Source organism: Sinohyriopsis cumingii, unplaced genomic scaffold, assembly GCF_028554795.1.
Source record: "Sinohyriopsis cumingii isolate HCF-2022 unplaced genomic scaffold, ASM2855479v2 utg000160l, whole genome shotgun sequence".
Classification (NCBI taxonomy): domain Eukaryota; kingdom Metazoa; phylum Mollusca; class Bivalvia; order Unionida; family Unionidae; genus Sinohyriopsis; species Sinohyriopsis cumingii.
In genome coordinates, this window is record NW_028315873.1 from 4,171,589 (window position 1) to 4,243,677 (window position 72,089).

Sequence of the window (72,089 nt, forward strand, 5' to 3'; positions counted from 1 at the left end):
TCATACCGACTGATGATGTGCAAAAGACTTTTGATGCGAAGTCAAAATCAAAAAGATTTAGAAGCCAACATACGCAATATTGGAGACCAGACGAAACGAATAATAACCATGGTAAACAAGAACTCTTATAATATTCCAAATGACAAATCCGCCATTTTACAGCAAATCCGGAGTGCCAGAGCAGAACTGAATGCCAAACTACAGAAACTTAGGATGATTTTATTGCCTGTCTTGAAGGAAACTATAAAACTGAAGATTTGACGCTACAGGACCAAAGGTAATGGGACCGAGTTTGGTTACTACAATTGACAGTGACCTGACTCAACTTGACTTTGTGATGACCCATGGGTCAGAGGACAAAAGGTCATTCTGATCCACAACAGAGAGTTGAACCAAAACAGATATCTTAATGGAAAGTTTAAAATATAATTAATTATGGGTTAGTGGTTAATAAAAAACTAAAGGATGTGATCAGTGTGTTACGAGTCTATGCTCTTAAAATAAGTAACAAAAGAGTGAAGGCAACAAGCTTTGTAAAATTAACAAATACTTTATTTCCATAGAACAGAAAGTGAAAAATAGGAGAAAAAAGAACATACGGTTTTGCGAATTAAATCCAAAATTAATCCAAGAATTAAAAATAGAAGTCCTAGTAATAAAAAGTCCTGAATAAAACTGATTTCGAATCCCGATGGATCACACAAAATATTATTTCAGTTTTGAATTCAGTATAAATTCCCAATGAATGTTTTTATCAAAGAAGTATGCCAAAACACTTTTATATTTCTAGAGAAAATAATCACTTGAATTCAATAATTTGAAGAAAATAAAAATGCAGCCCAACCTGGTTACAATATAACACAACTAAAAGTGCTAGGTGTTAAAGCACGACTAAGTTCTGACAGTCAGGAGATAATATATTTCTCTGTTTGATCCCAGTTCACAAATTAGCATTTCATAAAAGCAACGATTACGTAATGGAAAAAAGTTCCTAGCATGATTTAACGAGACTTCTTCATTGAAAACATAATAACCAGCAGCAGAGGGGGTGAACAGACCGAAACTAAAATAGTACTGAATAGACAAAAACAGTTTCGGTTTACTTATTTCGACGATAAACCTTTCCATGACGACCACAGAATAAAAAAAAAATATCCCTGAACGTCGAATAATTTCTCTCGGAGAGACTCTTCGACGACCGGGGAAATGCAATAACATCCGCGCGCTGACGTTCTTGGTTTACTTCAATAAATCTGAAACTATTCCCCCGCGGGTCATCATTGACACGGTCGGTCGGTCCAGCCCCCCCCCCCCCCTCTGCTGCTCTACGAAATGAGTTTCCAAGGAAAAACATTTTTATGTTAGCGGAATTAAATCATTGACAAATAAATAATGGCAAATATTGGAGAAGCACATACGACTAGATTAGCTCGAGAACGTCTCGAAGCAATTCAGAAATTTCTTCCTGTCCGTGATAGTGTCAGACAAAAATTACAACTAAGACAGCAAGCACGGGAAGGCTTTGCAGAGACTACGGAGGAATTATTTAAACCCGTGACCAAAGCTACTGAAAAATCCGCAGCTGTTACCAAAGAGGCTTTAATAGAGCAAAGGAAAATTTTACAGGATATTTCAGCTGGACTTAAACCCCCGCCTCCACCCGATGAAGTTGTTGTGTCAGTACCTGCTGGTAAGCGAGTAACAGGGAGAATTACTGACCCCGCCAAAAGATTTACGCCGGATTATATTGAACTTCTTAAAAATGTACCAGAAGAGAAATTACCTGAGACAATACTGTTAGGATTGATTAGAAGAGATGTGTCTTTAAACCCAGAACACGGTTCTATGACAGATGATAATTTTATCAAATATTCGTATCGTATACGTGAAAATAAAAAACAAATCAGCAGGGACGATACAAAATACGATAGACTTGTAGATGCTATACGTAAACTTGAAATTCCACCATCGCAACCTCAAGAAGAAAAATCACCGTTGCAACACACAGAACGACAACAATATCCTTCACGGCGAAGAGCAATAGATCCTGACCTAACTCCGTTAAGTGAATACGAGGCTGCATCTGAAGGAAGTCCGCGGGGCCAAAAATTCAAACAAACTAGGTCGCCGATAATTAGCTTAACAACATCTTCTGAAAGTTTGCCTCAAGACATTTTATCCCCAAGAATTGTACCATCAACAGGGGAGGGTTTAGGATCCGGTTTTATTGCCTGCCCTAATAATATCATCGATGATGTATCACGGTTGGAAGTTCTCATCGGAGGAAGACGTGCCGGAAACAATTCTCCGGAAATTATAAATGAAGCCGCAGATATCTGTCAGAGACTATTTCAGCGTGGCATCATGGATATCAGCATCTACCGGGGGCTCATTGATGAACTCGCAGACGGTTACCACAGCGACTAATAATTAAATTTGCTAGCAAATTCAGTTAGATAAACAATAATTAAATAAAATGATACTACACGATTCTTTTCGCAGACCAAGAAGTGTCAGAGTAGTAAACTCACGATTACCAGTATACGAGGTTGTTTACGGAGATGGAGTCGGTGATGTTGTTAGGGATTTAGTCACAAGAATCGCTCCGAAAGCTGGACCGTTAGCAAAACAATTCGCGATGAAAGCCGCTGATGTTGTCAAGGATAAAGCCATTGGCACTGTTGGTAGTCTTGCCGGGAAAGCATTTCAATCAATCAAGGATCGACTAGCACAGCTGATACGAAAAAAAAACCCAGTCGAGAGGTTGGTGCCAGTAAAACTACCATCCACTGAAGCTATGCCGGCAAATGTTAGTAGCGTAGTAAATAAGGCCGTAAATCAGAAATTAGCTGAGATCGCAACAGCAGGAATTACCTCCAAAGCGTTGCAAGATAGTGTAACTGCTAATTTGATAGCTGGTAGTGGTTTCCGGTGACGATAACATTTTAATTAGATCATCACAAATAATAATAATGTTTGCACGAAAATCCAATGACGCGTTTGATATGTCCAAACCAGTACTTAAAGATGATTCTGTACGTGATTTTCAATATTATTCTTATGAAGCACGTGATCCTAACCAACGCGGAAGAATTGAACTACAGGTCCAGGATACAAGTAGATACTTCTTGCCCGCTGAGGCCTTCATCGAAGTTGAAGGTAGGCTTTTAAAGAATGATAACACTAACTACGGAATCGGCGACCGAGTTGGATTTGTTAACAACGGCATCATGGCGTTATTTAAATCCGCTATTTACATGATAGATGGAAAAGAAATTGAAACAATTCATGATAACGTCGACGTTGCCACAACAATTCTCGGGTTGGCGAGATACTCGGATGATTACACCAGATCAGCCGGACCATCAATGATGTTTGCAAAGGATATAACCGACAGCCCCGAGAACAGGAATGTAACAATGAATAATGCCGGTGACGCAGTTGCATCGATGAACGAAAATTTTAATTTGGGTTTTGCAACACGTAGATCGATGTTAAGTGGAGATGAAGAGTTCTCAGGTGTGATTCCATTGTCTCACATCTTTGGATTCTGCAGAGATGTCCACAAGGTCATATTCGGTGCCAAACACACAGTTGTACTTGTGCGAAAACCTGATGATAATGACGCTATCTGGCGAGATGCTGCTGTTGCCCCTGGTCAGGTAATACTAACTAAACTGTGGTTGTGGATGCCAGTGTTGTCTCCGTCAATCACCGAAGAACAACGACTGTTGTCTTTCATGGACACGGGCGGTAAATCACTGCTATCCTGGAAAACAACAACCACAGACGTTATTCAGGGTGATAATGGTGGGTTGTTTACATGGCATATATCATCGCAACAAGGAGTATCAGCACCACGACATATTTTCATTGCATTTCAATACCGTGCTAGAACAGATAGCCAGGAAAGAAATCCAATGGTATTTGATACACTTGGAGTTTCTGAAGTTTCGTTGAGAATAAATGGGCATCAGGAGCCATCTGAGGATATATTAATAGATTTCGAACATCATCGTGTCGCACGCGCGTATCATCGTCTGATGTCATTTATGGGGCGCGACCTTAATGTAGACACTGGCCTGCAAATATCACAGCGAGACTTTATGAGTTTATATCCGATTTATTACTTTTCGCTGGAACATCTTGATCTGGTTAAACAATCTGTTGTCGACCTACATTTCCGAGCTCGTGTAGGTGTTCCTGCTGGTGGTTACAGAGCGATTGCTGTCATACTCTCCGATAAAGCAATGCTGCTTGAAGGTGTTGGCGGACGAATGAGGGTCATCGACGCTCCAATCGAGAATATGTAACGCAATTAAAATCAAACTTAGGATATAATGTCATACAGTCATGTTAATGTCACCTTGACTTCCGGTCAAACGAAGAAATTGCAATCAAAGAACGCAAGCACGTGCGGGACATCAATAACACTAAAACGAGATCAGATTACTGGTGGTCCAAACAAATTGTCGTTGACTAATACTCAGCTTAAACATTTTAATAAGGCACTAACAGCAAAAACCGGTGTCCGACTTGATTTCTCTGCTGCAGCTATCAAGGACATGACTAAAACCGGTGGAATATTTCCTCTTCTCGCAGCAATACCGGCGTTGATTGCCGCGGCAGCACCAGCCGTAGCAAAAGCCGCAGCACTCGGTGCAGTTGGAACTGCAGCTGGAATGGCACTAAAAAAGGCAACGGGAAAAGGATACAAGAAAAAAAAGGGACGCGGTCTAAGACTACCAGGAACTCCACCATCATGGTATCCAAAAAAATTCTAACGCCGTTGAGCAATTTTGATTTACTCGATGCTGTTAAAAAATTGCGTGTAAAACATTTCAGAGGCGTATTTATGCGAGATCAATTACCGCAACGACCGAATAATCCAGAAACTGGCATTATCAATCTCGACAACAAAGATGGTCCGGGAACTCACTGGGTTGCTTACGCGATCGATCCACGTGGAATTATCTATTTTGATTCGTACGGTTTAGCACCGCCAGTTGAGTTTCTCAAGTATGTCAGCAGATTTTCTAATGTTCCAGTGTGGCAGTCGACGTTACCAACACAAACATTAATTGATCCGCCCATTTGTGGGAGGGAGGTTTTAAATGTTCTTGATGCAATCTCAAGAAATCCAGCAACTCCTCCTCATAAAGTAGTGTATGAATATACCGCATCGAGAAATGCTAGCATTTGAAAAACAGCAATAAGAATAATGGTGGATATTTACGGAAGACCTTTCACACGAGGAGGTAAACCAAGCACAGATGCTGATCTCTCAAAATATGCGACCAAAGATGAAGTCGATAATCTTTTGAATATAGCTGGAGTTGACCCAGATGAAGTTGCTATTTTCCAAGACAGGCAAGGAAAACTAAGAACGAGCAACATTAAGTGGAATGATATAATTCGCAGAGTTCTTGGAGCTACCAAGGATAACTTCGTTGCATTTAGTGATGGCGGCCGGATCAAGGACTCGAATATATCAATCGCAAGCATCAAAGACAGTATTGATAAAGGTGTTGATAAATGTGTGAAAAAAGCCGGTGACACGATGACAGGCGAACTCAGCATGAGCGGCAACAAAATAACCGCGTTAGCGAATCCCGAATCCGACCAGGATGCGTCAAACAAACAATACGTGGACATCGTCAACGGTAAACTAAATACGCTGCGTGCAGAGCATGATGTTCACGTGGGCGCGTTTACAAGATTTCGAAGAAACTTCGTAAAAACTGATGAGGTCGTGGATAAGTTCTTTGGGACTCCTCCAGTCGTCGATGTAAAACTCGCTGATGTAAAGACCGACATTAACACGATCAAACAAACACAGCAGGATATCGTATCGGGTATTCCTGATATCGTTAACAAAACCAGTTTGATTAAAGTTCCCACTGGAGTTACTCCGGGGCATATCACCAACATCGTATTCACGGTATCATCGGGATTCGCAACATGGTCACGACAAAATAACACTATCAAATATACAGCAACAGCCACCGGTGTTTACAGGTTGTCTGTGTTTTCAGCCGCTAAATTTGAAATCTTCACAACATATCCTTGGAGACATTCCACCGATAAGTATTCCGGGGTTTGCACTGTAATACTAAACAGCGGAACCGAGGAAACATTTATGCTTGAAGCCGAGGACGATAGTTTAACAGCAACATCTTACTGGTTTTGTTTGGAATTCGTCGCTGCAACGCCTCAATTGGTTACCGCGTAATTGAATAATGTCAACGACGCCAGATGCTCAACAATATCGATACAATCAAGTCCGTGAGTGGCAATCTGAGTTAAAAACTGTCATCGAAGTAACTAGTCAAAAAGTAAAAAAATACAAGCGCCGCATAACAGTGCTGGATATTATGGTTTATTCAGTATCTGCCGTTGTTGCATCTGCCGGAGCAATACTATCAGCGGTCACTCCGGTAACTGCAGCAGTCGCCGCCACGATCTGTGTTTCCGCGGCCACAACAACAGCTGGAGTTTTCGGCATCATAGCAAAAAAAATATCATCATGTGCTAACACAAAATTACACGATTACACGACAAAATTAAATACAGCCACGACCGCATATCAGAAATTATCATCGCTGATATCATCATCGTTAGACGTGCAAAGTAGCGACGCTACGATATCAGATTCTGAATTCAAACTAATGTCAGATGCGTACAATGACTATTTGAAAACTAAACAAATAAATAATGTCAATAGAACTGCTTCAACAAATAGTCACAAACACAACACCGGTAAGGACCACAATGATCTCAGTGTCCTCGACGACACCAGAATTCGGTATTAATTTTCGAACTCCAATTCCAGTGAGTGAAATCGCGTTAGCAAAGCTCAGTGTGTATCACAGCTGGCCCAATGTTAGGTCGGCATCATTTGGTGGTCTGCAGCCAAATAATTCATTCGTGTTCGGGAAAAGCAAAGCCGACTCCGGCGAACAGGGTGAACTTGACTGGAATACAATTACACTTCCCACTGGGAGTTATCAGATCGAAGAAATCAATAATGAGATACAACGCCAAATAAAACGAATCACCGGCAAGGAAGCCAAAATATCTATAACAGCTCATGAACCAACGCTGTCTGCGGTCATTGAAATCTCAACGCCAGGATACGCCGTGGATATTTATAACAGCTCAATCCGAACATTATTAGGATGGCCAAAGGCCCCCGAGGTTAAACCTCGTCCACCAAAACCTGAAAAATCGGATTTTATGACCTATAAAGAAGCACTACACGACCTCGAGTACAATTATTATTTACTCCTTGCAGATCAATTACTAGCAAGAAAAAGTACTTTAATGCCCGATACTTGGAGTATAGAAGCTCCACGTGTTAAGGGGGGGCAGGAGCTCCGTGTTTACCGTCTAGATGATATAGAATCTGAATTATTTATTCCGATCAATCTAGTACATAAACAACAGCTACAACTCCTGCGAGTATATTTCCAAGATTATATTTCTGATTTAACAAGTCCGCGTGATAATATTATCACAACCATAGAAAAACTAAACAAACTCGCATCGGCCATGGAAACTATAAATCTAAGAATAATTCAGGCTTTACTGGATCTTAAAGACTATATCGATGATAATTATAGACAGATAGCCAGAGCAGATTTTGCAATTAAATATGGTATTCAAGTGAATGATATTTCAGATTTTAAATTTCCTGGATATAACGTGCCCGAGCTGAGAAAATCAGTCTCTGATCTCATCGATCAATCTTTCGAAGATATTCTTGCCGCGTACGAACGAATAAAACCACAACCTGTTATTCTCAAGCACGACAACAGTACAGCATCCGATGGCAGACACATCTCACCCGGGATCGTAAATATCACAGATGTTATTGCGGTCAATCTTGTATGTGACGTCATCGATGGCAGTTACAGCGCATCAGATACTACGACGGCACAACAGGGGTTTATCCTGTATACGTTCACACCAAGAGACCCCCCTGGTTTTCTGATTGTGCAAGAACCAATCAATCCGGTCTATCTACGGTGTCATAACCCGTGGTTGTCAACGATAAATTTCAAACTCACCGACCAGAGGAGGAATTTGTTGGACCTGCGTGACGAGACTGTTAGTATAAACTTACTGGTGAAGTCCTAAGTCAAGGGATCCATAATATTTATAATAGTTTTTTTTTCTGCACTGATCCATTTTCGTCATTTTATCGTGCAAATACCCTATCAAAACCAGCATAAGTTATCGTTGAAAGTGCTAGCACGCATTTAAAAAAAAACGGTTGTGTATAATGTATCAACCCGAGTACATTCATACACGAGTTCATATTCATGATAAGCAAATTCTTTACGAGGCAATAAAAACCGCATTTCAAATACAGACATTCCCAGAACAGTATTTCCCCGTTAAAATAGTTATTGACGTGTATGGTGACGAAGACTTCTTGTTAACTCCGTCACAATTAACAGAGCTACAGCAAAATCATATGATCATAGTTTGGTGTCAACGAGAACAGATTATGAACTATTCTCATTCCTGTATTGATGTTGAAACGCTTAAGCAAATCCTGAAAATCTGAAAGCGCCCTTGAGAAGTCCTTTGGACTTCCAGAGAAATGCTTTGAGTTTCCAAGGGCAAAAAAAATAATACACTTTTTTTTTTACCCGTGGAAATGTGCTTTACACTCCAAGCGGGGGGGGGGGGGGGGGGCGCTAGCGTTCTCAGGTTCTACTTTCACTTTGTGCTGTGAGTCACACGCTATGCTAGGTTTATACTTCCTTGTCGGCCTCGTAGTCAGAAACACTAGTATTTTTGTCAGAAATGCAAGGCATTTCCGTGTCTAGATTCTTTATATAACCTTTTAACCGTCTCACCCTGGTGCTAATTAATTTTCGAGTCTCATACTCTTGTGACAATCCAAGACGAATCTTCTCAACTGCACGGCACAGTGGAATAAATTCAGATACCTGATTTTCAGTTATCCCGGCAAGTGATCTGTAAACACGATCTTGCAAACCCTTAATGAACCTATAACGAGCAGGGAGATTGTTCTTCCCCAAGCGTGATAGCTCATTCAAGGATTCAAAATCTGACATAATTGTTTCAGTGTCTAGTAAAATATTAAAACCTCGCTGTTGTAATTCTTTAATTTCAACAAGTATGGTATTTATATTTTCGTGATTCATATTATTATATATTTTTATATTTTTAATACAAACACTTTGCATAAAAAACGCTAGCTTTCCAAAACAAAACGAGACAGTCGGAAACATTTATCCCCTGCAAGGGCCTAGATCGTCAAATAACGTTCTAGAACCCCACGAGGACTGCTTCCGACATGACAATACAACATGTAACACCAAACACTTTATCCCCTGCAAGAGCCTCTAGATCGTCAAATAACGTTCTATAGGCTCAAGAAGACGTGTTTAGTGAATTGACAAGGACAAACATATAACACGTAACTTATCCTAAGGACGGACCCCTCTGACTGCCAAGTGACTCAGAGGCACATTTATTTACAAGACGAGACAGCCCTGGCTTCTAGGATCGAGTTCTCTAGCAGGCCCGGCAAACATTTATTTGACAACACAAACAACCTTTACCTCTGATTCGAGTATCACAGCAAGCAAAGGTACAATGAACATGTAATCTTATCCTAAGAGACGGTACAGAACAGACAACCTTTACCTCTGATTCGAGTATGACAGCAAGTAAAGGCACAATGAACATGTAATCTTATCCTAACTTATCCTAAGACCTTATCCTATGACGACACAAACATACACAGGTGGGTCATTTTCTACGGTCAGCAGCAGAGCAAAACCATCCATTGAATCGACCATTGGATGGTGCACAAAAGACACCCGCCATTGGCGGATTAAATTTATGGTTTTGCTTGCGCGTGCTGACTTTCGATCGACCCAAAGGTCTTAGGGAGCGATTTCGTATATAACCCAACTGTTACTTGCGAGTTGGAAATTCGCTCTAGCAGTGGGCGGGACTTGTTTAAAATATTTTAATTGTATGTTTTCTTAAGCGCGGTCATATAACAAGCACAGAAGAGCAAAACAGTCGGATATATTCAGTAAAACGAGGATATTGTTTGTAAAAAAATATATATTCTACGGTAAATAAATGATTACATGTTATGAACTCGATAAAATATTTTATCAAGGTGGCTTTCTTAGGGGGAGCAAATCCTCTGACCAGCAACGACAACTCTGCAAAGCGTTACACACTCTCGGAGGAGTTATCGTCGTTTGTGTCAACGATAAGAGTTATATAACAGAATGAAATCTTCTGTTTGAGCTTCTTTGAAAATGCTGTTTTGTAGATCCCATCTGCGACATGCTGTACAGAAGGTGGACAAATACCGAAATACCTACCGGCGGCGTTTATTGACTGGAATACAATTTCTTCACCTGTAATTGCGTTTATAGATTTAATAGCTCTTCTTGCAACTGTTTTACAACGCCCTGTGTTACCCAGTAGGCAGTTCTTGCTCTGAGTGACCACGCGAAGATTGTTTATAGAGTTATCAAGTATGTTACCGTTAATGTGATCAATGACAAAACCCTTAGGGATCACTCCAAAGAAACATTCGTAAATAAAACGATGACATAAATACCTCTTTCCGCACGTGGCAGTAAATCTTGAATAACCACCATTATCAACTCCACCAACTGGTCGTCTTCGCGTGCAGTGTCGTACTATGCCATCTCGGTTTGCCTCATAATTTGGAATAGTTGGATGTCGGACGAATTCTTGATTCATTATACTATAAGCAAATCATTTGTCTAATTCATAATTTGTCTGAAAACTTATTTATGTAATCACGCTCCGAGAGAGCGTTATCACAGTCTGGATTTTTTTTATCATAATACCGTTTTAGTTCTCGATAGCGTTTTCCCCCACACGCTGAACATAATTGCGTTTTTCCTCGTACTCCAATGCCGCATCTGATACACGGTATCGGTCCTAGACTCCCACCGCGGACCTGTTGAGCATGTTGTCCACAGTATTCGCCTCTGCAGGGTTTGCTACACGGCGCTGATGAATTTAGTTTGATCCACTTGCATTGGTTCATCATATAATATATTTGTCTATTTAAATATTTGTCTTAATTATAATAATGGGTTTTGAAAGACTATCCAGAATAAAACCCATATCAGGTTCTAGATTCGATCTTGACCGGTTAACCGCTGATCCACGACGAAGAGAGTTAGCAGAGGTAATTGGTGTTATCAAGAATGCCAAAGAAGAGTTTCGTCGTGATGGTGCCGCACACACGTGGTCTTCGTATAAAATTATCCTCGGAAACGCGAGCGTTTCTCGGGAAATGCAAAGCATTTCTCGTGACCGTATCATTGATGCTACCATGAACGATACAATCGCGCGTAACATAATTGGGTATCTCGACGATAGAAGATATTTCGTACAGATAAAATTTATTGTTGGAGTCGGCGAGGGAACGTGGATTATCAGAGACAAACTAGACCCTGTTCTTGATGCCAGAGGCGTTCGTGGAAAAACCGTTCTGTTAAGTAAAGACTCAAAACCGGGAGTACTTGTTGGGATTGATATACCATATTATGCCAGAGCGTATCCTGTGACCGCAGTTGTTTATGGAATTTATCCGATGAAGAAACCACGCGTTGATAAACTCAAACCGATGAAGGTGTCGCCGTTGACAGAGTCAAGGATGAATTGTGTAGCTGAGCGAGTAATGGAACATTTTAAAAATGCAATGCGAGGAAACGGCCTAACACCGCTAAGACAAACTAAAATAACAGCGTGGGCGACACGAGTAGCGGATAAAGGAGCGTCAATAAATGATGTTGCTGAGCTAGAGCGATTACTAAAATTTCCTATAACGGTTTCATCGTTAACCGGTGAGGTATTGTATGAGTGTAAATACAATTCCCGTGGAACACCAATAACTATTATCGATCATAACAGTCACGCCTGGACTGACTCGGTTAGGATATTCCCGCGAGACCGTGTTGTGAAGTATTATCCGGAATTGCAAAGCAATTCTGGGAGCATGTTTGATTTTATTTATCAGATAAGTAAAACCGATCCAGTGTCTGTGTGGTTATTCAGAAGTAGCGAAGATGGAGAATATGATCAGTTTGTGAGACCCAACGGGGAAATATACAGAACAATGGCGTTACAGCAGGAAATGAAAAAACTCGCAGAAAAATATCATGCTGGCAACACTGATACGTTACTGACACACTGTTTTACTGTCCCGGGTGTTGTCGCGCATGTAGCCCGGGAACGAAATTCATGGAGACCAACTCCGAAAAGTTTTCTTGCTGATATCCAGCAGAGCTGTGTCGAATACGGACACGGCGGTTTGTGGAATACTCAGTATGATCACCGCGGTATGATATCCGTGGACATGACGGCGTGTTATCCAGGAAGTTTCCTTGGGCGTGGAGAATGCAGCGAATATTTTAAACGATTTGGCCACGCCGGCAATACCATGACAAGAGTAGCTGTCAACGGTGTTTTACCCGATTTTGACTTGACCGGATTTGCTTGTGTGTCGTCGTTTAAATTCGCTAAGGATTTACATCCTGTGTGTTATGTTTGGTTTGGCAGACATTTCGTTGAGAAGCGATGGGCACCGATAGTGTTATTGCGATACATGCTTGACAGTCGAATACTGTTGTCGCTGACGGTCAGCGAAGCGATTATATGTTATTGTCGTCAAACCGAAGTTTGGTTGCCAACTCCAACGCCGGTTACGTTAGAAGAAGTCATCGAAGATTGGTCACGAGAATATCCAGAAACTTCTATCGACGCTATCATCAAGAAAGCTCCTGAAGTACTTAAAAGCAAACTCAGAAATGATGAAAGCACAGCAAAAGATCTAGGACGAAGAATAATAGGGAAATTCACTCAAGGTGGAGCGTATGATCATAAACAACATCACAGTCGATTAATCATGGACAAGACTGAATTGGATCTTATTGTCGCTGATGCAGCCACGAACAACATGTTCTGTAACCGCAAAGATGTGTTTCTGTCAAACGGGGAAAAACTAGGGACTGTTTTTAGTTATATTGACGGAGAATCATCTCAGTACATACATTTGAGATCTTCGATGCTGGCTTATGTATCCATAAATTTGTTGTCGATGATCAATAGATTCCCTGTTGCCGCAGTGAGAGTTGCAACGGATTCATTTTATATTGATAAAAAACACTCAGCGCTGTTGGATAATGTTATATCGGATGATCCATCGTGGGGCTCGTGGAGAATAAAGAATGAAATGTTACACGGATATTGTAAATCGGCTGATGTTGAAATCGAGGATGAGTATCGCAGCGCAGAAATATCTTCGATGGTTTCGTCGGGGGCAACTTCGTTGTTGCCGCCGGTGCACGATCCTGTTACAAGACACAAAACAGTTTATCTGAACGGTCCTGGTGGTTCTGGTAAAACAACTCGAGCGATTGAATTATTTAGAAACTCTGACATGATTGTGCTAACACCCACACACAGACTTGCCAGGGAGATGAGACAACGGGATGTTAACGCGTGCACGTATCACAGTTTTTTCAAATACAGCGGCGGCACGTGGACACCTGAACGAATGGGAACGAAATATATTCCCGAGAAAATCATCTGGGATGAGATAGACACTGTGCCGTTGGATACATTAAAACAGTTTCTGGATTGGCTGCTAAAGAAAAATACCGCAGTGGTGATGTGCGGCGATCATGGTCAACCACCCCCATTTACAGGTGAATCTCCACACGAGTGGCTGAAAACTTTTGTAGATTATTATGAGGAAATAACTAACGATGTTAGAGCACTCGATGAAACGCTGAAAGAGTTTAAGGCACTGATCAGGCTACAAACCAATAAAGTCCAGTGTGAGATAATGCGTGAAATAATTCCAGAGACTTCGCTGAGCGACTTTTGGGAAACGTGGAAACCAGGTGATTTAATTGTGGCAAGTAGAAAGATAGTCAGGGACACACTTCAGCAGCGGTTATTTCAGTTACATCAGAAGAAATTTCCCATGTTGCCAGTGCCGTTGTGTTATAGACCAGCTGATACGCGATTGCAGAATATTGATGTTGATATTCCAGGGCGCCTGACTGCGTCGGGTCCGGAGAAACAGAATTTAGTATTAAATGATATTGTCACAGTTGATGTTGATGCTGTTGAACAGGCACTGAAAATGAGCAAATCCCCGTGGACGCTAGGATACGCTATGACCATCCACAGTTCGCAGGGACTAACTATTTCAGATACAACAGTTTGGATTGTTGATGATCGCATCGAGTGGTCAAATTTAGTTTATTTAGCCGTGTCAAGAGTAAGAAGGATAGGTCAGTTACGAAGAATTGTATTAGATGATGTTGTCAACGACAGCTCAATCGCTGATGACACAATAAGAAAGAAATTAGCCGGTTACAAACAGAGCGACAAAAAAAATGGTAGAGAGTTTGATCCCAAACAAAGTTTGGATGTTGAATTTGTAATACAATTACAACAACAGCAGAATAATCACTGTGCGAGTTGTAATTGTTTATTGCTGTGGCAGTATTCGAAAAACGACCCAAGGCAATTCACCGTAGATAGAATAGATAGCAGTCGCGGTCATACACGTGAAAATGTGATGTTGACCTGTCTTGAGTGTAACCGACGCAGAGGTGTTGCTGCAGTTATTTAAATGATTGAATCACTTCAGTGCGGATCACTTTAGTGATCGGGGTGGTAATTGTGTATCCTCGGGAATCACCTGAAGTTGCTCGCGTTTAAATCCGCGTTGAGGAGCAGTCGAATCTAATCTGTAGATTGCGTTTCTCCCAGTTGATCTGGTTATGCTGGATATCTTATGTGTAGTAACACTCCATGTGGGATCGGTTGCTCTTTTTTTTCCTCCTTCTAGTTCGCCTGGTTCGTATAAATACCTAACGGTGACATTACCCAGCAGTGGGGACGCTAGCGTCCCTGGCTGCGTTGAAACATTTTGTTGCTGTTGTCCGCGTTCACTGACGCGGGGTATATATTTTTTTGTGATTGCATTTACAGGTCTCATGTTTGTTGTTCTGGTAATTTCATTATTCAGTGCGGCTATCACGTTTGGCAGTCTTGCAACCCATTCACGAGATCTCGTATCGTAAATGAATTCCCTCGCGTACTGGTATCCGAATAATCTCTCAGCGAGTGTTCTATTAAATCGCTCAACAATTGCCTGATCCCGATGAATTTCAGTATGTCCTCGTCGTATAACAACGTTATGCTGCTTTGTCAGTGATGACACCGCGCCCTGAAATTCCTTGCCAGGATCAACTTGTAATAATCGTGGCCAGTTTAGAGGTCCTCGCTGATAAATTCGTTTAAACGCAGAGGCAACTTCAGTGGCTGTTTTAGTCGCTAACGGTTCTGCTTCTTTGTATCTACTGGCAACATCAACTACTGTTAGCGCGTATTTGTATGTTTTTCTACGGACAGTATCATGAGGCAGGAATAGTATGTCAGCCTGATGAACTTCATTGGGGGTACTAACATCAAAATGTGCAAAGTTGATTTGTCGAGGTGGTGGTAAGTAGATTTGCCATATTGCTTGTTTTGATAGCCAATTTTTGGCAACCTCGCGTGTTACTGATGCCGCGTTGGCGAGTTTATTAATTGCTGAGTTACCTCTCCAGTATCCGATTGGGGAATAATAAATCGCTTCCATTGTTATTAATTATCCAGCGCCTAATGCTAATTTAGATTTCATCGCTGATCTTATTAACCAATTAGCGAGTGACTCCTTAAATGATTTATTTTTTATGGCGCTTAGTGCATGAATTAATTTCACATCCGCGATATGCCTGTCTTGTAGATCTTTACTTCGATAAGCAACATCATGTATGTGACACGCTGCGTCGATAGCGTTTATCGGATACTCTCCCGGTTTTGGTTTAGACTGTTCATCAAGTCTGATATCTAGTCGTGTCCCTGGACCGCAGTAATTGTATCCTGGGAGATGTTTTTCTCCGGGATACTTTGCCCAGGGAGTTCCGGGGAGCTTTCCAAGTTTGGCTGCAATGTCACCTCCGCTAAATTCTCGCTTTTTTTTTGAAATCTAAATTTTTTTGTGCCACATCGCGTACACTTACCAGAAAGTGCTTGTCTGTTATTTTTTGTTGTAATGGTTGTTAGATCATTCGTAGGGGTTCGTGCCTTACACTTCACACAATATAGATCCATAATTATTATTCTTTATATACAAATGGAAATTACAGATTTTTCTGCGACGCGAAGAAAGGAGCCAGTTAAGCATAATTCAGTGCTACCAAACTCTATCAGAATGATCATCATAGGACCGTCAGGATCGGGTAAAACGCAACTGCTGTTGAACATGATAATGAAGTGGATGAAGTGGGATAAGCTGTATTTGGTAGCACCATCTGTAGATGATCAGCGATGCTATAATGTTATAAAAGATTTTAATGAGAGTGCAAAAGCGCTGAGTGAAGACGGCGAGGAAGTAGTTGAATTTATCACTGATATCGAAGAAGCTCCCAGCGTTGAAGACCTTAACGGGGAAATAAATAACCTAGTAGTGTATGATGATGTGATGCTGGACAAGCAAAAAAATCCTGCAAGAATATTTTCCCGGGGTCGTCATAAAAACACCGATGTCATTTATATTACTCAACGTTACACACAAATACCAAAAGTAATCAGGGATAACTGTAATCTTCTTGCTGTGTTTAATGGAGTTGATGTTCATACGCTGAGAAATATTCATCAAACCTGGTGTAGCGGCGATATGGATATTAATAAGTTTAAGAATTTCTTTAGTCACGCTCAAAGAAACCAGCACGGATTTGTGACAATAAATTTACACGACCCGCGGACACGATACCGTATCGGACTTGATACATTGTATGGTTAACATAAAAATGTTTTTCCTTGGAAACTCATTTCGTAGAGCAGCAGAGGGGGGGGGGCTGGACCGACCGACCGTGTCAATGATGACCCGCGGGGGAATAGTTTCAGATTTATTGAAGTAAACCAAGAACGTCAGCGCGCGGATGTTATTGCATTTCCCCGGTCGTCGAAGAGTCTCTCCGAGAGAAATTATTCGACGTTCAGGGATATTTTTTTTTTATTCTGTGGTCGTCATGGAAAGGTTTATCGTCGAAATAAGTAAACCGAAACTGTTTTTGTCTATTCAGTACTATTTTAGTTTCGGTCTGTTCACCCCCTCTGCTGCTTAACCTGTAACCTTCACGTCGGAATCTACAAAAACCCTGACCCTGATAAAACATATTTACCACGTATTGTTTACCTGAATAATAATTCAGTTAATGAACTCATACACTCAGAGTATAATGAAGCTATTCTTAGTTGTTTACATGAATGAAAGAAAACAATGTAAATAAGGTCAAACAGAACTGAACTCAATTTCGGACGAGGTCAAGTCCAGCAAACAATGTTTCATTACATTAACATATAATTGAATTAAAAAATATAAAACTTACAAACAAACCAATTAAATATACATAACAAGTGACATATGAATATGGACAAATTACGGCGACAAATCTGCCTTCGTGTCTTTTCATAACAGCATCACAGCCAAAAGTGGAGACCTTAAGTGGACCCAGTGGAACCCAGTTAATGGACCGAAAAGCAATGAAAGTATATGCATTCAATTTGAAAATCTAGGGTGATAAATCATCATGTTGCATATTGGATGTTCTAAAACTTGAATAAGCGAAGCATATCCTTGCTGATTTTAACAATAGGAATATTAAAGTGTATGGAGGAATTTATCAGTTTCAAGAGATTATGACACTCCACGGAAATCCTTGGGATGATTGCATCCTACATGACAACAACATCACCGTGACTTTACCCCTTAATAAGATACTTACTGTCATTGGCATATATGACAAGATGCACAATGTCAGCGAGATCAGACCAAGGCTGCAGTGTTGGGGTATAGCAGTAATGAAGGACCGGTTGGTGATCATAACAGGTGGAGATGAACACCGTGTACTGATACTGAATATAAATGGTTCAGAGATCAGAACTGTTCGACTCTACAGTTTTCAAAGTAAGAAACTACTAAACCCATCTTCCTGAAACAGTCATATATGTCGTATAATGTCTTGTTTACTTAAATGGATGAAGGCAGGAATTCACCACACAGCATTGATACTGATAGAGATCGTAACATTTGTCTGTGTGCTGTTAGTTCATACAATTTTCAGCAGATATCAGCGGGAAAAAAGCTCATCAAGGCACTAATAATAAAGAAAGAAATTAACAAGAGCCCAATCACAGTTATATTCTATAGAGACCAGGACAGATTCATTGTAACATACGGATACCGCGATGTTGTTCAAATGTATGATGTGTGACTAAAAGTGTTAAAATTAGAAAAACGATTGCACAGTTAGTACCTTGGTCGAATCCACGGATGACAGTGCATACAGTGACAAGGCATCATATGTTCTTTACTGCCACAAGTCATGTGAAAAGCTACATCAAAAGTTTATTTTTGTTCTGTAATGTTGCTGTTTTTGTTATAGAGTTTAACGCCATTTTCAGCACAAGATTGGCTATACATGGCGGCCAGTATCAATGGTGGACTAGGAACTCTGGAAAACTAGGGAATGAACCACCGACCCAAGAGAATCTACTGGCACGCTTTCTCGCATAGCCAAATTGGCCGAACCCGAGACTCGAACCCATGCAGGCAGAGGTCAGCAGCACTGTTGCAAACTCTCCGATATAAAATTTTACCCTTGATTAAATTGAACAGATTTGGGAAGGTGAAATTGCGTTGAAAACTTGATCAAATCATTTACTAAGTTTTAGATTTAATATTCCTCAAATGAACTGCTTCTGGGAATCTTGTAGCTGCACACATTATGGTCAACAACTATTGGTGTATGATTTGGTTTTAGGTAAGAGACCGATACGATCTACCATTATCCTGCTCAATGGTTCGTCATAATGCAGGGATGGGTGTCAGATGAGCGTTGGGTATCTTCTGATTGCGTTTTTCTGAAAAGTGTGAAAATATCTACAGTATTTACAAAAAGGACTTTTAATTTTCGGCCAATAAAATTGATTTAAGATCTTGTGATAAGTCTTTTTGACCACGAAATGAGCAGCCAAGGCAGTTCCATGGCCTAGACTAAAAATTTCCAGTTGCTCTTTGAATGTAAGATTATGCATGTAGCCACAACAGCAAGCAGCACTGTCTGTGACAGTGTTGTCAGTAGAAATTATATAAGGGAAGGGACCTAGTTTTGAATTGTCTTATACCATGCTAATACTGCTACTTGCTAATTAAAATGATGATGATGATTATGACGATGATGATGACGAAGACGATGATAATGATTACACCGATATACAAAGCAGGTGAGACAGCAGTAATTCATTTCCAAGAATAAACACACATCTGAAGCATCTACTACCGTCACATGGTCTTAAAAGTTCCTACCGAGAAACGGTTACTCGGTCATCAAAGCTCGTATCAAGACACAGTTATCGGTTATCAAAGTTCGTATCACGATACAGATACTCAGTCATCAAAGTTCGTATCAAGATACAGTTACTTGGTCATAAAAGTTCGTGTCAAGATATAGTTACTCGGTCATCAAAGTTTGTATCAAGATACAGATACTCTGTCATCAAAGTTCGTATCAAGATACTGTTACTCGGTCATCAAAGTTCGTATCTAGATACAGTTACCCGGTCATAAAAGTTCGTATCAAGATACTTTACTCGGTCGTCAAAGTTCGTATCAAGATACAGTTACTCGGTCATCAAAGTTTGTATCTAGATACAGTTACTCGGTCATATAAGTTGGTATCAATATACAGTTACTCGGTCATCAAAGTTTGTAACTAGATACAGTTACTCGGTCATCAAAGTTCGTATCAAGATACAGTTACTCGGTCATCAAAGTTCGTATCATGATAGTTACTTCGTCAGCGATGTTCGTATCAAGATTAATTTACTCGGTCATCAATGTTTGTATCAAGAAACAGTTACTCGGTCATCGAAGGTCGTATCTAGATACAGTTACTCTTCATAAAAGTTCATATCAAGATAGTTACTCGGTCATCAAAGTTCGTGTCAAGATACAGTTACTCGGTCATCAAAGTTCTTATCAAGATACAGTTACTTGGTCATTAAATTTGTATCAAGTTTTTGTTGTTTTTCTCATCTGAAGAATCTTTCTGCATGTGATAGGTGTAAATTCAACGATTTAGATGTTATTTATTTTCTTTATTCTACAAAGTGTAGCATTGCATTCCATTGTTTTAGCAATATATCCATACGGCTCTTTCGGGACTAAAAGGTCTAGCATTGCATTTCATTGTTTTAGTAATATATCCATACGGCTCTTTCGGGACTAAAAATGAGCTCTATCTTCTCCCGAATTATATCACTTCTCAAATCTTACTGGCAACGTTCCCAGCATTCTCAGCCCTACTAAGCCTAAACTTACTGATTGCGATTAGAACATGCGATGATAGTATATCATCTTACCTCATAGAAGCAAGTCTCTGTTATCGAAAGAGAGAAATAGAGTGAAGATATCATAAATAAGAAATAGACAAGCGATTCAGCTCTGATAACCACATAACCAGTTCGGTGCGGTTACGTTTACCTTGTGCTGGACAAGTATTGCTGAAACTAATGTATGGCCTTAGCCTTTTCAAACAAATTTCGTTATGAAGTCAGTTCTTTTTAGCTGATAGATTCGCATGTCTTACGGTCACTATGGTCAGAATCAGGCAACAATATAATAATTATTATTTCAGCATGCGCTTATTACGAACAAACACGGCATTATTCATTCTTGATGGATAGTAATAAAAATGCATTGAAGGGAAATCTTTCCGTTAGAAACGTAGATATAGACACCCTGATCTCCCTTACGGAGGTGTCACTCAATGTTTACAGGTTCGAATTGCAAGAAAAAGCAGAACTCTAGAAATCCGGAGTTAAGATACCTTACTCAATAATTTGTGCGACCGTTAATGTAGAGCTTAGGTATGGAAGGAATACTGTTCCTGCATACAAGGCTACAGGCTAAAGCAAAGACCCCATCAGTGTGACATAGAGTTACTAGAAGGTGTCTGATTGTTGCACAATACATTCCGTGGTCAACATGGTCCACAGGTTGAGTATATCTCACGTGACTTGGATTTGCATGATATATCTATATATTAAATGCCATGTTGTATTTACTTTTTATTATCTTGTTCACAAAGTAATAATTGATTGTAAAACTGCACCTCAATCCTCATGCCGGCTTGAATGTGGTCGAAATTCAGCAAGGTTTTAATAACGGAAATATTAGTTGGAGCTAACCATGGTTTAGTGAGGAGGTAGCAATGTTAAGTAGCTGCACTACTTTAAGAATTCCCTCAAGACGGCGGATTGATACGCCGATGTATTATCATCAGATAGATGGGTGGTTAGTTAGTGCTCCCTGACGTTTGGTGACACGTTCGGAGGCACACAAATGTCCAGAGACACTAGTAAAGATAGAAACGGGTACATGAGGGACCCATCTTTTTGCATAGAAACACAAATACATATGTTACGATATATTTGTTTTGAATGATGTTTCATAAAAATCTGTTTGTATTGTTACAACTCAAACTTTTATATTCTTTTATAAAGCACCCTTTTCATAACCTGAATGCTACGAGACTTTTACACTGTAAAAATATATAACAGTCATCCATCAAATATTCTACGCTAGCAAGTTAAATAGCATCACATCAAAATGTGACCTCGCTTTATTGGATAAAACTCTGAGGTATTTTGCCAAACATTTATAATGTTTTCCAATACATACAAGATCAGACATTGCCCTGGGAATGCTAGGATGGACATCAGCGCAGTCCGAAATTGATAGAAGAAAATTGATGTTTTTACACAGATTGTGTTTGATGCCTTACAATGTACATACTAAACGTGTGTTTAACGTTGCGTTATTTCACTTCATTTTGAGCGGATGCATGACATTTTAAGAGAAATACGCTTTAGCAATGATCACGTGTACATGTACTGAATGAAGTTACCGTGTAGTGAATGGTCACATTCAGGAATGATCACGTTTACATGTATTGCATGGAGTTAACCTGATATGTTGATAGATATATTTCCATCCGATGTCCACATATAATTTAAGCAGCAAGGAAGGCGAACAGACCAATGGTTGAAAAACGTCCAAATGTCTAAAATAAGCCTTCCAACAAATGATCGGGGAAAAGAAAAGAAAAGCCTCGACACTTTACTGAGAGAGTCTCTATGGAATTTCTAATTATTATTACCTTATTGTTGTTTGTGATTTTTTCTAGATTATTATGCACGCGCTTTACGCAATTACGTCAACTTGAGGTCGCGCTATTCCTGCTGCTATTAATTTAAAAAAAATATTGTTATAATAAAATGGTTCACTCTGAATCTCATACTGCAAGAATAGCATGAGAACAATTAGAAGCAATTAAGAAATTTCTTCCTGTTAGAGGCTCATTTAGAGAGAACTTACAATAGCAGCAACAATCACATGTTGAGTACGAGAAAGACACTAAAAAACTATTTAAACCCGTCATTACAGCTACTGAAAAAGCTATATGGGGAGATATTAAGGAGGACGAGGAGAAGAGGAAAAAGGGTATTTTTCCAGTATTAAAACAAACAGCAGAACAAACTGAAAAAATAGCAAGAAGAACTAAACAGACAAAAATGATTTTACGATATCTTCCAACTGATAAGTTTCGGCTCAACCTCCACCAGTCGATGAAGAAATGCTTGAAGGTATTGGAATACTTCGTACTGAAGTCGCCGACGTGAAGAAAAAAACTTGCACCTAAACCCAAACCAGTAAAAGAAAACGTAGAATTGATTAAAAAATTTAGAGAGGAGTTTATCGAAGATATTATAAATACTGAAGAAAATGATTTACCCGAAACAATATTATTTGGTATATTTAATAAGTCTGATATTTTATAACCCGATTATGAAAAAACAAACAATGAAGCTATTATTAGATGGGTATATATTACAGCAAAAAACAAGCTAGAGGTTTAGAATACAAAAATCTTGACTTTATAGAGAAAAAATAAAAATACCAGAAAAACAACTCTCGCAGCAAGAGCCTTCCTATCAACTTCCTCCACCTCTGCAACCAATATAACAACAACAATCTTCTTCACCGCAGCAAAAGTTGATGTCGGAACATAAAGGGTCTGAAGAGATACTTAAAAAAACAAAAGAAGAAAGATCACCCGTAAGACTATTTAAGAAAATAAGAGAAGAAGGAGCAACTTGAAGTGGCTTGGGAAATAATTTTGTTTGTCCTGATAATATTCTCAATGACGTGTCACGGTTACAAGCTCTCATAGGCGCAAAACGTCCCGGAAATAATTTACCAGAAATAATTAATGAAGCAGCTGATATTTGCCAGCGATTATTTTGCGGCGGCATCATGGATATCAGCTTTTACCGGGAACTTGTTGATGAACTCGTTGATGATTAGTCACCGAGATTAGATAAATGATAAGTAAGATAATATGATCATGTACAATAGACATTACAGACCCGTACATGTCAGAGCGGTAAACTCACTATTACCAATCTACAGAGCAACTTACGGAGATGGACTAAGTGATGTTGTTCAAGGGTTATTTAGAAGATTAGCTCCAAAAGTAGCACCTGTTGCAAAACAATTATCGATGAAAGCTATTGATGTTGTTCGTGAAAAGCTCCTTGTGCAGTTATCAATATTGCTGGTAAGGCGTTCGCGGCAATCAGAGAAAGACTAGCACGATTAATACGACGAAAACGACAACCAGGAAAATTACCAAGTACTGAAATTATGCCTGCGGAGGTCAGTAAAATAATAAATCAAGCCGCATATAAAAAAACTAGCAGCGTTGATGGATCAAGAATCTGATGAAGCACAAATATATATTACTGCAAATTTGATAGCAGGAAGTGGACTTCGTACTCGCTTGACAAAGGACGATCATTTAAATCAAAGTTATATAATAAATGCTTAAACGTATATCCGACTCAGCATTTAAAATGGATGAACCGGACCTCAAGGATAAATCGGTACGTGATTATCAGTTTTATTCCTATGGTGCAAGAGAACCAAATCAAGGGGGTGTATCGAACTTCAAGTTCAGGATACAAGTAGATATTTCTTACCCGCTGAGGCATTTATTGAAGTAGAAGGTGAACTTGTAAAGACGGATAATAATGCATACGAGTTGGTTTTGTCAACAACGGGATCATGGCATTATTTGATAGCGCCACATACATGATTGATGGAAGAAATATCGAGTCGATTCAGGATGATGTCAACGTTCCTACAACAATAATTGGTCAAGCTATTCTGATGATCGTACAAGATCAGCTAGTCAAGCAATGATGTTTACTAAGGATACTACCGACAACGCCGATCATAGTCAGTATATTAAGTTGCGAACGCCACAAAATACTGCATCTGATCCACAACCAGATGATTTTGAACACGCAGCCAGACTAGGTGCTGCTTTTGATGTTATAAAAGGTATTAATGGAAATCACAACTTGGGACTTGCAACACGCCGAGCAATGCTGTTAGGAACTAGAAATTTTTCGTGTGCGATTCCGCTGTCTCACATCTTCGGATTTTACAGAGATGTTAGAAAAGTCATCTTTGGAGTTAGGCACACAGTTGTACTTGTAAGAAAAGGTGATGATAATGATACGATCTGGCGAGGGGTTGGTGTTGCTGATGCTGGTAGAGTAAATATAACGAAACTCTCACTGTGGATGCCGGTATTAACTTCATCGGTCACAGAAGAACAGAAATTATTGTATTTTATGGATCAAGGCGGTAAATCATTACTAGCATGGTTAACAGTAACCACAGATGTTGCTCAAAGTACCGTTAGTGGTATGTTTACATGGCATATAGCATGACAGCAAGGTTTTTCTGCGCCACGACATATTTTTATTGCGCTGCAAAAAACTAATCGGTTGAATAGTCAGGAACGTTCACATATGATATTTGACAATTTCGGTGTTAGCGAGGTTTCTTTGACAACAAGAACCATCCGAAGATATTTCGTTAGATTATACCACAAATCATGTGGCACGCGCATATCATCGTTTGATGACATTTATGGGACGTGATCTAAACATAGACACAGGGCTGCAAATATCACAGTTAGATTTTACAAAACTGCATCCGATTTATTACTTTTCGCTGGAGCATCTTGATTTATTCAAACATTCTGTCGTTGATATACACTTTCGAGCTCGTCTTAATGACCATCCTCCTGATATAGATGGTCCACCCCTTATTCATGGCACCTACAGAGCAATCGCGGTTATTCTTTGTGATAAGGCAATGTTACTTGAAGGTGGTAGTGGTCGAATGAGAGTCATTGATGCACCAGTGGAAAATCTTTAATCGTGTTATTTAGAAAAAGATATTTATATACAAAATGTCATACAATCACGTTAATGTCACTCTGACTCGCAGTCAGGTGTAGAAATTACAATAAAAAATGCCAACAAATGCGGGGGAAAATATCACTAAAGCGAGATCAGATTTCTAGTGGCGGACCACACAAATTATCGTTGACAAATAACCAGATTAAACATCTCAATAAAGCGCTGAAATCAAAAACTGGAGTTCAATTTCATCTTTCTCCGAGCGCCATCAAGGACATGGTTATAACAGGTGGTATTTTTCCACTTCTCGCGTCCATTCCGGCATTAATATCCGCAGCCGCTCCAGCCGTAGCAAAAGCAGCCGCGTTAGGTGCTGTTGGAACCGCTGCTGGAATGGCATTAAAGAAAGCAACAGGAAAGGGATACAAAAAAGGGACGCGGCCTAAGATTACCAGGATGTCGTTGGGGAAGAGGTCTGAGGCTTCCAGGAACACGTTAGACATTACAGCACCAAATTTTGATTTACTTAATGCTGCTAAACAACAAAAGATATCTGCCTTTAGAGATGATTTTATGCGAGATCAATTACTGAAACAACCGAATGAACTCGAAACGGGTATTATTAATCTTGACTCAAATTCAGGACCCGGTACTCATTGTGTATCATACGCAATTGATCCACGTGGAATTGTTTATTTTAGCTCCACCTGTTGAATTTATCAAGTATGTCGAGCCACTTCATAAAAAAGTTTGGTATTCAACGTTACCAACACAAACAATGACAAAATCCTCCAATATGCGACCGTGAAGCAATTAATGTACTTAACACCATATCAAAATCATCCAAACCGCCACATAAAGTTGTACATGATTATACAAGTAGCCGCTTCGTTGCGCGCAAGGTGTTTTAAACAGATCAAGGATCTTATATAAAGGCTGATATTTACGGAAGATCTTCCTCTACAACTAAAAAAAGTAAGAAAAAATCCGATGACATCTATTTGTCAAAGTACACAACAAAAGATGAACTTGCCGATATTATGAATCTTGCTGAAGATGACCGAGATGAAGTTGTTGGTTTTCAGGACCGATATGGTGTTTTGAAAACGAGTAACATCAAATGGAATGACATAGTTCGACGAGTACTCGGTGCGGTCACGGATAACATCCCTGTGTTTACTGACAGCGGAAAAATCAGAGACTCAAGTATGTCGTTTACAACTAACAGATATGAAATTCTAAGTTGCGTTGCTAATCGCGTGAAAATTACCGGTGACACAATGACGGGAGAACTCAGCATGAACGGGAATAAGATAGTAGTGTTGAGGGATCCAACATCCGACGAAGAAGCAGCAACGAACAAATACGTCGACGTCAACTATAACACTGTAGATGGTAAATTATCCACGTTGCGGGCCGAGTTTGATGTTCACGTAAACGCGTTCACAAATCTCAATAGAAATTTTAGAAAAATTAACGAAACCGCAGCGGATTTTTTGGTACTCCGCCCACAATTGACGCAAAACTATCTGATATCAAAACAAACATCGACATGATCAAACGAACACTCGAAGACATCGTGGCGGGGATTCCTGAGATCGATAACAAATTAGTTTGATTAAAATTCCACCTGGAATAAATCCCGGGCATATTACCAACATCGTATACACGGTATCATCTGGATTTGCAACATGGTCAACACAGAATAAAACTATTAAATATGCCGCAAAAGTCACTGGCGTGTACAGGCTATCTGTCTTCAGTGCTGCAAAATTCGAGATATTTTCAACGTATCCATGGCATCATTCCACCGATTCTGGGATTGTTTCTGTTGTATTAAACGAAGAACCGGAGAAATATTTATTCTGGAAGCAGCTGATAAGAAATTAACCGCAACATCTTACTGGTGTACGTTGTGTTTGGAATTTGTAGCTGAAACACCTAAATTGGCTACTGCATAAAATATAATGAGTACCTCAATCGACGATGCATCTCAATACAGGTACAATCAAGCGCGTGATTGGCAAGTAAAATTAAAAGTTATCATCGAACAATATAGGGTGAAAATAAAAAAATATCGACGACCACTGGTTATCGTCGACGACTGGTTATCGTCGAAGTGATTGTTTATTCAGTATCCGCTGTTGTTGCTGAAACAGGTGTTATATTGTCAACAATGACGATGATGGCACCAGTAGCCGTAACAATCTGTATTTCAGCAGCAACAACTATTGCAAAATATATGCACCTGCATGAATGAAAACTTATCCGATTACATAATAAAATTACACACAGCGACGGTCGCATACTCGAAGTTATATTCGTTGTTATCAGCAAGCCTCAGTGATGGAATAATATCTGATTTTGAGTTTTCAGAAATGATTAAAATATATATCAGTGCTGTTAAAGGTACTAGTGTTAATAATGACATCACAGGAACTACTTCAACAAATCGTGACAAACACAGCTCCACCAAGAACAACAATGATCTCGATAAGCTCGACTAATCCTGAACTTAGTGTTAATTTTCCAACTGCGATTCGTGCAAATGAAATCGCGTTAGCACAATTAAGAGTATGTTACAGCTGGCCAAACATCAGATCAAAGTCATTTAATGGAACACCAGCAAATAATTCGCTTGTATTTGTTAACAAGAACAAACCAGATGGTGCACCAGATTGGGTCGTTGTTGGAATATCAATTGGCAGTTATGAGGTCGAGGAAGAAATCAATGAAGAATTTCAACGTAGAATAAAATCAATAACAGGAAAAGAAGAAAAATATGAATTAACGTTCATGAGCCAACATTATCAGCAACGATTGAAACACATTCACCTGATTACGCCGTTGATATTTATCAATCATCGATAAGATCCGTACTAGGTTGGCCTGAAATTCCGTCAGATTATCATGGATCATCAGAACCGAAGTTAAGTGAATTTCTCACTGACGAAGCAAAACTTATAACGTTTCCAGGATATCGATTTTCTCGTCAGTATCCAGCATGGAGAGATTCTGTTGCTGCTGCTGGTAGAAAACTTATTACACCAACATTTCCTCATTTTGTTGTTGTTGATGTGACAGCTTCATCCACAAATGTTGGTGAAGAATATGTCAGGATTATATCCGACGAAATTAAGGTCGAGTTTACAAACACATCAACAACATTAACACAGTTGTTTAAACAATATATCCTGGAGTATCCTTATAACGATCTGAAAAGGAAAATTATTGAAGCAATACATGTGATTTAAATTATATTAGATCTTAAATAAGTTAATCGGTATTTTATTGATATCATAAATGAAGGTATTCTTCCGCTTAAGACAGGTAAAAGTACCAAGCAAACGTATCTTGATCATCATAAGATAAATGAAGCAGATTTATTAAATTTTATACTACCAGGATATGCCACCGACGACTTGACGAAATCACTCAAAGATCTTATCAACGAAAACTTTCCTAAAATACTTGATGCATGGAAAAAATAACTCCACCGGAGTTTATTTTGAGACACAACAATGACTCACAAGGAGGTGGTAGACATGTTTCACCAGGAATCATTAATATAACATCAACGATCGCAGTCAATCTTGTTTGTGACGTAATCGATGGCAGCTATAAAATAGATCTTGGAAGCTCAAATCAGGCTCAACAACGATATATCTTATACACGTTCACTCCACAAGTATCTCTGGGAGTTTGATCGTGCAAGAGCCAACCAATCCTGTTTATCTACGTACACATAATCAGTATTTCTTACGAATCAATTTCAAACTCACCGACCACATAGGATGATTGATTGACCTGCATGGGGAGAAATTGATTGTGAATCTACATGTAAAGTCTTAAAGACTTTTATCGTAATGATTTCTGTCTTAAAGATTTTATCGTAATGATTTTTCATCATAGATCTTTCATCTTAATATTTTATTTTTTCTGAAATATTTTATTTTATTTTATCAGAAACATTTTGTCTGAAACATTTTATTTTATCAGAAATATTTTTATCTGAAATACTTTATTTTATCAGAAATATTTATTTATTTTTTCCGTAGTAGTTGATACTCAGAATCGTGCAAACCAATCAATTTCGTAATTTTGATGGGATAGTTGGTACTGAAAATTATATATAATGATCGAATTTTCAGAAAAAAATAAAAATGTTTCTAATAAAATAAAATATTTCAGAAAAAAAGAAATATTTCAGAAAAAATACTTCTGATAAAAAATAACTGTTTCTGAATAATATGAAATAAAATAAATATATTTCAGGAAAATAAAATAAAATATAATTATATAAATATTTCTGATAAAAAAATTAGTCGCTGTCATAATTTTTCTTCATTGTCTTATACGAGTAGTAATTAATTTTTGCATCGTATTCGTGGGATGACTCCGATCTAATTTTTTGTACTTCAGCAGAAAGTGGAAAGAATTCCTTCACTTGATCATCTTCTATAGTAGCTAGCGACTGATACATCGCAGCCTGGATTCGTTTTATGAACCTGTATTCGGATGATAGTGTGTGTATTCCTTGGTTCTTACGTTCTTGTAAAATTTCAAAATCAGAAATCATTTTTTCAGGATTTAGTTCATCAGATATATTAATTCCATTTTTTCTAATTTTTTAATAGCAGAAATAATATCATTAATATTTTCGTAGTTCATTATTATACAGTGTATTTATATATATATATATATATATATATATATATATATATATATATATATATATATCGAAAAAATATCTCCCGATGTGAACCCCTAATCGAGTCTTTTAGCGAGTTCAGGAGGATGTTTCAACGACAGCACAACATCTCTGATGAATGAATGAATGACGACACAAGATATAACCCCCTTATGGACCCCTAATCGAGTGTTCTAGCGAGTTCAGGAGGATGCACGAAACACAATCCCCTATGAGAGTCCCTAAGCCGTCAAACAACGGTCTACAGGCTCAAGAGGGTGTGCTTGGTGAAGACAGCACAACATATAATCCCCTTATGAACCCCTAGTCGAGTGTTCTAGCGAGTTTTCGGTGAAGACAGCACAACATGTATAATGAATGAATAAATGAAGGACAGTACAAACATAAATTTTAATTAAGGACGGCACAAACATATAGGGAATATATACAATGAATGACAATCCTCACATTTACCCCCAATCAAGTGTTCTAGCGAGTTCAGGGTGTACATGAAATATATACAATGAATGTATGACGGTACAAACAAAAACAATGAATGACAATCCCCACATGAACCACTAATTGAGTGTTCTAGCGAGTTCAAGGGGTACATGAAATATATACAATGAATGAATGACAGTACAAGCAGAAATCTTAATTAAGGACGGCACAAACAAATATGGGGCCATTCTCTACGCTCAACATATTTTGACACCCCCCATATAAACAGCTCGTGGGTGATACAAAACATGTATCAACCACCGGTGACGTGGTAGGGTATCTTTTTTTTCTGTTGAGTTTTGAGGGCTGGCGGTGCCACAATTAATTATAAAAATCACTAATAAGCGTAATCACCGACAATTGTAAGCCATGGGGACTCTATCACCGGGCTTCGAGTTCAGTAATTCTACGCGCTGGCAATAGGCCACGGAATCATCTGACAAATATATGTTTCAGAAATTATTATATCGGTTTCTGAATGGATTGTATATATTTCTGTAGGGATATAATAAAACAGAGGTTTCTGAATGGATTGTATATATTTCTGCCTTGAAAAAAATAGTCTTTTATCATAATAGCGAAAGCATCCTAAACTGGAATATTTTTCACCCACTGCACCATCAAATATTTTATAGTTACCTACAGATCAGTTTCTGAACACACTGTAAAAATATATAAATATAACAGCGTGTTCTGCCTCGACTTCTCGTAACAGATCATAAATATCTGCACTCAAACACCGTGTTCTGCATTGATAAAATATATGTACATCTCGTACCACTGCACCATCAAACGTTTTCTTACCTACAGATCGGTTGAAATATTTCTGCATTATAACAGCGGTTTCTGAACAGTTTGTAAATATCTGCACTAACAGCGTGTTCTGCCTCGATTTCTCGTAACAGATTTAAAAATTACTCGCTACATTGTACGATGTAAAATATGTTCATTCTTCTATTTTGTAAGCTAAAAAAACATAAATATCTGCTTCACTGACTCATTACGGTAGCAAAAATCAGACGTCTACGGGGAAAGTTATATTACAGAACTATCTCCCTTTCGCTCAAGTCGAAAAAATAAGTAGTATACGATTGGAGAATGCAGAAACCCAAAATAAAAATTAAAATAAATTGTTAACAAATATAATTCTACGTAATTATTTGATAGTGTTGATAATTTATCTCATTAACAATATTGGAAAATAATTTTTTGTTTATATTTCTTGGAAAGAGTAGATTTGTTTATATTATCTGCGATGTATTTTACCACACGCGAGTTAATATCAATTTCGCAGCAGAATTTATTGACTGAAATATAATTTCTTCGCCAGTTTCTATGTTTGTAGATTTAACTAGTCTTGCAAATTTTTCATGTTTCATGTTTATCAGTATTACCACGTGCAGAGTTCTCGCTCTGTGTAACAGCTTGAATATTGGATAAACTATTGACGGTTTTCATACCGTCGATGTGATCGATCACAAGACCAACTTTGATCAACCCTGTGTGACACTCGTATGCGAAACGGTGACAGATATAATTTTTGTTTTTATCAGCACGAAACGTGAACATGAGATAACCAGTATTATTAACAGAACCAACTGGTACTTTTCTCTGACGTGTCTTATCATAACATAACGATTTGATCGGTAGTTTATTATTATAGGAAGTGGGACAAATTCATTTTGCTCCATTATACAATAATAACATTTGTTTAAATAATAATTTGTCTGAAAACTTATTTAGCTAATTCTCCACGGATTGTATAACTCCGTCACTGACATTATTTTTGTGATCATAATATCTCTTAAGTTCGCGATTTTTTGCTTGCACAACATTTCGCACATAACTCTGTTTTCCCTCGTACTCCAACACCACATCGCAGACACGTTTTCGGTCCTAAACAACCTCTAAGAACGCTCTGCAAGTGAATCCCGCAGAATTCCTTCCTGCAGGGTTTATTGCAGGTAATGATCAGATCAGCAACCATTTGCACTTATTCTGTTGATCGAAATTATTGATCATAATGCGCACGCTTGGATTAGAGCAGTAACAGTGTTTCCACGAGATCGAACTGTTAAATACTATCGCGGACACATGTTTGATTTTATTAACGAGATAAGTAAAAACGAACCTGTGTCAGTATGGCTGTTTCAGAGTTCTAACGACGAATCAAATATGGAAGAAAAAAATTAGTTTCATCAGTTTGTAAGACCGAATGGCGTTATTTATCGTACAGATCTTCTCCACGAAAAAATGAAAAATCTTGCGCTGCAATATACTAATGACGCTGACGAACTATTGAGCAACTGTTTTACTGTTCCGTCAGTTGCGGCTCATTTTGCATGAAAGAAAAATTCGTGGAAACCATACTCGGTTTGATTTTCTCAATGATATAATACTGAGTTGTGTTGAATACGGACACGGTGGACTGTGGAATAACAAGTATAATTATAAAGATTTTATTTCGGTTGATATGGTTGCATGTTATCCTGGAAGTTTTTTTGGATATGGAGATTGTTCTGTGTACTTTGAGCGATTTAGTCATCCGACGCACGAGATGACACGAGTATTGATAAATGGACCATTACCGGACTTTGACTTAACTGGATTTGCGTGTATTAAGTCATTTGAAATGTCTAAAGATCTCCATGCGATTTGTTATACTTGGTTTGGAAAACATTTTTCAGAAAAAATGTGGGTACCAATAGTACTATTACGGTATATGCTCGATTGTGCAATGTTATTACTGTTGATTGTAAGTGAAACAATTATATCATATTGGTTTGGTTGCCACAACAAAAGAAATATTCCGATGATGAAACCCCACATAACCGATTACATGAATAAAATTACAAAAGATCTCGGTAGAAATATAATCGGCAAGTTCACCCAAGGAGGAGCATATGCTCACAGACGACATTGTACAAGATTGATCATGGATGCTGCTGAGTTAGATTTTATAATCGCTGATACAACGAACAGAAATACGTTTATAAGTCGAGAAATAGCTTTCTTGTGAAATGGAACTAAATTAGGTACAATTGTAAGTTATATGGAAGGTGAGTCACCGCAGTATACTCATTTAAGACCATTGATGTTCGCGTATGTTTCAATAAATCTATTATTGATGATAAATAAGGTTTCTACACTCGCTGTCAGAGTTGCTACAGATTCATTTTATACCAACAAAAAATGTTCAGGATTACTATAACAACTACATATAGGTACTTGTGCATCATGGGGTTCGTGGAGAATAAAAAAAGAAAATATACTTGATTATTCCGAATCAGCTGATGTTGTGGTTAAAGATATTTATTGTGAAAAACATTAAAAACTACAATTATCATCTGCTCCATCGGTATAAGTAGAAATAAAACGGTTTATCTAAACGGACCTAGAGGTTCTGGTAAAACCACTCGAGCGATCGAACTGTTAGAACTCAGATATGATCATGCTAACACCAACACACAGACTCGCGCGAGAGATGAAACAACGAGGAGTACAATCATGTACTTATCATAGCTTCTTTCGATTAAAGGGTGATGCATGGACTTCTTCGAGGATGGGAAAAAATATATTCCGAGGATTATAATATGGGATGAAATATGTACGGTGCCGTTAGAAACATTAAAAACCTTTCTTGATTAGTTATTAACAAGAAATCCTGCTGTGATAATGTGCGGCGATAACGGTCAACCACCAGCGTTTGTTGGACCACCTCCACATAATTGGTTAAAAAATTTCGTTGATTATTACGAAGAAATAAATGATGATCATAGAGCGCTTGATGCAGAATTAAAAGAATTAAAAAAATTAATCAGACTACAGCCGAATAAAATTGAATGTGAAGTAATGAGTGGAATAATTTCAGAAACACCCATGAACGACTTTCTGCAGACGTGGAAAACGAATGATCTGATAGTTGCAAGTAGAAAAATAGTTCGTGATACACTTCAAGGGGAATTGTTTCAGTTAAATAAAGAAATATTTCCAACATTGCCAGTTCCGTTATGTTATCGACCAGCTGATACACGACGGCAGATTATTGATGTTGATATACCAGGACAGACTGAGAAACAGAATTTAGCATTAAATGATATTATCACAGTTGATATCAACGCTGTTGAAGATGCATTATCGTTAAACAAATCTCCGTGGACACTAGGCTATGCAATGACGATTCACTCATCTCAGGGATTAACTATTTCTGATACAGTTGTTTGGATTATAGATGATCGTATCGAGTGGTCAAACTTAGTTTATCTCACAGTGTCTAGAGTCAGAAGAATATCTCAGTTGCGGAGAATTGTCTTGGACGAGTCAGTGATTAGTGATAATGTTGACAATGATATAATAAGAAAGAAATTAGCTGGTTATAAACAATCTGATTAAAAAAATAAGCGCGATTTTGATTTTGATATTGAATTTATCAGCACGTTGAAACAACAACAGAATAATCACTGTGCAAGTTGTAAATGTGTGATATTATGGAGATACTCAAATAATAATCCAAGACAATTTACCGTATATAGAAAAGATAACAGTCACGGTCATACACGAGATAATGTAATGTTGACCTGTCTTGAGTGTTATCGACGTAGAGGTGCTAGTTAAGTGATCGCGGTGGTAATTGCGTATCCTGAGGAGTCACCTGTAATTGTTCACGTGTAAATCCACGTTGAGGAGCAGTTGAATCTAATCTGTAGATTGCGGGTCTGCATGAAGATCTTGTATCTATGGATATCTTATGTGTGGTAACTCTTTTTTACCACCTTCGAGTTCACCGGGTTCATATAAATACCTTACAGTGGTATTACCTAATACTGGTTGCGTTGAAAAATCACGTCGTTGTATTGGTATATATATATTTTTTAATTGCATTAGTAGGTGTCATGTTGGTCGTTCGATTTACTTTATTATTTAATGCAGTTATCACATTTGGTAATCTTGCAACCTATTCACGAGATCTCTTGTCTTGAATAAATTCCTTCGCGTATTGATCACCAAATAACCGCTCAGCGAGTGTTCGATTAAATCGCTGAACAATTGCCTGATCACGATGAATTGCGGTATGTCCTCGTCTGATGGTGACATTATGTTTCTTCATCAACGATGATCCTGGACCAAGAAATTCTTTGCCAGGATCAACCTGTAGCAGCTGTGGCCATTGCAAGGGTCCACGTTGATAAATTCGTTTAAACGCAGAAGCTACTTCAGCAGCTGTCTTTGTCAAAATTGGTTCTGCTTCCTTATATCTACTTGCGACATCAACAACGGTTAGCGCGTATTTGTATGTTTTTCTGCGTACAGTATCGTGTGGTAAAAATAGAATATCAGCTTGATGAACTTCATTAGGGACGCTGACATTGAAATACGCGTACTGAATTTGTTTCGGTGGTGGTAGGTAAATTTGCCATAATGCCTGTTTAGATAGCCATTTTGTTGCGGTAACGCGTGGAACTTTTCCTGCATCAGCGAGTTTACTAATTGCTGCGTTAGCTTTCCAGTATCCTCTTGGGGAATAATAAATCGTTTCCATTTATAATTAATTATCAGCACCTAACTCTAATTTACCTTTCATGGCGGATCTTACTAACCAATTAGCTAACGATTCTCTTCTATTTTTATTTTTTATAGAATTTAACGCATGCATTAAATTCACATCTGCGATATGTCTGTCTTGTAGATATTCACTTTTATACGGTACATCATGAACATGACACGCTTTATCAATAGCATTTAATTAATACTCACCGGTTTTGGTTGATCCTGATTATCAAGTCTGATATCAAGGCGAGTACCAGGACCACAATAATTGTATCCTTGTAGATGCTTTTCTCCTTGGTATTTAGCCCACGGAGTTCCTGGGAACTTTGACATTAATTTAGCAATATCACCACTATCTTTTCTAGGTAAAAAAAGAGAGCTTCTTTTCTGTTACATACTGCACATCTTCCACCATATGATATTCTCGCATTTTATGTTGTAACCGTGGATAGATCACTAGTTGGGGTTTTAGTTCTACAGCGTAAACAATATAGATTCATATGTTTATATATATCGATATAATTGGTTTCTCAAAGACTCGAAAACAAGAGCCAGATAAACACCATCCAGTGTTACCGAACTCGATTAGGATGATAATAATAGGACCATCTGGATCGGGTAAAATGCAATTACTGCTTAATTTAATAATGAGATGGTTGAAATGGGATAAGTTGCAGTTGGTGACGCTATCAGTTGAAGATCAGAGATACTACGATATGCATAAAGATTTTAATGAAAACACGACACTGTTGAATGACGAGAATGTGATTGAATTTATAACTAACATTGATGAAGCTCCGTCCGTTGATGATTTAGACGGATTAATTAATAATTTGGTTGTGTACGATTATGTGATGCTGGACAAACAATCAAATCCAGCTAGAATATTTTCTTGAGGAAGACATAAAAACACTGATGTGATATATGATACCTAGCGATACGTACAGATTCCGAATTAATTAGGGATAACTGTAATGTTTTAGTTGTGTTTAATGGCGTAGACACACACATGTTGGGCAATATTCATCAAACTTGGTGTAGAGGAGATATGGATATAATTAAATTTAGAAATTTCTTTTCACGAGCGCAAGCGACTCCGCACGGATTTATAACAATAAATTTATATGATCCTTGATCCCGATATCGTGTGGGTCTCGATACAATATTTGGACACATTAATAGCAGCAGGGAAGGCGCGACCTCAGGTTGACGTAACTGCATAATAAACTAGAAAAAAATCATCAAGGACAATAAAGTAATATTAATTAGATATTCCATAGAGACTCTCTCAGTACAGTGTCGACGCTTTTTAAAATCTGTCGACGCTTTTCTTTTTTTCTCCATCGTGTGTAGGAAGGCTTATTTTCGACATTTGGACGTTTCTCGACCATTGGTTTGTTCGCCTTCCCTGCTGCTATTTAAGATAAGAAAGTAGAGGAATGTGAATTATAGTATAATGATACATCAAAAGACTGTTCAACATCACCACAGTACAAGACACTTGGAAATTAGTACTTTCTAGATAACAAGCACATCAACACATTTAATACTGGAATTTAATTGGACTCTTCTTGAATTCAGCTGGAACATTATGCATTTGAATTTGTCATAAATCTTTCAGGACTATTTGGGTTTTAATTCGAATTACTGTATAAAAAAAAATTAATTTTACATTTTCGGGACAAATTATTTGTTGAATTTTACAAACCTTGTTGGCATCCGTTCTCTCCATCAACTTAGTTCAAGACTATATAATGTATGTATGTATGTATGTATGTATGTATGTATGTATGTATGTATGTATGTATGCATGTTTGTATGTATATAAAATAGAGAGAGAGATTAAAACAAAGATTTTACATATGTTGAGAGATGAAAATAAGTGTTTTTCTTTGATATTATTACCGGGTATTGACACGTAATGCAATGAACGTTTGTATACATTACCGCTGGCAATGAATACACATGGTTAGGTGAATATATTTGCATGCGCTATTTATAGCATTATGTCGTCACGTCAACTAGATAATATCTGGAACAATCTCTCATATCTTTATCTGGAAATAATTTAGGTCGTGAATAAACTGGAACGAAATGGCGACTATTTCACCGACAGAGGGACGATTTGCTCAAGTCTTACAGTGTCCCATTTGCCTAGAGACGCTTAGAAGACCGAAAGTTCTGACATGCGGCCATACCTATTGTGCTTCGTGTCTTCAGTCACATATCAACAGTAAGGTGATGAACAGGGGGACTCCTCAGGCATGCTTCCCATGTCCGGTATGCAGGGCCAATACAACAATACCTGATACCAGAACTATTATGGAACAGTGGGCAGAGTTATTTCCAGTAAACAGCATTGTATCATCTGTGTTGGATGAAGCAGTGGAAACGTTTGGTGAGAAATTCTGTGATATGTGTCTCAAGTGGAATAGAGAAACTTCAGCAACATCATTTTGCAAAGATTGTAAAACATTCATGTGCAAAATTTGTAAAGAACACCACAATGAAACCCTTTCACGTATTTCACACGATGTTATCGACTGGAGCACAGAAAATTACCCTAGTTTTAGGATTCCCAGCCTATACACAATAGACAAATGTCTTAGACATCTCAATAAAAGCATCGAATTCTTTTGTATGGATCACAATTCACTTTGTTGTAATACATGTGGATTTCTTGAACACAGAAAATGCGAACGAATCATTCCGATCGATGACATGCTAAAGACCTTTGATGCGAAAGCAAAATCAAAAGATTTGGAGGTCAACATACGTATTATTGGAGACCAAATGAAAGAAATAACAAGCAAGGTAAAGGAAAACACCAATAATATTAAAAAAGACAAATCTGCCATTTTACAGCAAATCCGGAGTCTCCGAGCAGAGCTAAATGCCGAACTACAAAAACTTGAGGATGATTTTATCGCCTCTCTTGAAGGAAATCATAAAACCGAAGATTTGACCTTACATGATCAAGAGGCCAGGGGGCAGAGTTTTATTTCTGCGATTGGCAGTGACCTCACTCAACTTGACCTTGTGATGACCTACGGGTCAGAAGTACAGAAGGTCATAATGCTACACAAAATGGAGAATAATCAAAACAGATATCTCAAAGCAATCCGGAGTACCAAGATGATTTTAAATATATCAAAATTGGGTTAGAAGTTAATAAAAGCCTAAAGAATTTGATTAATGGCTTAAATAGATTTGGACAAATTACGGTGACCCGATCTAAAACAAAACTGTCCCAATGTCCTGCAGTAACAGCATCTCAGCCGAAAGCGGAGACGGGAAGTGGATCAAGTAGAACCCAGATAAAGGACAGAAAGGCAATGAAAGTATCTGAGTTCAGTGTAAAAGAACCGGACGATTCATTATGTTGTACATCATGTGTTCTAACACTGCAAAGTGCGAAGCATATTTTTGTCGATTGGAACAATAAGAAGATCAAAGTGTATGGAGAAAATTATCAGTTTCAAAAGAGTATGAAACTCCAGGGAAACCTTGGAATGCTTGCATCCTTCCAGACAACATCACCGTTACTTTACCGCTTAATAAGACCATTCTTGTCATTGGCATAGATGACAAGATGCACAATGTCAGAGAGATCAAAACAAGGCTCCTGTGTTGGGGTAAAGCAGTGATGAAGGATCATTTGGTGATCACCACAGGAGGTGATGAACACAATGTCCTGATATTAGATATAAATGGTTCAGAGATCAGAACTGTCCGACCTGACAATTATCAAAGTGAGAAACTATTAGACCCATATTATGTCAAAATAAACAAACCTGAAACAGTCATATACATATCATATTATAATGGGAATGAAATGGTTGCCAACAACACATCCTTTAATGTCATGTTTACATACACTGATCAAGACATGATTGCACCACGCGGCATTGATACTGATAGAGAGGGTAACATTTGTCTCTGTGGTTACGGTCCATTCAATGTCCAACAGATATCAGCGGACGTAAGGCTGATCAAGGCACTGCTAAAAAAGAAGTAAAAAAAGGAAAAACCACTCACAATAAAATTCTACAAAGAAATGGACAGATTCGTTGTAACATACCCTGACTATAATGTTGTTGAAGTGTTTGACATATATGACTGAAAGTGTTAGAATTAGAAAAAACATCCCACAGTAAGTATATTGGTGGAATCTACGGATAACAGTGCATATAATGACAATGGCCTTATATATTCTTTACAGCCACAAGTCATGTGAAAACTACATCTAGAGTTTAAAATTTTCTGTAACGTAAAGCTGCTTTGTATAGTCTAAGGAAATAATATGTTGTATTTCTTTCTCATATTCTTATTTTCGTTAAAATATTGACTGCATAGAACTATAATGAAAACAAACAGTGAACTTCCAGTGGATTATATATATATATATATATATATATATATATATATATATATATATATATATATATATATATATATATATATATATATATATATATATATATATTTCACATGTTATATATATATGCACTTATTTCAAGTCCGAAAGAGCTCCTCCATGTTTAAAGCTGGGTATGCTTTAGTATTTTACAGACTGATACACTCCGGAATGGATTGACCGGAACTAGTCTAGATTTTGTTTAAGAGGTATATCTCTGAGTCATCGGATTTTATTCTTACGTGAATTTTATACGTGCATGTTGTTTCTATTCGGTATCGACATATTTGTTGTTTGACTGCATTGCGCTTGGTACGTTTCTCATTTCCTTGAAAATTGTTAAACCATGTATAAACTGACCATAAATACAGACACGCACACACGTGTATGTGTGTGTGTGTGTGTGTGTGTGTGTGTGTGTGTGTGTGCTTGCTTGACAGAAAATTCCTACGCATCGGTGTCAAAGAGCATAATCTTACTCGAGGATGAGTATTTCAGTCAGACACAAAACGTTTGATCCCGACTGTAATGTTGTATAATGAAGTATTTTACTCACATTTGGGATCCAAAATAGATGTTCTAAGCCAAAATGGTACATGTTGAAAACTGATACAAATTGAATGGCGTTTGTGTGCAATGTTTACAACAGCGGCGTTGTCTACTAGTAATCGGACAAGAAAATCGGAACCAATGGATAAATCAATCAATAAAAATGTGCTGTTTTAAGCCATATATTCGCAGAAGCCAGACCACAGACTCAATGCCTGCCGCTAAATCGATAATTACACAACGACTAATTGACGTTTTTCAAAATCGATCGATCTCAGCCAACAAATGTTTTGGTAAAAGGGGGTGTTTTATTCACCGTCAATTTGTATTTCAAAATAGATCCCAAACTACATATGTTTTCGTCAGAAAGGGACTTTTACTTACCGAGTGAAACTGTATTTCAAAATCGATCTGATTCAAGTTTTTGTAAGGGGTACCGAGTTGATGATATTTTAATTCTAAGATCCACTGAATGAGTTGTATACTTTTAGGAACGATTCATATAATGTGTACGTCGATTTCATTAATAAATTCCAAGGTTGATGAATGTAGTTTAAAGCAAGCAATTTAGAGAGTTTAACATTGGTGTGTAATGGAGAACTCACGCTTTTGTCCGGACGTAACATATGGAACAGACAGATTGACTTTCGTCCATAGAGATGGAAACATCATAAGATGATACGATACGCGTTATAGTGAGGGTCTGGTGTGAATTAGACAGCTAAAATACTTTTTGATTATGATTAGAAGTTACTGTACAAAATAGTAAGTTCATTAAGAGTTTTATTTTGATTTAACTAAATATTTTTTTTTAAATCTCCATTCTGCTAATCGGTTTGTTCATAATATTTATATTATGTAAGGCACAAACATATTTTCATGGTTCTTAGCCCTCTTCGATCCACTGGAATCTACCCCTAATCGCATAACCTTTCATAGTATCCGTTGTTAAGTGTGTGGATGATATTATGCTCTCTTCGATTTGTCTTCTACGTGAATGAAAACCTTTTTGTAGATTATCAATTTCATTAACTACATTTTTTTCCTTCATTTTATCATGTCCTTGTTTTATAATTTTCAGCAAAGGAGATAGTTGTGCCTCTTATTTAATTAATGAAACTTCTAAAAATAGACATTTCTCAATTATACACTGGATATCAACTGTATACTGGATATCAATTATATACTGTATATCAATTGTATACTTTATACTGGATATCAATTGTAAGATGGATATCACGTGTATACTGGATATCAATTGTATACTGATATCAAGTGTATACTTTGATATCAACTGTATACTGGATATCAGTTGTACACTAGATATCAATTTTACACTGGATATTAATTGTATACCGGATATCATTAATTCATCATATACACTGGATCCTTTAAAAGAGTTTTATTAAATTTCAAGAATTATATTCCGTGTTTCAAGTTATTAAGTTGAAGTTCGAGGGTAGTAATAGAGAGATCTATCCTGTAACCTGATTTAATTTTCATGTCATCTACTAAGTTCATTAATTATTCAGTGATAAGACAAAAAAATCTAAACTAGCTTGTCTGTTGTTGTTTTTTACCCCCATAACGGCACGAAAATAAAATAATTACTCCCTGTAGCGCGTGTACACAATACCACGGTGCTGCGTAAACATGTAGTCCTTGATTTTGATGGAGAAAAAGAATGAAGTCAAATCTATTTCACTATTTACAGTCGTAATTTGATACGAGCAGGTGTCCACTTTAAAAATGTATGTTACTAGCAGGCGTTCACTGTAAGGACTTATCCGTAGCATATATTAACTCAACACCCTTTTCATCATAAGCATACGTTCATGTAGGCATGACTCGAGATAGTATAAATCCTGCAGCAGCAGAGAGGGTGAACAGACCACTTAGGGGAATGGTCACCCTTGTGTTTTACCAAAAAAAATAGTGACCACTCATAGAGGTCAATTACCACGTCTACGATTATTGTTTGTCCCAAACAGAACCGTAGACGCCCCTCTCTGCTGCTATCAATATTGGGAATCATCATCTGAATCATGGAAATCTTCATCTGTTTCATCTTCATCTGAATCTTCGGAATTTGTTCTATGTTTCAAGTAATATTCAAGTTCTGATGGTGGTTTTTCTATTTTTGGATTTATGTTCTTTCTGTGTTTATAATATATCATCAAACTTCTGTATCGATCTCCACCGCAATTTTTACAAATCTGATATAATCCTCTAACGCCGTTGTTACATCCAACACATCTTCGTGGACCAGCATGAGGATTTTTCTTTATAAGATAATTATGTTTCTTGCAATATTCTCCACGGCACCTTTTGTTGCATTTATCTGTTGTTCCTTGACGTAGCCACGCACACTTGTTCATTATATTAATGATATCTATTTAATTAAATTTAATTTTATCATCACCCCTGTTACCCAAATATTTTATCAATACCCACACGATATCTTGTTCTTGGATCATGTAAATTTATTGTTATAAATCCATGCGGAGTAGCTTGCGCTAGTGAGAAGAAATTTTTGAATTTAATTATATCCATGTCACCACCACACCAAGTTTGATGAATATTTCGCAACGTGTGTGTGTCTACGCCATTAAACACAACTAAAATGTTGCAGTTGTCTCTGATCACTTTTGGTATTTGTGTATATCGTTGAGTAACATAGATCACGTCTGTATTTTTGTGTCTACCTCGGGAAAATATTCTGGCTGGATTTGATTGTTTATCTAGCATCACATCGTCGTATACAACTAAATTATTAATAAATCCGTCTATGGAATCTACGGATGGTGCTTCATCAATATCGGTTATAAACTCTATAACATCATTATCTTCATCCAGTAATCGCGCGTTTTCATTGAAATCTTTAAGTACATCATAACATCGTTGATCATCAACGGATGGTGCTACTAAATACAACTTATCCCATTTCAACCATCTCATTATCAGATTAAGTAATAATTGCGTCTTACCCGATCCAGATGGTCCTATGATAATCATTCTGATGGAGTTCGGTAGCGCAGGATGATGCTTAACTGGCTCTCGCTGCCGAGTTGCTGAGAAATCAATTATATCCATATATATTATAACATGAATTTATATTGTTTACGCTGTAAAGTTAAAACTCCAACTATTGATTTAGCTACAGTTACAACAAAAAACAAAAAAATAGCGTACGGTGGAAAATGTTCTATATGCGGTAGAAAGAAATTTTCATTTTTACCTAATAAGCGCGGTGGTGATATTGCTAATTTGATGTCAAAGTTTCCAGGTGCTCCATGGGCTAAATACAGCGGAGAAAAACATCTACCAGGATATAATTATTGCGGTCCTGGTACCAGACTCGATATCAGGCTCGATAATCAAGATCAACCAAAACCAGGCGAGGAACCAATAAATGCTATTGATCGAGCTTGTCATGCTCATGATGTAGCTTATAAAAGTAAAAATCTACAAGATAGGCATATTGCAGATGTAAAATTAATTCATTCATTAAATTCTATAAAAAATAAAAATATTAGAGAATCATTAGCTAATTGGTTAGTAAGATCCTCGATGAAAGGTAAATTAGCGATTGGGGCTGGTAATTAATAATGGAATCAATTTATTATTCACCGAGAGGATACTGGAGAGGCAAAGCAGCAATTGGTAAACTCGCTGATGCAGCATCGGTTAAACATTCTACTGCTAAAACGTGGTTATCTAAACAAGCAATATGGCAAATTTATCTACCACGTCCTAAACAAATTCAGTACTCGTATTTCGATGTCAGTGTTCCTAATGAAGTACATCAAGCTGATATTCTGTTTTTACCGCATGATACTGTGCGTGGAAAAACGTACAAATACGCGTTAACCGTAGTTGATGTTGCAAGTAGATATAAAGAAGCAGAGCCGCTATCAGCGAAAACATCATCTGAAGTAGCCGATGCGTTTGAACGAATTTATCAACGAGGACTCGGACCACAAGGTGGTCTGCGATGGCCACAGCTACTACAGGTTGATCCTGGCAAGGAATTTCTTGGTCCAGTATCATCGTTGATGAAACAACATAATACCAAAATACGACGAGGTCATACTGCAATTCATCGTGATCAAGCAATTGTTGAGCGATTTAATCGAACACTTGCTGAGCGGTTATTTGGATATCAATACGCGAGGGAATTTATTCAGGATAAAAGATCTCGCGAATGGGTGGCAAGATTACCAGGCGTGATAGCTGCATTAAATAATGAAATCACACGAACAACCAACATGAAACCCATTAGCGCGGTCACAAAAAAAAATATACCAACACAACGGAAAGATGCTGGAAAACAAAAAATATTAGGTGATGTCACAGTCAGATATTTATATGAGCCTGGTGAACTTGAAGGTGGTAGCGCGAGAGCAACTGATCCTATTTGGAGTGTTACCACACACAAAATATCTACCGTGACAAGATCCACTGGAAGAAATGTAGGCGTTTCCAGACCTGCAATCTACAGATTAGATTCTGCTGCTCCTCAACGTGGATTTACGCGTGAACAACTACAAATAATTCCCGCGGATACACAACTACCGCCGCGATCACTTCGGTGATTTCGATCACTTAACTAGCACTAGCGCCTCTACGTCGATTACACTCAAGACAGGTTAACATGGTATTTTCTCGTGTATGACCGCGACTATTATCTTTTCTATCTACGGTAAATTGTCTTGAATCATTACTCGAATACCGCCATAACATTATACAATTACAACATGCGCAATGATTGTTCTGCTGCTGTTTTAACTTAATAATAAATTCAACATCAAGATCAAAGTCACGTTTATTTTTTTTATCAGATTGTTTGTATCCGATTAATTTTTTTCTTATTATATCATCATCGATGATGTTAAATTTATCAACGATTTCAGGAATTATAATTCTACGTAATTGAGATATATTTCTGACCCTCGATACCGCCAAATAAACTAAATTTGACCACTCGATGCGATCGTCTACAATCCAGACTCGTGTATCAGAAATAGTTAATCCCTGAGACGAGTGGATTGTCATAGCGTATCCCAACACCCATGGAGATTTGTCAGCGCGTAATGCATCTTCGACCACACTGATATCAACGGCGACAATATCATTTAATACGAGATTCTGTTTCCTTGACTCTGTCAAGGGTCCTGGAATATCAACATTAATATTCTGTTTTCGTGTATCTGATGGTCTATAACACAACGGTACGGGTAATTCTGAATATTGTTCTTTATGTAGTTGAAATAACTGCTGTTGTAAAGCGTCTCTGATTATTTTTCTACTTGCTACGATCAAATCGTTGGGTCTCCATGAGTTCAAAAAATCACTCATTGATGTCTCTGAGATCACTCCACGTATTATTTCACACTGAAGTTTGTTTGATTGTAATCTGATTAATTTTTTAAACTCCTTCAAATTTGCATCAAGAGCTCTATGATCATCATCTATTTCTTCGTAATAATCAACGAAATTTTTTAACCAATCATGTGGAGATGGTCCAACAAAGGGCGGCGGTTGACCATGATCGCCACACATTATTATGGCGGTATTTTTCGTCAACAACCAATCAAGAAACATTTTTAATGTATCCAATGAGACCGTGCATATCTCATCCCAAATAATTATTTTAGGTATATATTTTTCTCCCATCCGTTCAGGAGTCCATGTATCCCCGCGCCATCGGAAGAAACTATGATACGTACACGATTGTACTTGCCGCTGTTTCATCTCACGTGCAAGTCTATGTGTGGGTGTCAGCACGATTATATCTGAATTTCTAAAAACATTAATCGTTCGAGTTGTTTTGCCGCATCCACCAGGTCCATTGAGATATACTGTCTTATATCTAGTTATTGGATCACTCAACGATGGCGCCTTCGACATTTCTGATATTTTATTACCCTCACGATAAAAATCTCTCATTGGAACATCTGCTGATTCTACATAATTGTGTAATAGTTCCTTTTTTATTCTCCACGAACCCCATCGTTCATCATTACTTGTAAATTTCATAACAGGTTCTAAATATTTACTTGAAATATAAAACGAATCTGTTGCGACTCTGACTGCGGTCTCAGGAAATCTATTAATCATCGATAATAAATTTATAGAAACATAAGCCAACATGGAAGATCTTAGATGAGTATATTGCGGGGATACGTCATTTATGTAACTAACGATCGTACCTAATTTTGTTCCGTCGGATAAATAAACACTCTCTCGATTTACAAATGTATTTTTCGCCGTTGTATCAGCGATTATAAAATCGTACTCGGCATCATCTAAAATTAATCGTGCGTGATGTCTTTTATAATCATATGCACCACCTTGAGTAAATTTACCTATAATTTTTCTACCGAGATCTTTTGCGGTTTTGAGTTTATTAGGAATATCATCCTTAAACTCGCTAATAACTTCAGAATCTGACATGGGCAACCAAACTTTGGTCTGTGCATGATATGATATAATTGCCTCACTGACCACCAACGATGTCAGTATCATACAATCTAGCATATATCGCAACAAAACTATAGGTGCCCAACGTTTTTCACAAAAATGTCTGCCAAACCAAACATAACAAATCTTGTGAAGATTTTCGTTAAACTCGAATGATTCAATACAGGCGAATCCAGTCAGATCAAAATCAGGTAATGGTCCATTAATTGCCACTCGCGTCATCTCGTTTGTAGGGTGACCAAATCTTTCAAAGTACGTAGAACAATCTCCGTATCCCAGAAAACTTCCTGGATAACATGCAACCATATCAACCGAAATAACATCATTGTAATTGTATTTGGTATTCCATAATCCGCCATGTCCATATTCGACGCAACTTGCGCGTACGTCCTCGAGTAAATCAAATCGTGTTGGTTTCCATGAATTTCGTTCTCTGGCGAAATGAGCCGCAACAGATGGAACGGTAAAACAATTAGTTAGTAATTTGTCAGTATTTTCCGCGTGCTTGCACTGTAAAAACGTCGCAAGATTTTTCATCTCGTCATGGAGGGATTCTGTGCGATATATTTCACCGTTTGGTTTGACAAACTGATCAAATTCACCCTCCTCATTACTTTTGAATAACCATACCGATACAGGATCGGTTTTACTTATTTCGTTGATAAAATCAAACATACTCATATCTGTGGGGTAAAATCTAACAGTTCGATCACGTGGAAATATTGTTACTGCGTTAGTCCATGCGTGCGCGTTATGATCGATAATATTTATTGGAGCTCCCTTCGATTTATATTTCGACTGGTACAGTACTTCTCCCGTTATTGTCGCCACGGCTATTGGAAATTTTAATATTTTTCCTAACTCAGCAACATCTTTTATTGTAGCACCGGTGTCCTTAACTGAATCAGCCCACGAGTTTATTTTTTCACGCCTTAAATCAGTTAATCCATTTCCACGCATCGCGTTTGTAAAGTGTTCTATTACTCGTTCAGCCACACAATTTAACCTTGAAAATTTCATCGGCGCTAGTTTATCAACGTTGGGTTTTTTATTTATCTCATAGATTCCATAAATAACCGCTGTTACAGGATACGCTCGTTCATAATACGGTTTATCAATACCTGTCAGTAGACCCGGTCTGGAATTTTTACTTAATATGATAGTTTTATTATTACCAAGGACAGGATCATATTTGTCACGGATAATCCAACTATCTGTTTCTGTTAATACAATAAATTTTACTCTGAAGAAATATTTTTGATTGCCCTCGTATTCAGCGATGTAGTTAATGATAGTTGCCGCTCGCTTGTCATTCATTGTAGCGTCCGTGACAAAGTCAGTGTTGCGTATAATCTTGAACGTTGACCATGTATGAGATGCACCATCCGTGTAAAATTCTTTCTTAGCGTCATGAATTTTCGAGATCAAACTTTTATTTTTCGGATCAACCAGATCTCGTACTGGCAAGTCAGAAGATAATCTGTCAAGGTTGAATTTATACTTAACAGGCCTAGTTTGGGATAATCTCTCAAACTCGTTCATATAATTAAAACAAATATTTAAATAAAGAAAATTATATATATATATATACAATGTCCCAATGTAGATGGTTGATGATCGGCTCAGTAAATCGATGCAACAAATCCTGTAGAAAGGAATTTTGTTGGATGCACTCACAAAACATACGACGAGGAAGTCTAGGACCAATACCATGTCTACGGTGTGGTATTGGAGTGCGAGGAAAGACAGAATTATGTGGGAAGTGCGGCGGGAAACGGTTCAGAGAGCTTAAAAGATATTATGACAAAAAAAATAATAGCGGTGAAAACGCTATAAAATCCGTGAGGGATTATATATCAAGATTTCAGACAAACAATGATTTAAACATATAATATTATTATAATGGAGCAAAATATATTTGTCCCACATCCTGTCATAACAAACTATGAATCAAATAATAATGGTATCATCAGACACTGCAAGTTGAAGAGACCAGTTGGTTGTATTAATAATGTTGGTTATCTTAGATTTACAGTTGGGAAGAAACATTATCTATGTCATAGATTTACGTACGAGTGTCACAAGGGTTTGATCAAAGACGGTCTTGTTATTGATCATATTGACGGGGACACTCAAAACAATAATTTATCCAACCTTCGTGTTGTCACATACAGCGAGAATAATACACGTGGAAATACAGGAAGATATAAGACAATCGGAAAGAGGGCGGTAATTTCCTCAAACATAGAAACCGGTAAAGAAATTATGTTTCAGTCTATGAACGCGGCTGCGACATATTTTGATATTAACTCGCGTTCAGTACAAAAAGTAGCAGATAATATAACCAGATCTGCTCTCTCGAAAAAATATAAGCAGAAAATTACATTTCAGTATCAATAACTATCATCACCACATTATTAACTATCATCACCACATTATTAACTATCATCACCACATTGAATTAATTTTTTAATTTATGTCACAGTAGGTCCTCCATACACTACTGAATTTTTGATTACATAAGGGAGATTACTTTGTAATATATAGTTTTCTTCGTAGATGGTTGGTTTTTTATGATCGTAATTAGTCAGTTTAACTAATTACATCGTAACTAATTACATCGTAACTAATTACTCGTAGAAGTATTATTTATGTTTTTTAAATATTTTCCCATCATACAACACATGATAATATTATTGATCCGTAGGAAGCTGTGTGTGAAACAGAAACCGTTGCTCATTGTAATCGACCTGCAGTTGTGCATTAATGCCACTGTTATTATTGATTTTCGGTCTGCTTAGGAAACCAGCTACAAATACAGAAACTATTATTCAGAAACTGTTATTATTGATTCTCAGTCTACTTAGGAACCCGCTACAAATACAGAAACTATTATTCAGAAACTGTTATAAATACAGAAACTATTATTCAGAAACTGTTATAAATACAGAAACTGTTATTATCCAGAAACCGCTACAAATACAGAAACTGTTAAATACAGAAACCGTTATTATTCAGAAACCGCTGTTTACTGTAAATATTGGTTCCTTATCTATATAGCTAGCTATATATTAACTTCCGAAACATATGTTCGTAACAATGTTTGATAGCTCGATCAGTATGGTATTGGACTGTGGCGCTCGCGGTCCAGGATCGAATCCCCATGTCTGACAATTTGTCGGTGGTGCGCATAATTGCGATTTTTATAATAGTGGGGGGAACCGCAAGAACCCACCCCGCTCAGCAAAATTCACCCACAATATTGACTTGTGGTTGATACATATTTTCGTATCACCCACTGGATTAATTATTGTGGGTGTGATTTTGCTGAGCGTACATGTTTGTACTGTCCTTAGTTAGTACCGTTTCATTCATAATCTGAGCTCGCTAATACACTCGATAGGGGCTCTTCATTCATTGTATATATGTTATATGTATGTCCGATAAACTTGGTAGATTGCGGTGGCAAGCTACGAGTTTAATGAGGACTGTGCTGTCCTTGTGCTGTCCTTAGTTAGTGCCGTTTCATTCATAATCTGAGCTCGCTAATACACTCGATAGGGGCTCTTCATTCATTGTATATAACCATTTCATTGTATATATCCATTTCCTTAGTTAAGTTATATGTTTGTACTTCATTTATAATCTGAGCTCGCTAATACACTCGATAGGGGCTCTTCATTCATAATCTGAGCTCGCTAATACACTCGATAGGAGCTCTTCATTCATTGTATATGTTGTGCTGTCCCTGAAACATCCCGACGAACTCGCTAATACACTCGATAGGTGTTCTAGGGATATTTTTTTTATTTTAAAGATTTATATATTATATAATGAACCATGAAAATATCAATGATGTAATTGTCGCTATTAAAAAATTAAAAAAAGATGGAATTAATATATCTGATGAACTTAATCCTGAAAAAATAGTTTCTGACTTTGAGATTTTACAATAACGTAAAACCATGGGGACACACACACTATCATCTGAATACAGGCTCATGAAACGGATTCAATCGGCAATGTTTCAGTCGCTAGCTACCGTAGAAGATGATCATGTGAAGGAGTTCGTTCCTCTTTCTACCGCCGTAGAAAGAATTAAGTCTTTATTATCCCACGAGTATGAGGCAAAGAAAACGATTAGTACTCGCATAAGACTATTAAGAAAAATAATGTCAGATCGTGAAACGATCCAGAGTAACCCCGTTACTGGTGAAACGATCCAAAGTAGTAATTTTGAAGATGACTGAGATCTTTGATCAGAAATATTATTTCTGAATTTGATGGGTTAGTAATTTGTTTTTTTTTACTGAAATTTAACAAATTTGTACAAATTTCTTAATTTTGACTACCATTTACCCCATCAAAAGCATAAAATTGTACAAATTTCTTAATTTGAGTACCATTCACCCCATCAAAAACATAAAATTGTACAAATTTCTTAATTTTGACTACCATTTACCCCATCAAAAACATAAAATTGTACAAATTTCTTAATTTTACAAATCATTTATTTCTGAATTAATTTATTTATTTACTGAATTAATTTTTTTTTTTTTACTAAAATCAAGAAAAATGCACAAATTACTTGATTCTGACGGGGTAGTTGGTAGTCAAAATCAAAGAAAAATGCACGAACTACTTGATTTCTGACGGTGTAGTTGGTAGTCAAAATCAGGAAAATTGAGCAATTTCGTTGTATTTTAGTAAAAAAAAAAAATAAAAATCTCAGTAAAAATAATATTATTAATAAATAAAATTAATTTATAATAAATAAAATTTATTAGGAACAATTTGACAAGGTTAGAACTACTTGATTTTGACGGGGTAGTTGGTAGTCAAAATCAAGTAGTTCGTGCATTTTTATGTTTCTGAGGGGGTAGTTGGTAGTCAAAATCAAGTAGTTCGTGCATTTTTATGTTTCTGAGGGGGTAGTTGGTAGTCAAAATCAAGTAATTTGTACAATTTCAGTAAAAATCAGGAAAATTAATAAATATTTTTTTTTTTTGATATAAATTTTAATTTTACTTTCATCGACTAGCTTTTTTAGTTGCCTGTGCCGATTAATTTGTACCAAACACAAATTTGTGCCAGTAATAATAAAATATTTTTTTAAGTTGATCGAATTTGATTCTGATCTCTGTTACAAATGTTCTTCTAACTGTTAAGAAATCCTCGCGTGTAAAAACCCTCCATTACATGAAGATCTACGACAAATGTCCTTAGACAGAAATTCTTAAGATCTCACATACAGATTTATTACAAGCTCTTCTTCACATATGTCAATCAAGCGATTAAGGTGGTCTGTGAGTTTAAAATTGATTCGTGTTAACATATTATTGTGACACCGCAAATACACGGGATTAGTTGGTTCTTGCACGATTAAATTTCCAGGGGGAACTTGTGGTGTGAACGTGTATAGGATGTATCCTTGTTGAGCCTGATTTGATCTTCCCAGATCTATTTGATAGCTGCCATCGATTACGTCACAAACCAGATTGACCGCGACCGTCGGTGTTATATTAACGATCCGCGGAGATACGTGTCTTCCGCCGCCGTGTGGATCATTATCATGTCTAAGAACAGCTGCTGGTTGTGCTAGTTTTTTCCACGCATCGAGTATTTTAGGAAAAAACTCATCAATGACATCACTGACAGATTTTCTTAACTCGGTTACACTATACCCGGGAAATTTATAATCTGGTACATCGGCTTCTGTTATTTTATATTTTTCTAACCATGCCTTTGCATCAGAATTTTTAGGTGATTTTAAAAGACTAACCATCGCCTGAACTATTCGGTTATTAAAATATTCCATGTCTGATATAAGCTGATTTAATCTTTCCACACGCGTGATGATTTTTTCACGCGATGACGCTGATATGTCAAAAATATGTTCGTTAAAATATTGATTTAGTTGATCTAGTTGTTTTTTACACTCTTGATTGATTTCCTGAAAATATCTAATAATATCACTCCGATCAAAAATCACATCATATTTCCACTCCCCTTGATTTATAAAAGACCATGCCTCAATATCTTCGCGAAAGATAAACTTGTCAAGCATCGATTTACTTTTTAAAATACTTAGTATCCCCCCGTATGATGGATAAATTTGATGATATGATTGTCTATCCGTGACATAATCAGACTTTTTCGGTTCTGGTGGTATCGGTGTTATCGGTGGTGATATTTCAGGCCATCCTAGCACGGATCTGATTGAAGATTGATAAATATCAACGGCATAATCAGGCGAGTTTATTTCAACCGTCGAGGACAACGTCGGCTCATGAACGTTTATTGATATTTTTGATTCCTTTCCCGTTATTGATTTTATTCTACGCGCAAATTCCTCACCGATCTCTTCAATCTGGTAACTGCCGGTTGGTATTCCAACAACAACCCAGTCAGGTGTTCCATCGGGTTTGTTCTTGTTAGTAAATACGAGCGAATTATTTGCTGGTGTACCATTAAATGATTTTGATCTGATATTTGGCCAGCTGTAATATACTAGTAATTGTGCTAGTGCTATTTCTTTTACTGGAATTGCAATAGGAAAATTAACACTAAATTCAGGATTAGTTGAACTTACCGAGATCATCGTTATCTTTGGCGGAGTTGTGTTGGTCACGATCTGCTGGAGTAATTCTGTCATTATTGATACTTGTATCTTTAATACCTTCATCGTATATTTTGGTCATCATTGAAAATTCGAAATCAGATATAATTCCATCACTGAGACTCGCTGATAACAACGAGGATAATTTCGAGTATGCTACCGTCGCTGTATGTAATTTTATTTTGTAATCGGATAATTTTTCGTTCGTACAAGTACATATTTTTTTTGTGATGATACCAAGCACACCTGCAATAGTTGTTGCTGCTGAAATACAGATAGTTACAGCTACTGGTGCCATCGTTGTCAACGCTGATAATATTACACCGGTTCCAGCAACAACAGCGGATACTGAATAAACAATCACATCAACGATAACCAATCGTCGTCGATATTTTTTTACTTTTACTGTATATTGATCAACTTGATCTTTTAGCGCAGCCTGCCATTCACGCGCTTGATTGTATCTGTATTGTGCACCGTCCATATCTATTTTTATACAGTAACCAATTGAGGTGTTTCAGCTACAAATTCCAAACACCACCAGAAGGATGTTGCGGTTAATTTCTTATCATCTGCATCCAGAATAAATATTTCTTCGGTTCCGCTATTTAATACAACAGATACAACCCCGGAAAACCTGTCTGTGGAATGACGCCATGGAAACGTTGTAAATATTTCAAATTTTGCAGCACTAAACACAGATAGCCTGTACACGCCAGTGACTGTTGCGGTATATTTGATAGTATTATTTTGCTGCGACCATGTTGCAAATCCCGATGATACCGTGCATACGATGTTTGTAATATGCCCGGGAGTTATTGCAGCTGGAATTTTAATCAAATTGGTTTTGCTGACAATCTCAGGAATTCCCGCTACGACGTCTTGCTGTGTTTGTTTGATAGTGTCTAGGTTATTTTTGATATCAACGAGTTTCATGTCAATGGCGCGTGGAGTACCGAAGAATTTATCTATGGTATCATCGGTTTTTTGAAAATTTCTTCGAAATCTTCCAAAAGCTCCTGCGTGAACGTCATACTCAGCCCGTAACGTGGATAATTTACCGTCTACGGTGCCATAGTTGACATCGACGTATTTTTTTGTTGCTGCGTCTTCGTCAGATGTTGGATCTTTTAAAACTACTATTTTATTTCCGTTCATGCTGAGTTCACCCGTCATTGTGTCACCGGTGTTTCTCACGCGATTAGCAACACTTTTTGCAATTTCATCTCTGATGGTTTTAAGTGACATACTTGAATCTCTGATTTTACCGCTATCAGTAAACACGGGAATATTATCTGTAACTGCACCGAGTACTCGCCGGACTATATCATTCCATTTGATATTGCTGGTTTTTAGTTTACCATATCGATCTTGAAAAATAACAACCTCATCTGGATCAACTCCAGCAAGGTTCATAATATCAGCGAGGTCATCTTTAGTCGCATACTTTGACAGATCAACGTCGGATTTTATTTTCTTACTAGTAGAAGATCTTCCGTAGATGTCAACCATTATAATAAGATCCGTTGTTTAAAATGCTTTACGCGCAACAAATCGGTTGCTTGTATAATCATGCACGACTTTATGTGGCGGCCTGGATGATTTTGATATAGCGTCGAGTACATTAATTACTTCACGGCCGCATATTGGCGGATCTGTCATTGTTTGTGTGGGTAGCGTTGAATACCAAACTTTGGAACCTCTGGTTGTTGCGTGGAGTGGTGCGACATACTTGATAAATTCAACAGGTGGAGCTAACCCGTACGAATCAAAATAAACAATTCCACGCGGATCAACCGCGTATGATACCCAATGAGTACCGGGTCCGGAACGTTTGTCAAGATTAATAATACCTGTTTCTAGTTTGTTTGGTTGTTTCGGTAATTGATCTCGCATAAAAACACCTCTAAAGGCGGATATTTTTAATTTTTTAGCAGCATCAAGTAAATCAAAATTTGATGCTGGAACGTCTAACGAAATGATCCTGGAAGCTTTAGGCCTCTCCCCCAACGAGATCCCGGTAATCTTAGACCGCGTCCCTTTTTTTTGTATCCCTGCCCTGTTGCTTTCTTTAGTGCCATTCCAGCGGCTGTTCCAACAGCACCTAACGCGGCCGCTTTTGCTACGGCTGGAGCAGCTGCAGCTATTAATGCCGGAATGGCCGCAAGTAGTGGAAATATACCACCCGTTTTAACCATGTCTTTGATGGCGCTCGGGGAGAGATGAAATTGAACTCCAGTTTTTGATTCTAGAGCTTTATTGAAATGTTTAATCTGATTATTTGTCAGCGATAATTTGTTTGGACCACCACTAATATGATCTCGTTTTAGTGATATTTTAGTTCCGCATTTGTTGGCGGTTTTTGATTGAAGCTTTTTTACCTGACCAGGAGTCAGAGTAACATTAACATGACTATACGACATTTTTATATAAAATATATTTTTCTAAATAACACGATTAAAGATTTTCCACCGGTGCATCAACGACCCTCATTCGACCACTACCACCTTCAAGTAACATGGCTTTATCGCTAAGTATGACCGCGATCGCTTTGTAGGCGCCGCGAACAATTGGTGGACCGGGTATATCAGGAGGAGGGTTAGTAACATGAGCTCGAAAGTGTATATCAACAACAGATTGTTTGGATAAATCAAGATGTTCTAGTGAAAAATAATAAATCGGATATAGACCTGTAAAATCTAGTTGTGATATTTGCAACCCGGTATCTATATTTTGATCACGTCCCATGAATGACATTAAACGATGATATGCGCGCGCTACATGATTTTGTTCAAAATTTAGTTGTATATTTTCTGTTGGTTCTTGATGTCCATTTATTCGCAAGGAAACTTCATTAACTTCAAGGTTATCAAATATCATATGTGAACGTTGTTGATTATTCGTCCGAGCATTATCTTGTAGTGCAATAAAAATATGTCGTGGTGCAGAAACACCCTGTTGTGATGCTATATGCCATGTAAATAAACCATTAATATTGCTTTGAGCAGCATCTGTGGTTACTGTTAACCATGATAGCAATGATTTACCGCCTTGATCCATAAAAGATAGTAATTTTTGTTCCTCAGTAATAGATGGAGTCATTACTGGCATCCACAATGAAAGTTTTGATATATTTACTTTACCAGCATCAGCAACACCAGCACCTCGCCAGATTGCATCATTATCATTACCTTTTCTTACGAGCACAATTGTGTGTTTAGCTCCAAAGATGACTTTTCTAACATTTCTGCAAAATCCAAAGATGTGAGATAATGGAATTGCACACGAAAAATTTCTATTATCTCCTGACAGCGCTGCTCGGCGTGTTGCAAATCCTAGGTTGTAAGTCGCATTAACGCCTCCTACAATATCAAAAGCAGCACCTGGTCTGGCTGCGTATTCAGGACCATCAGCAACCGGTTGTGGATCAGATGCAGTACCTACTGGTGTTCGTATTTTAGTATACTGAACATGATCAGCGTTGTCGGTGATATCCTTAGCAAACATCATTGTTGGACCAGCTGATCTTGTAAAGTCGTCAGAATATCTCGCCAGACCAATTATTGTTGTAGCAACATCAACATCCTTCTGAATTGATTCAATATTTTTTCTATCAATCATGTATGTGGCGCTATCAAACAACGCCATGATCCCGTTGTTGACAAAACCAACACGCAAATTAGCAGCATATGGCGTATTAGCTACAACATTCGTTACAAGTCTACCTTCTACTTCAATAAACGCTTCAGCGGGCAAGAAATATCTACTTGTATCATGAACCTGTAATTCGATTCTCCCCGGATGATTTGGTTGTCTTGCGTCATAAGAATAAAACTGATAATCACGTACTGACTCGTACTTAAGGACAGGTGCCTCCATATCAAATGCTGGGTCTGATTCGCGCCTGAACATTTTTATTATAGTTACCATTTTTCCAAATGATGATCATCGTCGACGAAGACCACTTCCTGCTATTAAATTTGCTGTTATATTTTTTTCCGCTTCTTCAGATATCGCCGCTAGTTTTTGATTTGCAGCCTGATTTATTATTTTACTTACGTCTGAGGGCATCACCTCAGTACTTGCCAGTTTCACCGGTGGTTGTTGTTTTCGTCGCAATAATCGTGCTAGTCTTTCTTTGATTGCCGAAAACGCCTTACCAGCAACATTGACAATTGCTCCAGGAGCTTTATCACGAACAATATCAATAGCCTTCATCGATAATTGTTTTTCAACTGGTGCTACTTTTGGAGCTATCCTCGTGAATAATCCCCGAATGACATCACCAAGTCCATTTCCGTAAATTGCTTCATAGATTGGTAATCGTGAGTTTACCGCTCTAACCTGTGTGGGTTTACGATGATTATCATGCACAATCATCTTATTTTATTTACCATTTATCTAACAACTAGTCATCAACGAGCTCATCAATAAGTTCTCGGTAAACGCCAATATCCATGATACCACCTTGAAATAGTCGCCGACAAATATCAGCTGCTTCATTGGTTATTTCTGGTGAATTATTTCCAGCACGTTTTCCTCCTATGAGAACTTCTAACCGTGATACGTCATTGATGATATTATCAGGACAAATAAAATTATTTCCCAGACCACTGCCAGTAGCTCCTTCTTCTTCTGATTTCTTAAATAGTCTTAAGGGTGATCTTTTCTTAAATAGTCTTGAGGGTGATACTTCTTCTTCTTCCTCACTTATTGTTCTGAGAGATTTTGGTTCTTTTTGTGCAAGATACATGTCTATTTTTCTGCGATAATCATTATATACCTCATCACTAGGGTAAACTCTTTCTTTATTGTAATATATACGATATATCCATTTATACCAGATTTCAGGATCACTAATACGAGCGGAACTATGTTCAGGTCTTAAAAGTTCTTCTTTTTTATTAAAACTTTCTACTGCAAGTTTTGATAACGTATTAATATCCTCAATTTCTTTTATGAACTTGATACCCGCACTAGTAAATTTATTGCTCAGCATAATCATTTTCCCTTCTTCTGATTTTGTTGATTCACGATCTTTCATATCACCTACCTCAGCACGAAGTTGTCCAATTTTTTCAAGTATTTCCTCACCAACAGGTGGAGGCTGAGCCGCAGCTATTTTCCCGGCTATGCCAGTTGGAAGGTCTCGTAAAATCTTCTTTGCCTGTTTAGTTCTTCTTGCTATTTTTTCAGCCTGAGCCGCAGTTTGTTTTGATACCGGAAGAAGATCTTCTTTGATGACAGTTGTAACTTGTTCAGTTGCTGCAGTGACGGGTTTAAACAGTTTTTTAGTGTCTTCTTCAAACTCAACTTTTGATTCTTGCTGCGCTTGCAGATTTTTTCTAAATGAGTCTTTGACAGGAAGAAATTTTTTAATTGCTTCTAATCGTTCTCGAGCTGTTCTTGCAGTATGAGATTCTGGATGTACCATTTATTATAACATAATAATTTAATTAATATCAGCAGAAGAGGAATACAGAAGTTTGATGATATATTATAAACACAGAAAGAACATAAATCCAAAAATAGAAAAACCACCATCAGAACTTGAATATTACTTGAAACATAGAACAAATTCCGAAGATTCAGATGAAGATGAAACAGATGAAGATTTCCATGATTCAGATGATGATTCCCAATATTGATAGCAGCAGAGAGGGGCGTCTACGGTTCTGTTTGGGACAAACAATAATCGTAGACGTGGTAATTGACCTCTATGAGTGGTCACTATTTTTTTTGGTAAAACACAAGGGTGACCATTCCCCTAAGTGGTCTGTTCACCCTCTCTGCTGCTCCTGTAAACAGAACCAGCCAAATTAGAATTATTTCAATTGAATTTAAATTAAGTTCAAAACTATATCAGCAATATTGAAATATTTAAAATAAAAACATTCGTCTTCCAAAGTATTATCAGCAACACCGAAACATTTAAATTCAGAAACGCATTTTCCAAAGCTATACGAGCAACAGTGAAATATTTAAATTAAAAAATCCATTTCCCAAACTATAACCAAATTATTTACCAAAACATCACACACACATACACATATTAAAGAGACAGACATTCAGACATACACACATACGCACACAAACACACAAACTTCGATTTAAAATTTGATAATTCTCTACTATTTTAGAGTACACATTAAACATCCCAAACTGGTACCGTAATGTTTTAGCCTAGTGTGCTGCCTACAATAATTTTGTTTCAGAACCTGTTTAAACTTGGGAAACTGTACCATTTAGCTTAATATTTCGTTATAATTCGCGCAGCCAATAATGCAAAGAGCCGGATTACAAATGTAATGTAGTATCCTTAAAAATGATATGTGATTGTCTTAAAAATCATCCATAACACAAACGCGAAGATTTTGTAAATATTAATTGTAATGCAGAAACAAAGGGTTCGTGTCAAAACCAAACGCAGCGCTCACTCATTCCATATTTTATAAATGCGTGCATTAATGCATATATTTGTTTTAATGAATAAATATAATAATTCTGGGTCTTTTTATTTTAGTTAACTTTTGGTCTGAACAGAAGAAGAAAAAAAAAATTGCTTTTATTACTTATATATATATATATATATATATATATATATATATATATATATATATATATATATATATATATATATATATATATATATATATATATATATATATATATATGGTCATTATTTGGTTTATTAAATATGGTTTAGATCTCGTAGAAAGCCTTGCTGATTTATAAAGTCAAAATTATGGTAGTATATATCCTTAGCTGAAATTCATGATGTGGCAAAAATCTTTAAAACATTGTACAGAATTATAGTGAAGACGTAACAAGTATCAAGGAATGTGAGACCGAGAAGACAAATCCTTTTTGGTTCTTTTAAATATATGGGATACCTTTAAAAGTAAGTATGTATGTATGTACGGGGGGGGGGGGGTGCGTGGCCTGGGCCTGACGTCCCGCTTGCCAAAGGAAAGTGAAGCGTCTCTCATAGCCTCTCCTTCCCAGGTGTAGTGATCGCCGCAGGACCACTGTCTCGCTCTGCGGGGCAGGAGGTTACTTGCATATGGCCTCTCCTACACTATTGTGTCCACAGCAGCACCTTCACGCGGTGCCCCCTGTTTTAACAGAGCCTGCTGTGTGGCGCGACCGAGTACCCGGCGGTATAACTGGGTGGGCAGACTGGGCTCATTAGCCTTGGCAGGCAACCAGTCTAAGAGAAGGGAAACTCTGACACCAAACCCGGGCAGATGAAGCTCGTTAGCCTTGTCAGGCAGTTCATCTAGGAGAAGGAAACTCTGATTCAAAACCAACCAAGTCCCATCCATTGGATTATGGCTCCACTGCCTTGTGGATATCTTCGGGAGAAGGAAAGGCTACGGGAGTAAACCCAGACAGAAAATCAGGAGTGGAGCCCCTAAGGCGGCTGGGGGTCGACTACGACCTCCTTCCGGCAGCTCCTGCATCCAAACTGGTGCCAAATGTCATGCTCAGCATTCCTTTGGACCCCACCAGCAAGGACGAGAGGGGGATCCTGACGTCTGGGCAGCCCAGGATCTCCATATTCTACGCCCAGGCTTGCGCCCTGGAGAGGACACTCCAGTCTCGCTACTGAGTGAGGAAACAACACGGAAGCTGACAGTTTACGGGTTATAAGTCCCACCCGATTGGCGTAGGGAAGGGGCGCCACGGGTCAGCTTTGACGGTGGGAGGGATCATCGTGTCCCACTGGCCAACTATCGCCCGCCTCAAGCCGGGCAGCCCCCGGTCAATAAGGTGTTGACCCGCCATCGTCTGCCTGCTCCAGTGGGTGTCTGGAGCTCAGTGTGTTGTTCAGCATGACAAGCAGACGGTAATTCCACACCAGACAAAAGAAACAAGAAACCAATAAAGAAGACTCCAGCTCTTCGATTTGCAAGCTGGAATGTGCGCACCATGTGTACAGGCATCTCCGACGACCTCAGAGAAGTGGACGACACCAGAAAGACGGCCATCATCGATAGAGAACTCACCAGACTAAATATCAGCATAGCTGCCCTCCAGGAAACCAGGCTCGCCTCTAGTGGCTCCCTCAGAGAGGAAAACTACACCTTCTTCTGGAAGGGTCGAGAACCTGAGGAGCCCCGTCAGCACGGAGTGGGCTTTGCCATCAAAAACAATCTCCTGGCCTCGGTTGAACCTCCAACAGGGGGCACTGAGCGTCTCTTGTCCATCCGCCTCACCACTACTTCAGGTCCTGTCAACATCATCAGTGTCTACGCCCCAACCCTCACGTCATCAGAAGACGTGAAGGATCAGTTCTATGAGCAGCTGGACGAACAGATCAAAGGATGCCCCAAAAATGAACCACTATTCCTCCTCGGCGACTTTAATGCCAGAGTAGGTGCGGACCATGAGTCCTGGCCTACCTGCCTCGGATATCATGGCACTGGAAAGACCAACGAAAACGGCCAGAGACTGCTGAAGCTATGCACCTACCATGGCCTGTGCATCACAAACACCTTCTTCAAGTGTAAGCCACAACACAAAGTGTCATGGAAACACCCCAGATCTCATCACTGGCACCAACTCGACTTGGTCATCACCAGGCGCTCTGCCCTTAACAGCGTCCTCTCCACCAGAACCTACCACAGTGCAGACTGTGACTCCGACCATGCCCTTGTGAGCAGCAGAGTGCGACTACAGCCACACGTGCTACACCGCACAACACCAAAAGGATGTCCTCGCATAAACACTGCACAGATGTCAGTCCCTGCCAAGGTGGAGGAGTATGTGTCTGCCCTGAACAAGGCTCTCCAGGACCTGCCTGAGTATGACGCTACAGCCAAGTGGAACGCCATGAAGGGTGCCATCTATAGTACAGCTATGTCAACGTTTGGCAAGAAGGAACGACCCAGCCAGGACTGGTTCAATGCACACCTATCAAGGATGGAACCACAAATCGAGGAGAAACGAAAAGCCTTCATAGCTTACAAAAAATGCCCTAATGAACGGACGCTTGCTGCTCTCAGAAGTGCCCGAAGTAACACCCAACGCATTGCTAGACAGTGTGCGAACGAGTACTGGCAACAACTGTGTGAAGGGATCCAGCGCAGTGCCGAGTCCGGACACATCCAAGGCATGTACAGTGGCATCAAGAAGGCTCTAGGCCCTACAAGGAAAGGGGTCGCTCCCCTGAAATCCCTGACGGGAGAGAAGATCACAGACCGTGGGCAACAGATGGCCAGATGGGTGGAGCACTACTCAGAACTATACTCCAGAGAAACGTCAGTCACTGATGCAGCCCTCAGCAGCATAAAGAATCTGGCCACCATGGAAGAGCTCGACAAAGTGCTAACCTTAGAGGAGCTCAGCAAAGCAATCGACTGCCTTCCAAACGACAAAGCACCAGGTAGTGACAGCATCCCGCCCGAAGCTATCAAACGTGGAAAACCAGCATTGATTAAACCACTGCACGACCTACTTTGCCGCTGCTGGGAGGAAGGAGTAGTCCCCCAAGACATGCGTGATGCCACAATTGTGACCCTTTACAAAAACAAGGGCGACCGCAGTGACTGTAATAATTACAGAGGGATCTCGCTCTTGAGTATTGTTGGTAAAGTGTACGCCCGCATCATACTCAACAGGCTGCAGTTGCTGGCAGACCGTGTGTACCCGGAATCACAGTGCGGCTTCAGAGCAGGCAGGTCGACGACAGACATGATCTTCTCCCTACGACAACTCCAAGAGAAGAGCAGAGAGCAAGGTCAACCACTCTACATGATGTTCATCGACCTCACCAAGGCCTTTGACTTGGTCAGCAGGAAGGGCCTTTTTGAACTTCTGAGTAAGATCGGTTGCCCCCCAAAACTCCTCAGCATGATAATCTCTTTCCATGCAGATATGAAGGGAACAGTCCTGTATGATGGATCATCCTCAACTTCCTTCCCAATTAACAGTGGTGTGAAGCAGGGCTGCGTGCTGGCACCAACACTTTTTGGGATCTTCTTCTCCCTGCTCCTGTCCTACACCTTCGACACGTCCACGGATGGCATATATCTACACACCAGGTCTGATGGGAGCCTGTTCAACCTGGCACGACTGCGCTCAAAGACCAAAGTGAGAGCTGTGCTCATCAGGGAGATGCTTTTTGCAGATGACGCAGCTCTTGTGGCCCACACCGAGGAAGCCCTCCAGAGACTGGGAGACCGTTTTGCTGTTGCCTGCACGCACTTTGGTCTCACAATCAGCTTGGAAAAAACAAATGTCAGCGTGCAAGATACCACCATTGCCCCTTCAATCAAAATCAACGGTGTCACCCTGGAAGCAGTCAACAACTTTACCTACCTAGGGTCAACCATCAGCAACACTCTCTCGATTGATATAGAGCTGGACAGAAGGCTTGGAAAGGCAAACACCATCATGGCTCGATTAACAAAGAGGGTTTGGGAAAACAACGCGCTGACAGAGCACACCAAGGTCCGAGTCTACCAGGCCTGCGTTCTCAGCACCCTTCTATATGGAAGTGAGACGTGGAGTACCTACATGAGGCAAGAACGCCGGCTCAACTCCTTCCATATACGGTGCCTAAAACGCATCCTGAAAATCAGCTGGCAAGACCGTGTTCCACACAGCGAGATCCTGCAGCGTGCAAGTACCCCCAGCATGTACTCCCTGCTAATTAAACGCCGCCTACTATGGCTGGGTCATGTCCGACGCATGGAGGATGGAAGGCTGCCAAAGGACATCTTATATGGACAGCTGGCCACTGGCATGAGAAGAGTCGGACGCCCCTCACTCCGTTTCAAAGATGTGTGCAAGAGGGACGTGAAGGCATGCAACATTTCTCCCGATGGCTGGGAAGAGCTGGCTGAGGACCGAGGCACCTGGAGACTGATGGTAAACAATGGCATATCAGTCGCTGATGCGAGGAGAGGCCAGTTGGTGGCAGAGAAACGTAAGAGAAAGAAGAACGCAACAGCAACCACAGTAATGCAGACTTCCCAGTATGTCTGCACCAACTGCAGTAGGGACTGTCACTCACGTATAGGCCTGCACAGCCACAGCAGACGTTGCCAACAGAGACAGGCAACACCCCAAGGGCGCTATTCGCATGGTCTTTCGAGACCGAGTCGCCAATGACATACATACATACACACATACATACATACATACATACATACATACATACATACAGGGACCCCGAGTGGCCGAGTGGTCTCCGTTACGAATCAATGTCACCTCACATTTGTCTGCGCCGGTTTGAGTCTCCGATTCAGCCAATGTGGGTATGTGAGAAGGCTCGCCAGTAGCCTTTCTTGTGTCGGTGGTTCTTTCTGGGGTTTTCCCGGGTTCTTCCTCCAGCATTAATACTGGCCGCCATGTATAGCCTATCGTGTGCTGAAAGATGGCGTTAAACCCCACAACAACAACAACATCAGATTCAGCCAATGTGAATATGTGAGAAAGCTTGCCAGTAGCTTCTCGTGGGTCGGTGGTTCTTTCCGGGTTCTTCCTCCACCATTAATACTAGCCGCCATGTATAGTTATCGTGTGCTTAAAATGGCGTTAAACCCTGCAACAACGTCCATGCATGCATACATACATACATACATACATTCATGCAAAAGCAGGAGTAGGTTCCAATGATCATCATACCAGCCTATGCCGTATATATCAATTTGTTTCTTAGCATAGCCAAGCATGGCCGATCTAAAAAAGGAAAATAATATTAGTAGTAAGGTGGGTCACCCTAGCCTCAATGGGAATTATCATTACAGAGACCCTTGGGTTACTCTAGCCTCAATGGAAATTTAACATGGAGAAAAATCGTGGGTCACTCTAGGCTCAAGGGGAATTTAACATGGGAAAAAGTCTTGGGTCACTCTAGCCTCAAGGGGAATTGAACATGGGATTTTTTTTTTTAAATTATTTTTAAATTTAAATTTAAATTTAAATTTAAAAAAGGGGTAGGCAATTGAAAAGTCATTCTCTTTTCGAGAAATATGGCTGGCCCTGAAAAGGGCCTTTGGGTTTATGTTAATGTATCCATTAACATAAAGGGCACCGCATTGGTCTTCTTCTTGTCCTTAGGCTGCGTCTCACTGTAGGACCGTAAATCAGGACTCTTTTGAGGCATCCTTGTCTTTCTACGTAGATCCTACGTATCCACAGACTGGTGTTTGTCCTGTGGACAACGGTCCACTTGGATCGGACATACATGGGTATGTCCGTCCGGAACATCATGGAAGAGACAAGCGTAGAAGATTGCACATCGGTCCACATCTTGAAGTGACGAGAACAGGTGAATCAATGCACTGAACTGCGCTTATTTATAGGTAGAGGTAGGATTGAAACGGATTGAGTTCATTCACCAATCCAAACACGCGTTACAAAATTCAGTCAGCCCGCATCCAATCCGAAGAGAGTAGTCTGTGACGTCAGTTGGTCTATATAGATTCGCTAGCGCTTGTGTGCAGTCAATCTATGCGACAGTGATTCAACATGACGGAAATTCAGAAAACGATCCATTGGGGTGCACCAACAGGGGAGACTGCCCAAGGGAACCCGGACTTACTTTCAGAAGAGGTGAATTGGGATTTTGTGGATTTTCTCTCCTCGCAAGAATTTGTTCCGGAACCTGCGTTACCTTCTTCATTACCGCAAGTGGAGAATTTCAGACAGAGACAGAAAGAAGAATTGGAGAAATTTATACAACGACAAAAGGAAGCGGAACAGGCTTTTCTCCTACAGCAACAGCAGCAAGAAGAAGAGGTAAGAAAAAACAACAGCAAGAAGAAGTAGCAGCAAAGAAACAGGAGGGTGAAAATCAAACGGTCACGGTACTGTTGGACATTTTAGCGGAGTTAAGAAGTCTGAAACAAATGTATCAGACTTCTTTATTACGACCGAAGAGAATACGACCTTCCCGAGCTAAACACGTCAACCCTGTGACTAAGCCTACCGTACCACCCTTAGTGATTTCAACCCAATCATCATCACCATTACGCAGTCCAGAAGTAGGCCTTGGCCGCGGCAAAGGCTTAAGGCAGTTAAAGTTGATTGCTTAAACTCACCCCTACACCAAAATAAAAAGGCCCTTTTCAGGACCACCCACATTTCTCGAAAAGAAATACAATTTCAATTTGCCAATAACTCAAAAAAAAAAAAAACCCACCCATTTTACCCTTATAGTACGTGTCTCTGTATGAGTGCGTGAGTGTATCTTCTTATTTTAAAATCACAACTCAAAGACACTTACCTTGTATCATTAATTTATTCTTTTATCCATTGTTACAATCCAATTCACAATTCACAACAGAACACTTTAATTAAAAGTTCATTGACTTCTTCTGTTTCCTTGTTTAGTCTCTCTGTTTTTCGAATTTTTTCACCGTCACACTCTTTTCCTCTTCTTCCTCCTCCTCGCTTTCTTCCCTTCTTCTTTTTTTCTCCTGTTTCTTTTTCTTCACCTGTCTTCTTTCTTCCTCAGAAGAATCCCTCTCTTCCTCTGAAGAATCCATCTCTTCTTCTGAAGAATTCCTCTTTTCTTCTGATTCCTCTTGTTTCTTTTTTGGGCAATCTGGAGACCAATGTCCTTTTTCTTTACAATAATAACAGGTATCTTGACTTTTGTCTTTTTTAGCCCCTGTTTTCTTTCTTTTTTGACGGTCTGGACACTCTGAAGACCAATGCCCTTTCTTCTGACAGATATAGCAAGTATCTTGACTTTTATCTCGAAAGGAAGGAAAGTAGTCCGTGGGCTGGTCTGAAGAGAATTTTCTAATGACCCCTCGCAAAGCTCTGACGAAACGTTCGATTTGGTTAGTCTCTTCCATCGTTGTGCTCGGCTTGAGAGTGAAATGAATAGTGAAAGGACAAGACACACACCCTTTTATATACGCTGGTCTGCCATGACTATAAATTAGTCTATGGTGTTTAAACTTGAGTCATTTGACGTTTTGCACTCAAGATGAAACGATCCTATTCATTCGAGAAGAAAGAAGAAGAAAGTAAGAGGCAGAAACGTGATCTATCGCCTCGAACCAGGGTTGAAATCTTGGCACAAATTCATGCCAGTGATTTTGAAGAGGACATGAGTGAACCAGAATCCGAACCCTCTAAACCAAGTTCACCACCCTTAGTCAACCCTGAAAAGTACTATTCCATTCGAGAGACGGAAAAGCGCTCCTCTAGAAAATTTAGAACCACGGCTTACACCTACACAGTGAAGTTTAAAGATTTCAAGGCCGACGTACCATTGGAGAAAGCAGAAGGGTTTATCACCGAGATGTTGGATTCTTTGCTCACCGCACTCAAGCGATAATGTCAACCCAAAGAAGACGATCGCTTGACACTATCCATAGATCACGACGGTTTGAAATCCCCTGTTTGGATCGAGTTTAGCAGACCCGCAGAACTAACCCCTTCCAAAATCATGGACAAGATTCAACACGTACAACAATCTAAAGACCAGTTTGACATCACCGATGGTAAAGCCACACTGAAAATGGCCCACGTCTCTCCTCCTCAAGGGACTGGACGCAAAAAAAATGTTATTGGTGGACGACCTTCGCAACACCAAAACAAGTCTCGTCCGAATTAACAACCCTCAAGACCAGATGTGTTTAGCTCGAGCCATCGTGGTGGGACGAACCTATGCCAACAAGAACGACACGACAGAATGGAAAAGAGCCTGGAAAACTATTCGACAATCGGACCGAGCCAAACAACGAAACGAAGCAGAACTCCTGTTGCAACAAGCTGGTCTGTCCAAAGACACACCCTGTGGCATTCCTGAGATGCAGAAATTGCACGATGCCCTAGCTCCACGCTACACCTTGAAAGTGCACCCTCAAGAAATGCGCGGACCTCTGTTGTTTCGAGGTCAAGATTTTAAGGACGGAAAATACATTCATGTTTATTATCACGATGACCATTTCGATACCATTACCACTATCACCGGATTCCTGGGATATATTTATTATTGTGAGAAATGTGATTATGGTTATAACAATCGAGAGCAACACAAGCATTGTGGATGGAAATGCCCAGGATGTTTAGCCTCTCCACCCTGTCTGAGCGAAGAACCAGTGCCTTGTTCGACTTGTCTGCGCACGTTTGTCAGCCCTACCTGTTACCAACAACATTTGAAACCACAAGGTTCACAGAAGAAATGTGCTTGTCAACTCCTGAGATTGTGCCCTACCTGTGGACAAGGCATACTTACCAATGCTGCCAAGACACAGGTATGTCGAGGAAAGAAAAAATGTCACATTTGTCACCACATCGTGGACTTGGAACACCAATGCTACGTGCAAAAATACCAACCCCCACCAGAGAAAGAGGACGGTCACAAGAAGAAAGGCAATTTCATCTTTTTCGATTTCGAATGCATGCAAGAGACCGGCATTCACATTCCTAATTTCTGCGTGGCTCATCAAGCGTGCGAGAAGTGCATTCAAGAACCTATCTTCAGTCACTGCCCTCACTGCAGCAAAATTCCCGGAGGGCGTGAAAAAATCTTTCGAGGAAAAACACGTTAGCCGATTTTGCCCAATGGGTCTTAGATCCCATCGACAAGACGTGGAACCAAGAGGACATCGAACGTTACGGAGATTGTCATCGTCATGCCACAGTGATGGTTCACAATTTCTCCGGATACGATGGACAGTTTCTTTTGAGATACTATACGGAACATGGCACCGAACGTCCTAAAGTGACTTTGAACGGAGCCAAAATCATTTTCATGCAAGTGGGACAAGTACAGTTTAAAGATTCGATGAGCTATTTGGCCATGCCTTTGAGTCGAATGCCTAAAATGTTTGGAATGACAGAAATGGCTTAAGGGTACTTTCCTCACTTTTTCAATACGGAAGCCAATCAACACGCCGTTCTACCCCATTTGCCCGAGGCTCACTATTACGACACCGACAACATGCATACCGAACAACGACAAGCTTTCTACGCTTGGTACCAGGCTCACGCCTCGGACCCTTTCGACTTTCAGGAAGAAATGCTAAAGTATTGTCGTTCCGACGTGGACATTTTACGGCGTTGCTGTGGAAAATTTCGAGAACTGTTCATGGAACACGGAGGGGTCGATCCTTTGAAAGAAGCTTGCACCATTGCCAAAGCGTGTTCCTTAGTGTATCGACAACGATTCATGCCTGAAAACACCGTGGCTGTCATCAGTCCTCAAACGACCCACTATGTCAAACGTCAATACTCGGTCAAAGCCCTACGTTGGTTACATTACTTGTGCGACAAGGAAAACAAATGGATTCAGCATGCCCGCAACGGAGGGGGTGAAAAGACCATCGGAACGTATTCGGTCGATGGCTGGGACTTAGAAAACCCCAAGATCGTGTACGAGTTTAACGGTTGCTTATTTCACGGATGTCCCGTCTGTTACCCTGACCGTGGCACTAAAAATCAGTTTTTGCAACGAACCATGGAAGACTTGTACCAGGACACTTGTCAGCGGCGACTAAAGTTGGAACAGGAAGGATACCAAGTGGTGGAAATGTGGGAACACGAGTACGATCACCGTATGAAAACCGACCCCGAGTTTAAACGCCTCGTGGAAAGTTACCAGTTCATGGACCCGCTGAACCCGAGGGATAGTTTGTACGGAGGAAGGACCAATGCCACCTGTTTGCTGTACCAAGCCGACGAAGAGAAAGGAGAAGAAATCAAATACTTGGACGTGTGTTCGCTGTATCCCTACGTGTGCAAATAGTGTCGCTTTCCTGTAGGGCACCCGCAATTATTAACGGAACACATCGACCTGAAAAACATTCGACAATACGAAGGCTTGATCAAGTGTAAAGTTTTGCCTCCCACGAAGCTATACCATCCCGTCTTACCTCACCATTGTCAAGGCAAACTGATGTTTCCCTTGTGTCGTACTTGTGCCGAAACGTGCAACCAAGACCAACCTTGTCAGCACAGAAAGGAAGAACGTGCCTTGACGGGAACCTGGGTCAGCGTAGAATTGTTCAAAGCTCTGGACATGGGATACCAACTGTTAGAAGTGTACGAAATTTGCCACTTTCCCAAGACACAACAGTACCACAAGGGTGACCCTACTCAGAAAGGCATTTTCGCCGACTACGTGGATGCCTTTTTGAAACTGAAACAAGAAGGCAGCGGCTATCCTTCCTGGTGTCACACTCCCGAAGACCAAATACAATTCAAAGAGAAATACTACGAACAAGAAGGCATCACTTTAGACCACATCGAGAAAAACGAAGGCAGGCGATCGTTTGCCAAAGTGATGTTAAATTGCTTGTGGGGAAAGATGGCGCAACGACCGTGTTTACCCAAAACGGAATATTTGACAGAACCTTCCCGCTACTTCCAGATGATTCACGACAAAACCAAATACATGAAACACGTGGACGTCGTTCGCGAGGATTTGATCTTGGTCAATTACGAAGAAGATCTGGACTTTGTACAAGACGACCCTTTTGGAAATGTCATCATTGCGGCTTACGTGACAGCTCATGCTCGCTTAAAATTGTACGTAGCTTTAGAACTGTTAGGGGAACGCGTCCTGTAGTTTGACACGGACAGTTGCATTTACATCCATCACCCGATTCAACATCACCCTGACATCGAAGGAGACCGTTTAGGAGCCTGGACAGACGAGCATCCCGACGACAAGATTCTAAGTTTCGTCAGTGGCGGCCCCAAAAATTACGGCTACGAATACCGGGACAAACAAGGAGAAGTGCACACGACGTGCAAAGTGAAAGGACTGACTCTGAATTATCGTACCAGTAGAGTGGTCAACTTTGGGGTATTGAAAGAAGCCTTGCAATCGGGAGAGGATGGAAACTTTAAAGTGACCACCT

The 72,089-nt window shown here is 39.0% G+C and overlaps 1 protein-coding gene across 1 annotated transcript; it reads left to right on the forward strand.

The window, feature by feature from the left end:
* Window positions 1-38,281: 38,281 nt before the first annotated feature.
* LOC149774653 (E3 ubiquitin-protein ligase TRIM45-like) lies at window positions 38,282-40,357 on the forward strand. Its single transcript, XM_089944967.1, has 2 exons — window positions 38,282-39,347; window positions 39,688-40,357. The coding sequence occupies exons 1-2, from the start codon at window positions 38,282-38,284 to the stop codon at window positions 40,203-40,205; spliced, it is 1,584 nt and encodes a 527-aa protein (XP_089801093.1). The 3' UTR covers window positions 40,206-40,357.
* Window positions 40,358-72,089: the final 31,732 nt, after the last annotated feature.

Excerpts from the sequence above, each read along its gene's own strand:
- LOC149774653 (XM_089944967.1), top strand. The coding sequence starts at position 38,282 with ATGGCGACTATTTCACCGACAGAGGGACGATTTGCTCAAGTCTTACAG. Across the intron at positions 39,348-39,687 it reads TTTAAATATATCAAAATTGG|GGAAACCTTGGAATGCTTGC; the intron begins GTTAGAAGTTAA and ends ATGAAACTCCAG.